General features: G+C 41.6%; 4 protein-coding genes across 5 annotated transcripts in view; 1 reads left to right on the top strand and 3 right to left on the bottom strand.

Moving 5' to 3' along the window:
- Window positions 1-8, bottom strand: part of xirp2b (xin actin binding repeat containing 2b) — an 18,241-nt gene extending 18,233 nt beyond the window's left edge. For both annotated transcript variants that reach the window (XM_083997239.1, XM_083997240.1), the window contains exon 1: window positions 1-8. This exon is cut by the window's left edge and continues 246 nt beyond it. The gene's annotated coding sequence lies outside the window, so the exon portion shown is untranslated.
- A 27,229-nt stretch (window positions 9-27,237) lies between these two features.
- Window positions 27,238-46,921, top strand: csrnp3 (cysteine-serine-rich nuclear protein 3; the record flags this gene model as incomplete). The annotated part of the gene is made up of 6 exons (XM_083997271.1): window positions 27,238-27,455; window positions 28,302-28,342; window positions 41,950-42,118; window positions 44,889-45,148; window positions 45,277-45,573; window positions 45,782-46,921. Exons 3-6 carry the CDS (start codon window positions 41,956-41,958, stop codon window positions 46,919-46,921), a joined length of 1,860 nt encoding a protein of 619 aa, XP_083853397.1. The 5' UTR covers window positions 27,238-27,455; window positions 28,302-28,342; window positions 41,950-41,955.
- Window positions 46,922-50,550: 3,629 nt separating this feature from the next.
- galnt3 (UDP-N-acetyl-alpha-D-galactosamine:polypeptide N-acetylgalactosaminyltransferase 3 (GalNAc-T3)) lies at window positions 50,551-56,627 on the bottom strand (the record flags this gene model as incomplete). Its single annotated transcript, XM_083996484.1, has 10 exons — window positions 50,551-50,664; window positions 50,787-50,939; window positions 51,346-51,447; window positions 51,675-51,806; window positions 53,606-53,806; window positions 53,977-54,094; window positions 54,194-54,428; window positions 54,605-54,754; window positions 55,155-55,327; window positions 56,131-56,627. 10 exons carry the CDS (start codon window positions 56,625-56,627, stop codon window positions 50,551-50,553), a joined length of 1,875 nt encoding a protein of 624 aa, XP_083852610.1.
- Window positions 56,628-58,402: 1,775 nt separating this feature from the next.
- ttc21b (tetratricopeptide repeat domain 21B) lies at window positions 58,403-69,511 on the bottom strand. The gene is made up of 29 exons (XM_083996255.1): window positions 69,354-69,511; window positions 68,897-69,026; window positions 68,694-68,804; window positions 68,438-68,604; window positions 68,215-68,337; window positions 67,806-67,963; window positions 67,140-67,224; window positions 66,905-67,003; window positions 66,626-66,818; window positions 66,439-66,536; window positions 65,880-66,080; window positions 65,551-65,680; window positions 65,288-65,445; window positions 64,619-64,843; window positions 64,250-64,488; window positions 63,752-63,824; window positions 62,184-62,294; window positions 61,964-62,102; window positions 61,526-61,632; window positions 61,113-61,301; window positions 60,781-60,891; window positions 60,604-60,685; window positions 60,357-60,507; window positions 60,105-60,266; window positions 59,801-59,996; window positions 59,216-59,440; window positions 58,939-59,059; window positions 58,778-58,845; window positions 58,403-58,693 (listed from the first exon to the last, which is right to left on the bottom strand). The coding sequence occupies exons 1-29, from the start codon at window positions 69,375-69,377 to the stop codon at window positions 58,616-58,618; spliced, it is 3,954 nt and encodes a 1,317-aa protein (XP_083852381.1). The 5' UTR covers window positions 69,378-69,511; the 3' UTR covers window positions 58,403-58,615.
- Between the last annotated feature and the right edge of the window lie 2,578 nt (window positions 69,512-72,089).

The following is a 72,089-nucleotide window of genomic DNA, read 5'->3' as shown; positions in this document are numbered from 1 at the left end:
GGCCTCTGTGCCTCCCATGTCAAGTCCCCAGAAAATCTATATGGAAATACTTCCTGTGACTCCACTGCAGACGCTTGTGTACCAATAAATCAGGTCACCCTGGTTTCATCATCACGCCCTCCATCAGAGTGCACTGCACACTCCAGCAGCTGTCACCGCCTGTCATGATATGCCAAATTATGCACATACAAATCCACAATAAATAGTCTGAGAATCTCTCATTATTCACTGCCTCTGTTAATCCAAAAGTACTGCAAGTGGGTGTCGGGCAGGTGCAAACTCGAGTGACAGTAAATGGTGGTGAAATGTAATTGCCCATGTGCTGCGCTTTGCATGGGGTCTGAAACGGGGTCAGTGATGTAATGCTATTTGTTGAAGAGACGGAGGGTTAAGGGGAGGGGGTTGGGGGGTGGGCGTAAATACGACAAGAGACACCTCTGAGTGTGGAAGAGCAAGCCAGCTCATCTTGTTTAGCCCAGCTGGAGACAGTGGCGCCAGCCTGACTCTGGTATCTCGTGGAAGCTGGGTGAGTGTTTGATGAGCAGACATGTCTGCCCGGCATCTACACAACCCTGTTCATCTGCAGCATGTGTAACTCATACCTGCATACCACCTGCTTTAAAGAGACACTCCAGGATTCCTGCTCCCACTAAACCCACACACTGGAGTGGAAAGATCCTGTTGACCTGTTTTCCTGATTATTTCAAATATAGATTAATATGATGCCGTATTTACTCTGGGCCTTTTAATATTTAAGCAGCTGGGCTATTTGTAATGAAAGGCAATTATTTTTCTGTCAAGGTTGAAGATTAGAAAAAAAACAAAAGTAAAAAAAACACACACACATATGTGTGCGTTTTGCGGTCTCATGTTCTTTTTCATCATGACCCTGCTCTTTATTCAGCCTGATGCTGGTCCCTCTGAGTCACAGCAGAGTTAAGGCACACAGAGAGGGTGAAAGGAAAAAAAAGGTATTACAATTTACTTTCTCTCTTTCTCTCTCTTACACGCACACAAAGTGAAAATTAGAGAATGCACAGGAGATAAAAAGTGATTTTTTATCAGATACTAATATTAAGCTTCATATTTTAGTGACAGTTTCTCTCACCAAGTCTTTAAAAAATCCAACTCCAAAGATCATGCCCTCGGAGTCAATAGGGAGATCAGTTTTGTGAAGGGGGACCCTGGGTTTACAGTGTACAAGGATGATGCCTGTGTGTGGAGCTGCACATAATAAGCTGGACGTACCTCTACTGCCCCATTCACCCACATTCATACATGGACACTCATACACCGATGGAACAGGTTCCATCTTGCCCAGGGGCACTTTGACAGGTGGACTGGAGGAGCCAGGGATCGAACCACCCACCTTCCACTCTGTGAGCCACAGCTGCCTACACGTTGGCAATCTAACTACATAATATCTTTCTAAATCTATCTCATTGTTCAAATAGGTGACCACTGCATGACCATTACAATTGGAGTTGGTCAGTAGTGACTTTAAATATAGGCTGATGTTTCTTTAGCAAGTTGGAAAATCTTTAAATTCTTTAACATCAGTATGAAGCTTCGGGATGTTGCTCATGATTTTGAACAAGAGAGAACAACAACAGAAGAGAGCAATTTCCAATGAGTACAGACAAGCTGTGCGAGTAAATGCTATTTACTCCCTCAGCAACCATCAACATGCCCATAAGCAAGGCACTAAAGCCGGGGCTGCTGCTGCCAGAGAAATGGCTCATTGCCAGGCTGCACAAATGTTTGGTGGAGAGCCTGGACCCAGCGTTAAAGTGTGAATTTGCAAACCTCGCTCCTCTCGCAACAAGTCATCCAGGCTGTAGGCTCTTTGTCATAGTTTCTGGTTAAATGAGGAGGGGGGGTCGGGCAGAGCTATTTACATTACTAGATTTAATATGAAGCAAAGGAAATGTCACTTTCATAAAAGCAGATATTACAATGGAAAAATATAGTTTTTATGTCTGAGTCAATCTAGAGATTACAAGGAAATGTCATAATGCAACAATAGCTCTGTTTATGCATAAACAGAGTCATTTAAATCAGTATCTTGATGTGATAGCTACTGGAGCATCACTGTAATACAACATGAAGCAATTCCCTGTGTATGAGAGCCCATTATGATTGCACTTTTTCCACACACAAACATACATTTCTCTGTCTGAGTTGTCTCAGATTTTATGCAGAGTTTCACCTGGACTTGATTGTCACCTTGTGCAGTAGTTCTTGTAAAGAGTAGTCTTGTAGTACTTGGACAATAAAATGGACCGATCCAAAACGTGGACACTGTGTACAAAAAGGGCCAAGGCCGTCTTTATTTCCTGAAATGGCGAAGGCCGATGGCCAGGGCCATCCTACGTATATACTGTAGTCTTCTGGGGCAGCAGCCTGAAGGTAAAGGATACTAATAGACTCATGTTGCGAGAGGAGCCCTGGACTCTCTGACAGTGGTGTTGGAGAGGAGAATAATGTCCAAAATAAGGACAATATATCTCTTTCTTTCACACGCTCTCTACCTGATGAGGAGATCAGCCAAAGGAACTCCTTTAGCAACTCATACTGTACATCCACGCTGCACCACAGAGCAACACAGGAAATCACTCCTGCCTGTTGCTATAAAACTATACAACTCTGAACTTTAAGAGTCACCTGCCCTATGTATACTGTGTGTATATTAAATGTAATAATATGTATATATGTGAATTACTTCATTTTATTATATTCTATCCTCATTTTTGAAATATTCATATATCGTTGATCAAACTCTTATTACATTTTTTGTTGTTCTTCCATTTACTACTCAGGAGCTTGTAACTAAAGAATTTTCCTCCTGGGATCAATAAAGTAATTCTGATTATGATTATGATTATGAACTGTCTTAGAAATGTGCAGACATGAGTCACTGCTAATGAACAGAGCTGCCATCAGTATCAACAACTCACCACAATAACAATTCATATTCAATCTGCAAAGAAAAAATAATTCATGACAGTCACTGGATGTCTGGATGATTATTTCCTCTCCACTATATGAGCACTGAGACATTTTTTTTTTTGCTTTTCAGCTCTAGTGTGTGGTCCACAACTTGAGGAACTTGAAAAGCAAATACTTCATGTGTTTTTTTGGAAATGGTGTGCGCAGTGTTTTCGTTTCGATCCTCTCCCCAGTAGAGGTTTGGTGTAGCTCACATCAGTGAGCACTGCATGCGGACCACAGGCAGATAGCACCATGGGATGCATGACAATGAGCCACATCTCCGCCAGATGCCATTAGAAGTGAGGCTGTGAATCGCAAGGGTTCTTGTATTCACACACTTTGAAAAGAAAAGCTTTTCATTATGGGGGCAGATTTTGTTCTTGTTTTAACACCTCAAATTGATTGACGTTTTGAGGCGACAAAAACAGCAATTATTCACAAGTGCGGCTGTCTAGCTAAAAGTAGAAGACTTAGAGCACCCATCTTGTGAAATGAAGAATGTAGATCTCCCCAGTGAGCGCAACAAGCCTAACTGATTATGTCAGGTCTGAGGGGTCAGTGATATGCTGTAATTTAAGAAGTGGTACGAGGCCACTCCAGAGTGTCTGTACACTGTGGCGTCACGTCGAGTATAGTAGCTTCTCTTAGCGCTTCATAGCCACTGCTCTGTGAGTGGCGGTCTCTGTCCAACACTTTGTGCCTTTGAACACAAGCCACCTGGCGCCACGGAAGGGAGCCACACAACTGGCCAGCCTATCAGAAAAATGCATGTCTACCAGATAACGGGGGGAAAAAAAAGATTAGTTTACATCGGGAGCAAATTCCACTGTCACAGAAACTAAATGAAAATAGTGGAAATTTACAGCAAGAGGGTAAAATAATGCACTGGTGTACAACAGTTTGGTACCAACTCTATTACTATAGTGAGAGAAAACCAAATATAAGAGGAAGCCATTTGTTCATTATCAGGAAGTCCATTATCTTTGACAAGCCAGGTCTAATTTATAGCAGACACACAGCACACCCACATCAACCAGCCCGGTGTTGACCGTCCCTCCTGTTTGTCCTTAGAGACTCAATGAAACACATGAATGGACAGCTGAAAACAGCTGGTAAAGTATGAAACAATATATTAGTCTGTCATCTTTCTTCTTCAGCATCTTGTATTAAACAAATCTGAGCGCCTATAGCATGGATGTACTTCACCATGGTGCTACCCTATTCCCTATATCATCAGTTTGCCATCATGCTCACAGTGATGCGTTTAGCATTTAACATGTTGCCATGTTCACCATCTGTGTTGGCATGCTAGTGTCTGAGTACATCCAAGGCTGTTTGAAACATCATGTTTAGTCATAAATGTGGCGCTGGAGTTAGATGGAAAGTTACCAAAGTTATAATACAATAGTTCATCCAGAGAGGAAACACTGTACCTTATTTCTGTTGTAATAGTTGGTTGACATATTTCACTCAAAATCACAACCTCACAGTCACCCTGAAGGAAAAGTCAGGGGATCAGCAAAGTTTGAAAGCTTCATCACCAGGGAACAATGTACTGTATATCTGTACAACTCTACATCCATCAAGTAGTAGTTGCAAGTTGCTACAATATTTCAGTTTCAAACGAAGCAGTGAACCAAGTTCATTTATGAGTGTGCTACTGTGTTTGTGTACCAAAAAAAAAAAAAAAAGTAAATGATCAATATGCTGTGTTAACACACTACTGTGAATCTGTGATGTTTTTTTGTTTTTTCTACTGTGCTATGGCTGCAACAACACATACTTATTGAAAATCTCAGCTTAAATTTGTCATTTCGTGATGTTATATTTACACATTTACAATTAAGAGATTAATGAGTGGCAATAAATGAAATATTCACACAGGCAGCAATGAGTGAGATTCAAAAGCTTTTCTACAAAAGTAGTCATAATCAATCAATCAATCTTTTTTTTACTGCAACTTCTAAGGTAGTGTTTTATCACCTGCAATTTCATATTAAAGCTCTTCCAAAAAGAAAACAAACAACACTTGCAAGAGCAGATCAATGTCACTGCTATGGATGCAGTAAAGCGAGAGTATTGTAGATAATAATGTGCATGCATTGAAAACTCTATTATGTAAATACTCTTCAGGGTGCACCAGAAAGACTGCGATGAGGATATACTGTACTGCTTAGCTTTTCTAATCAGCACTGTAGGGCACAGAAACCCCTTTCCTTTGGTTTTCAAATTGTTTGTAAACTAAATAAGCCCCTGAAGGTGTTTTCTCCTGCTGCATCTTTGGGAAATTATAGGTAGAACATGTCTGAAGCCGTGGCAGCAGTAGGCTACACTCCTGCATGGAACCTGCAGCAGGAAACCTTCACGTCAAACCACCTTACGGGCTTTAAATCAAAATTCTTATAAGAGAGAAAATGCTAAATGGGCATCTGAGAGACAAGAAACAAGACTACAGAGATTTCTCGGGAGGCTTTCTCCACCAGATCAAAATATGTCTTTCCGAACTGTCTTCAAAATATCTGTGCTCATATTGAGAGTGACATCGTGATCTTATATCTCTCCTGCTGCCTCTCACACAAAATGATGCAGGTGTTGTTGCTTGGGGCATGAGTAGAGAATGCCAACATACCTATTTTTGACGTTTTAGAGCTGCTGTGTGCAGATTAGATGTTCACTTTAGACATGAGCTAGTTTACAGTATTTAGACGGCAGTTAAAGCGTCTCAGACTCTAAGTTTGTCCCTGATATATTTAGTGTGGTGTTGGGTCACTGGCTGCTGTAGAAAGGTGGTTTCCAATATGATCTTTGAATCACTGAACACAAACAGCATAAACACACACCAACACACATTGAGGCAGGTAGCTGGAGTACCTAGACTGTGTAATATATACAGTCTTTGAACCAAATCATGTCATGTGTCAACCAAGAAGCAGCTCTCCATATGCCCACTATGCCCACAGCATCCTGTCACAGCCCACAGGACACACAGAGATAAACAAAAATAATTGTTATTTCAAATTCTTCTGAAGTGGTTTAATCGTATTTTTTATGATCAGATTAGGACCTGAGCTTCAACATGCTAACATTTTCCTAGTTTGTCCCTAGTTTTGCTGGCATTCAGTAGAAAGTACTGGAAAAAATTCAGTTCTGTCTTGACATTAGGGTTGGTAAAAAGTCTGAGGTCAATTAAGGTATCAGGATTAATCATCTGAGAAACAACGTCCCTACAGGTTTATGTGCCAGTGCATTAACTGTAGATGTTGAAATATATCATTAGATAAATGAAATGTTTGACTTACTGGTGGTAATAGGAGAAAAGTCAGGGGATCACTAAAGTCATTTAGATAGATTCACCCCTGAGGAGCACAAATGTTTGTACAAAGTTTAATGGAAATCCAGGTTGCCGTCATTGAGATATTGTACTCTGTACTAAAGAGGTGGACCTAGAGACCAGCATGGACAATTCATTTGATGATGAATATAATGGATTCTTTTCCACATTTTTTCCACAATACACTTTGGGATCCTTCAGAATTGCCTCTGAATGGGCGGGGAGTAGTTCCACTTTTGGGAAATAAGCTTAGAGTTAAATGAGGAGATTTGTATCTGTCTCATGTCTGTGCATTATGGAGCTTGGGCCAGGATGTGATTATCTTAGCTTAGCATGAAGAATGAAAGCAGGCGACACAGACGGATGGATCTGTCAAAAGTTCAATTTGTGGTTTTAGATAAAGCTTTCTGGTATAACCATTTCTTGACAGTCACTTTGCTCACTCATATCAAGATAGCATGCAACTCAGTGTGTTCTCCTGTTTTCTTTTTCTTTTCGGTCTAAGCTGTGCTAATCACCCCCATAATTGACTTCTGTACATAATGCAGAGACACATGGGGTCAGCCTTCTCCTCTATCTCTAAAGAAAGCAGGATCATGCCCCCCACCCAAAAAAAAAAAAAAATTCAAATCAGTGTTTACCTAACAAAACATTTCAATAGACTCTCACACATTGTATTATCACAAGGAACATAATCCTGCAATAATCAACACATTTGTCCCTGCAGACTTGCAGTTGTTATTGCTTACTGTACACCACAGAGCCAGACTGAGCTCCGAGTGTTTGTGCCTCATAAGACACTGAAGACAGAGGGATTTCTGCGAAAGCTCCAATCTCTCACTCCCAGCTGTCCAAAGCTGCCCTTTAGGAAAAGCCTCACTGGAGAACGCTGACGGACAGAATGGAAGCCGCTCATGTGTGACTCTCTTGGAAAGGGATGTCTGATTTTAAAATGCAGCTATCTGTCCCTGCTTTTATATACAGTACTCACCATTTCATGCATAATTGGCTTTTTATGTGTTTTTATATATTCAACTCCCTTTTTTGTCCTTTTTCCTAAATCTTACTGCCCAATAATACCACTGATTTCTTTTCTTTTTCTCTGGTTGCTGATAATACAGTATTTACACACATCAGGTAAGTTACTGGAAAACTCAGACAACAATTTACATACTGTATCTGGGTTTCTTTGAGGAATTTGCAAAATCGCTGAAACTAGTGGAGTGTCACTGGAATACTTTATATTACACTGAGGTCATTCATGCAGAGAGGAAAGTGTCTTTGGAGCAAATAATCAATTCTTCCTGGTACTGCCAGTGCCTACCCACACATGCAGGTACTTTGTGCTTTCAAGCCTTCAGCCAGCCTTCAGCGCACAAAAAGCAGACAGCACTTTGTTTCAGAAGCTCAGTGGGGTGGGGCCTGCTTCTGCTCACTTTGTACTGTGTGTGTGTGTGTGTGTGTGTGTGTGTGTGTGTGTGTGTGTGTGTGTGTGTGTGTGTGTGTGTGTGTGTGTGTGTGTGTGTGTGTGTGTGTGTGTGTGTGTGTGTGTGTGTGTGTGTGTGTGTGTGTGTGTGTGTCCTTTTTGCATTCATAGGTGTTTGTGTGGGATGGTAATTGGAAGTATGATAATAAAGCTGTGTGGCTGATCTTTCCTCCTGACTGGAGTGAGGAACAGGCAGCACAGGGAAAACTCAGATTTGGTTCACTTCACTGTGACACACACACATACACACACACAAATGTTGTCATAGATAACTTTTGGGAACATTACACAGACTTAAACTTGTTTTTTTTCCAACTGGGGACAGAGGTGAGATGCTGCTTTTTGACAAGCCATCCACAATTAACTGGTCTTTAGTTTTTCCCAAAAAAGGCCAGACCCAGTGTACTCGCTGTTTTGTTCATGGACTCATGGCAACTAATATAATCCATCATTAACTGAGTAGCACACCAGTGTATTCAGTAAAAAATAATCACTCAGGTGCCCAACAAGGTTAAAATCCAACAACAACACCTAGGGGTATTCAGTGCAGCAATTCCCTCTGTCCTTGACTCCTTAGTATGTCACTGAATTCTTCTTGTAATTTATTATGATTCAATTCATGCAGTGGTAAAGAGCATGGATTGAGGGAAAGGTTCAGTTCCATTTACTGATTTTAAGATTTTACATTCATTTATGACGTTTCACTTTTCTGAAGACTTTGTGGTGTCAAGATCCTTTGCAATTATTAATTTCCAACAGATCAGCTCTTAATAGTAAGTAGGTCACAGAAGTTCATAAAATCTTGATCACGTGTCAACTTTCAATTAACATGTAAGACATTACAAATAAAGGGGGGGAAAAAGTACACAAGCACAGTGCAGTGCAGCGGACTCATGGAGAAAGGCTGTGTTATGCCCTCCTTGCCCCATGCTGAAGGTTAACGTGTGACTGGAATGCGCCGAGGCATTTTAAATATTTCATCATGTTTGCTGAATTGGGGCAAAGGGATTGCCATGCAATGACCTCTATTCATAAACCAAAGAAAAAAAACCTCAATAACTTCTGGTACTGTGGGGTGGTATTCACCAGCTTCAATTTTGATTACACAGTTATTTTCAATACGGTTTTAAAAATCAGCAGATGTAAAGATGTTACAGCCCTTCACCTTGTCTCTGTTGAATGACACCAGCAAACAAAAGATGGAGGGCTAAGTGAAGTTCAAACACTGCTCATGTTAATTAGATATTTTACATCCAGGAGAGGATTATTATGAAACATTAACACTTAAGTGACCTGATTTCTTCAGATAATTGCCCTTTAGAATGATTAAAATGGCACTTCATGACATTAGAGTGACTCCTTGGAGTGATTTTGTCATATATTAAGCTACCTCACACATCCCATCACAATTTGATCAATTTAACTTCCTTCTGCAGAAACAAATAACACAGTTTCCTTGAATCTGGGTCATTCTTGCAGAGGAGGAACACCATTAAAATGGAATGGCAAGTATGCGTTTCCTATGATCATCATGACGGACTGTGTGGTGGCTCCTCACTGCCTCCACCCACTGCTGTCCGTCAATTAGGGTGTCAGGTTTCTGTAAAATAATCAGCCAACCAATAATCAACACTTTTGCCCTGATCACACAAGAGTTTGAGGCTCAGTGTAACCAATAAGCTGCTGAAAAGAGGGAAAAGGTGATGGCACATGTTCATGACAGATTCTGACTGAGGTAAAGTAAAATAATCAAGACATGCGGAGGTCAAGAATAACCATAAGTATCAAGTTCCAGTCATTAACCTGCAGATACTCTGATGCCGGCCACAGACAGACAATGTGTGTTAACGCAGACAATGACACAATCATTTTGTGCAAAAACACACAACACCATCAACATTCATAGCAACAGGGCGTATATTTAGCCTCTGCTTGTCCTATAACACAGTCATGCCTGACACCTAATCTCGGCACCAAAAGCCACGACGGAAACTCAAAAAGAGCCTAAAAATAACTGTCTCAAGTGACAAAAGACTAAGCACCATGACTCAAAGAAGGGTGACCTACATTACTATCAATAAAATGTTCAGTATGCTCAAATGCATCCAAATGACAAATTAGTCCATATATCTAACCTGAGTAGATAGACACTGCCCAGTAGACATAATGGTTAGGAATGGAAATCTGAACAAGCTGAAATTCACTGGAGAAAAGTGATATTTAACTTACACTTGAAATATTAATGATATGTTTTTAAAATGAATCATTCCATGATATAACATGCTTGATTCTTCTACAAAAGACTGAATCTACAAAACTACACAACACGTGTTCAGAGATGACACAGTTGGCTTTCTTTGTCTGTGCTCATGTCTATTTATCTTCCCTGAGCCCTGTCCCTTTCACACTCATCAGTCAAAAATCTATTTACACAGCATTGTTCCATTTCACTCTGGCTATTTTGTTGCTACAAGCTGTTGCAGGGCCAAGAATCTTGACCCCTTGTTTGGTTCAGTGTGTGTACTGTATATACAGCTGCACTACAGCATCAGGGTGTAGTCTACTTTGATGTGCTGACTTTAGTATGCTGATCCATACTCATATTAAAGAACCAACGATCTTAGACACGCCAGACCTGAGCTGAGTCCTGATTTTTCCCACTGAAGTGTCTCCAAAAGTTGTTGGCTGACACTAGAAGTGGCTCTGTGTTGGCTGGTAAAGTAACAACAGAGGCCAGTGATGACGTTCCCTGAATATCTATGTTCGTGATGACATTTTCACAAGTACTCCCAAAGGCTCTCTGAAGCCTGGTAGCAGTGTTCAGGTTTTTAAAATACGTTAACCATACCATTAGGGTCATTTGAAGAGGCAATTTCCCCCTTTTTTCTCCCATTTAATGTAATGCACAGCCAGTTGACCAATTAATATGCATGAGTCTGCAGGAGCAGGTTGTGTTTTGCAAAATCAGATTTTTAAAGTTACGTATGATCATTGAGTTGTAAACGAAGCGTGATGCCAGTGTTTGATGTTTGAATGATTTAACTGGGTTAATGCGAATAAATAAAAGAGAATTTCCACTTGGTAAAATATGAAAATGAACAAAAATTAGACAGAATACTAACAAGCTATCAAAAATAATCTAATCAAATCACAGATGTGTAGGACATAGCTTTGATATCTAAATATGTGATTTTTTACTCAAATTAATGTCTTCTTCAATAAAGATTTCTTTTGATCTCTCAATTTAATACATTTTGAACAGATCAAAAACACCCGAGGATGTGTTTTTACATTTCTATTTGCCTCAGTTTTGAGGTTACATTAAATGGTAATATTTAACTTCAGGATTGGGACTGAAACAACTAGTCAGTTTTAATTGAATTGCTTGATCGCAAATATGTATTGTGTTTTGTATGATATGATATGATATGATGAGCACACACATGCATTCACACAAGAACCAAATTCAAGCTCTAACCAGCTGTCTAAACAGCTCAGTATGTAAATGAAACAGACCATTCTCAGGAACTGCACACACTTCATTAAATTGTGGTAAACTTGAGGTTGTTGAGGTTTAAGGTTCAACTTCAATAATGCATTCGAGCTCATACAAAACACATTGGCTCACATTAATTAACAGGGCAGTGATGAGACACTCTCATTTAAAGTAGCATTAACTGTGTTACACAAGTGAGCACCAGAGACATAATGAAGGTAGAGTGGCTGTACCCATGCAGGCAGTGAAAAAGCTTCGGTTCAACTCTGCAGTGGTTGGAGCAGACTCAAAGATACCCACAAGACAGATTTTTCTTCTTGCATCAATTACCAGACTGCCCATAGTGATTTATGTTAACTTAAATTGTTTACTAAACACAAGTGCCCATTACGCAAAATGTATCATGCTTAATCAATCTTTGCTGCAATGAGAGTGTCTTGCGGAGTAAGCATATTAAATCATAAGTCACATCATCTTAATCTAAAGTAGAAACATTTCACCATTGCACCGGTTTGGCCCATGAGCGATTAACAGTAGAGCAGTCAGCTTTGCAATAGAGATGTAATGAAAGTTTTATTTATGTTGTTTTTAGAAGCGCAACATGTTTATTTGAGTTTGATATATTGAAATCAATCATATTTCTGTCATGCAGCATGTTGTGTACAACAGGGGCACACATTTAAAGTGGAGCCCCAGCAGCAGGTGTTATGTTATTCCATAACACTCATTAAAAAGTTTATGTGCAGAAGAAAAAAAGTCAGGTAGCATCATCCAGTGGAAGAGGAGCAAAGGTATCTTTAAAGAAATTTACATACATTATATGAATAATTTGAAGGGTATATTTTCAAGAGTAAACTGCTGTTGTTGCTGGCAGTAAGTTCAGTAATTAAAGTATAATTTATTCTGTTGTGCCTGGAGAAACAGCCCATCCTCATTGGAGGAGCTTCAAAAAGCCAGTCAACAAAATATTCCAGTCAGGCAGTGGAAGAGTCTTTTCATGTTTTCTGTGTGTGCCTTCCAGCCATCTTGTGGTGAAATACAGTTACTACAATACCAGTCTGGATTAAATGAATGCAGGTGATTCATTCAGCCATTCAGTCTCCTCTGCCACTTTAATCCTTGTCATGGTCATGAGCAGCTGGAGATACTGCACTGCAAGTGTATAACAAGAAGAACACAGAGACAGGAAGTACTAATGACTGAGCCAGTAATCCTATTGCCTTAAACATACAGTAACACACAACACAACACTGATGCCATGTAAAGTTGCAGGTTTCAAGGCGAACAGAAATAATATATTCTATTCCAGGGCTTGGACGTCTGTGCATATATCAGCTATAATATCTCACGCCTGTTGCTCCTGCAGAGGAATGTAAATGAGGACCATGCATAAAGCCAGCCAGCCATTCAAGCTATAACCAGTAAGTCACTGCTGTAAAGTCCCACACAGTGTAACGTCCATCCAGTACTTCTCATTATTTATGTAAAAGAAATTCTGGCTGTGCACTAGCTGTCAGATGCAGATGCACTGGGAGATCTGAAAAATGTCATTCGACCAGGCCAATATGCCGCATGCCCCATTTGACATAGATACTGGATAATTCAAACTAAATGAGGATTAACTATTGTGCACATGCTCATTTGTTACAGTTGCCATGGATACCCTGTCATTCAAATTCGTCAGCAGTGTTGGAATATGACGTGATTTGCTCCCACACAGCGAATCATGCATTTCTTTGTTTTGCCAGAGTGTCTCCCTCCATTAAAATCATTCCTGGTGGACTGATTGAGAATTGTTCTCACTGTGTAAAATTAAAGCAGATATCAGCTTCACGGCCGTTTCGGCTAATGCTGCGTTCAAGGCAGGCTTTTGAAACCGTAAGTTACAGCTTCAAGTCACAACTACGACTTGGTAGCGTTCCAGGTAACCCGTAGCTCGTGTTTTTACCATCCTGTTGTCTGTGAAAGTTCCCTATAACGGCCACTCGTAACTTCCGACCCGTGAACTCGTACCAGATCGAACTGGTATGACTTCACAGGAAGGAAAAACACAAAGTACGAGTTTCTTTGAACGCACCATGAGTTAGCAGCCCCCGCCCTTGTCAGGCATCAATTGGTCCTCGTGCTACGTCACCACATTCACGCGCATCCCTTGGCTGCACACACAGCCCTTCATGCCGTTCTCTCTCCTCATTGGATAACACTTGTATCCCACAAGGAAAATTTTCTCCTCGGGTTACAGCAGAGCAGAGTGACGGAGAGACTCGTGTTTAGGCTGAAATACTTCATGTAAGTGATTGCTGACGGAAAATAGGACTATTTAGGACTTATATTAACAAAAACATTCCACTGATATCTGCTTTAAATAGCAAACAATGAGAAGTATACTTTTGTACTTTTGATGCCAAAAGAAAAACATTCATCAAAGTCAAACTTGGCTTTGCCAATTATAATAACTATATATAAGAAAAAACCTAAAACTTTATAGTTTTTTTATTTTTATTTTTTTATTGTGAGTGTAAAAAGACTATGACACTGACATAATCACACTACAAAGTTGATATAGCTAATTAGTACTGTTTACACATTCATGAGACATAAATCAATGCGGCCAACTGAGGGATTTATGACAAATATTGGATTTTCTTTAACTAAGTTTTAGTAACTCTTCAGGAAAACTAGCCACTAACTTTGACGTGTGTTGTTTGATGCAGGTAGCATCTAGAGGGTTTGTCAAAAACCTTTGATAAAAAATAAAATAAAAAACTGTGGCTGGGATCTTAACATCAAAACAGGGAACAGAAAGACATCCAAATGTTCTGCCAAGCTGACGGGGCTGCATTGTGGGATGATGATTCTTTGTGGGTTCTTCACTTCAACCTCTTTCACATCACATGTAGTGTTGTTAATTGGAAAATATTGATTAGTGCGGCTTCAAGAGAGGTTTGCACTTTTTAGTTTATGTTAGAGCTCATGCTTGTGCCACAGGCTTGTAAGCTTGTAAGAGCTTGTTTGGATGTAATTAACTGCCTTTATATATATTATTCAGAGGCAAATTGTAAACAAGTGTTAAATAGCATTCATGGAGCTAGATATTTCCTGCTAATTCCTCCACCGCAGTAAATGTGAATTCATAGTAACTCGATGCAGTAAAAGGAGCAAGAACATGGGAGGTTATTGTTCATGAAATAATGACAATTAAAAGCCTTCACTTGAAATGGATGTGTCATTGGTGACATATTAGACATTTTTAAGGCTAACATGTTACCAAAAGTTACCTTTTCTTTCAGGTGAATAAACATAGTTTTGACTTGCACATCTCTGACATTACAACTGGAGCACTTTAAAATGAATAAGTCCACAGGTGGATTTCTCTGACATTTCTAACATGTAACCGTAATAAAGCATGGTCTGTCAAGGTCATTTTTCCTGCCTACACTACTCTACATGTAACTGATTGTGCTAGTAATGCCACATTTATCACTGTCACTTTCCACTTGGCACAATCAACGCTGACTGAGCTCATGGTAATGGCTGTGTTTTTTAAAGCCTTGGCTGGTGGTGATAATTGCCACATACACCTCCCATACCTGACACCGTTATCAGCTTCACACAGTCACACACATACAGAGACATAAATAGAACAATAATTGTACTTACAACTGATGAGAGTGAAGCTGTTGATCCCGTCTCTAGCCATCCTTTCAGCAGTGAACTCTAATCCAGATGTGTTTAAAGTTCCCCCTTGGATGAATTGACCGATTAGCCGGCGAGTTTGAGAAGGACACGAAAGCAGTTGCATCTCACTCCGGTCCATCTCTTGATTGAATTTCCATTGTGGTGCAATTGTATCACCAGGTACTCTGACTACAGGAGGGAGAGGACACAGGTCACTACACTCGACAGGGCTCCACTTTCTTTGCAGCCTGAGGGGCCTCTATCAGCGACTCTTTAAAGGCACAGAATTGACAGGCTGTGCACAAAAGCCTGAAAAAAGCTCCCTAAAGACAGACACACACAGTAATACGGGTACTTCACCGAAAGCGTTTCACCCACAAGCACAGACATTTACCCACAATTACACCCATAATTGTTCACCAGTAACATAACCAGTTTATAAATAACACAATATATTAATTATTTCTGATAGATATGGGATAATCCTTTTCTCCAAAAGCTTTTTGTGGCTGCCAGGGGAAGGAAAAAATAGAATAAAATGATTCATCATGGATCTGTCCACTGTGATGTGTTGAATGAGGGACACCAGATATCCACAGTTAACCTGAGAGGAATGCATAATTCAGAAAGGCCAACGCAGAGTGTCACGTATATACTGGTCCTTCACCCATTCACAGCCATCGGGTTACACTGGTACTTTATACTTAGAAGGCACCACTTCAGAGCAAACCAGGGGTAAACAAAATACAATTTCCTAATTAGCGAAAAAAAAAACAGTTAAAGACATTTCTCTCTGAAATTAACCTCTTGAAATATATAAACACATTCATTATTAGCTTCCCCCTGTTTTTTCCTGTTGCTAACATAAGATAATACATAGTAACAGCAAATTCTAATTAGCACTAATGAGGATGCCAAGAGAGAGTCATGCTGAAATTAAACAGCATTTAGAAACATAAAAACCTTTAGAATACATGGATCCTGAAATGAGGTCTCTTTATGTCAGAACAGTTCGTGCACTGTCAAATCTTCCAATCCAATTTACTGACAGTGTTTATTTATTTTTGTCCTGTAATGCAATATCAGCTAATACATTAGAAATAATTGTGCAGTTTCCGTGTTGCTCTGTAATAGTTTCATAAGTATGTGGTGACTGCACTGAGTCATCAGACGCAAGACAATGAAGAAAATAAAAAAAGACACAGGTTAGTCCCGTGTGCTGATACAACATGGAGTACACAGTGCAGCAAAAAGTCATTACTAAATATTTGATTGGTCAAGAGCCAGGAGTTATGTGTAAACGGTTTCTGTGTCGCAGTGGTTGTTGCACTCATTGGTTGTATTCAAACACTGTATGTGCTGTGTTTTTTGGGGGAGCACAAGCTTAAATTGCTTACTGCTATAATAAGTAGTTTGCAACCTTTTTCCCTCCAAGAATGATCTTTACATGGAGCCATGCCACTATTATAAGAAAATTAAGTGGGAAATCAGGGAGAAGCTATAATACAATACAATAAACTTATTTTTTACTGACATTCCAAAGTGGGAAAATCAAAGGTGTAGGCTAACTAATGAAATATTAAATGAACATTAATGAAATTAGAAATTGAGATTCCATTGTAGAAAGGGACTATCAAGCTTTAACGTTAGTGAAAAAGACTGTGAATGCTGCAAAATAAAGCTTTAGAAAATCAAACGAGAACTACAATTCTACAGTATCTACCATTTTTGACACTTATATGGGATGATGTTGGACCAAAACAGAGACAGAGACAGAGACAAATCCAGTGTTTTCTGCCAGAGAGTCGTGCTTTCAGACAGCACACCTACGACCCTGCTTTGATAAGATCAACAGAATATCATCACAAATTCTGAGGAGCAATTCTGAGTCCCACCAAAAAACTTCACACACCTCTACTGGCTGCGCCCTGAAATCCTGTCGATGAAAATCACAAACAGTATCGGTGACAATTAAAGCAGATATCAGCTTCACGGCCGTTTCGGCTAATGCTGCGTTCAAGGCAGGCTTTTGAAACCGTAAGTTACAGCTTCAAGTCACAACTACGACTTGGTAGCGTTCCAGGTAACCCGTAGCTCGTGTTTTTACCATCCTGTTGTCTGTGAAAGTTCCCTATAACGGCCACTCGTAACTTCCGACCCGTGAACTCGTACCAGATCGAACTGGTATGACTTCACAGGAAGGAAAAACACAAAGTACGAGTTTCTTTGAACGCACCATGAGTTAGCAGCCCCCGCCCTTGTCAGGCATCAATTGGTCCTCGTGCTACGTCACCACATTCACGCGCATCCCTTGGCTGCACACACAGCCCTTCATGCCGTTCTCTCTCCTCATTGGATAACACTTGTATCCCACAAGGAAAATTTTCTCCTCGGGTTACAACAGAGCAGAGTGACGGAGAGACTCGTGTTTAGGCTGAAATACTTCATGTAAGTGATTGCTGACGGAAAATAGGACTATTTAGGACTTATATTAACAAAAACATTCCACTGATATCTGCTTTAAGCAACAACCACGTCCAACACCCACCAGGAACATGTTTCACTTCCTGCCAAGAATATAAACACCAATCTCACGTTGGCTGGCAAATTCACCACAGCCCTTTGTGTAGAATGGATCGCTACCAGGATAGAAAATCCAGAAAGCTGCTTCTGAATCGGTGATGCTGCGAATCATTTGAAGCCTCATTTACAGCATCCTTGCATTTCCCGGGGAGACTGAGCAGTGTATCTTGAAAATTTGACCACAATCTCCAACCGGCCTATCCGAAAATAGCCATTGTCCCCATCTTATGATGTGACACTGAAGAAGCATGTCAGCCAAGACAGCCTTGGCATACAGACCCTTCAGCATCACATCTGCCCTGTAACGCACGCGGACAAACGGGGCTGCATTAGCACATGAAACATGGTATTACGTTAGCTCGTTTATTAAATTATGCCTGTCCTGAAACCTCCCGCTTGCTCCTGTGGTTATCTCTCTCTCTCAAGTGTATGCACAGACGTGAGTTTGTGTACCTGTCCGTATGTGTGTGTGTCTACCTGAGCATGGGAGTTGCTTCACTTACCCGCTCCGTAGTTACCGCTTCTAGGCCCGGTACGACCCGGCGCGACCGGACTCGGCGAGGCCGTAGCTCAGGGCGTCCCCGTCACTACACGGCCACAGCGGCTCCACAGCCGGCCAGCTCGCTCGACTCGGCACTTGGTTCTTAGTTCATTTGGTGTGTGACTCCGGTGCGGTGTGTGGGTGTGTGTTTTTCCCCCAGCGTGGTCTCTCCCCGTGAAGACCTGCCGCTCTTCGTCTCGAAACCCCGGAAGTCCTCCCTCACTTCCGCCTCCAGCCCAGGTGATATGGGTCAACCAAGCTCCGCCCACTCATTGGGTTAAGTGAGCTACTTCCCATCTCGTGATATGTTTCTGTGTTATGTATTTGTGGATCAGTCTACCTTGACCTCACCTGGCCCTTACACTTCACCTGCTTCACCTCTCCCAGGGGAGTTCATAACATCCCTCCCCCCATAAAAGAAAAACTAAACCATGTGAAATCATAAAGCACCTAATGTTTTCTATGCGTTTTGTTTTTTTTACCACTTTTTATCTTTTTATAGAAGAGTTTTATTCCATTTTATATATATATATATATATATATATATTTTTTTTTAGAGGTTTTCTAATCGTTATACCACTTCCCCAACACCCATAATATTTACATGAAAACATTAAAATCTAACAAGGCAAAAGGACAATCAGGGACTCTCCCTTCAATGAGGCGACAGAGTCCCACTAAACCAATCCACTTCCTGTTCCTACGAGACATAAGCTCCCAAAATCTCTGGACAGACTACAATCACTGTCTGAATGCACGGCACATCAAGTTGGATCGATGGGCATGCGTGACAGAGTATCCGCCAGGATGTTATCTTTTCCTGCCACGTGCTTCACCACTAGACTATAAGGCTGCAAGGCTAAAGCCCACCTGAACACCCTTGGGTTAGCTGTCTGGAAACGGGCAAGAAATACCAGTGGGTTGTGGTCTGTGTAGACCTCAACCTCTCGTCCAGAATGGGACACATACACCTCAAAATGCTTTACTGCAAGAACTAGACCCAATGCCTCCTTCTCTATCGTAGAGTAAGCTCTCTGATGTACATTGAGTTTCCTGGAGAAATAGGCTACTGGTCTATCTCGTCCTGCCTCATCACACTGCAAAAGTACAGCACCCACACCAATGTCGCACGCATCTACAGCCAACTTAAAGGGGATGTCAAAGTTCGGTGCAAGCAAAACGGGTTCGCAGGCCAAGATTGTCTTGACCCCTCCAAACGCTTTCTCACATGCATCAGTCCATACAAACTTAGCTGTTTTCTTCAGCAGGTCAGTTAAAGGCGCTGTGACAGCCGCAAAGTTTGGCACAAATCTACGGTAAAACCCGCACATTCCCAATATTCTCAACACCTCCCGTCGGTTCTTAGGCTGAGGAAGACCCAAAATGGCCTCCACCTTGGCTCTGCGTGGCCTGACCTTCCCCTGCCCTACCTGGTGTCCTAGGTAAGTTACCTCTCCCTTACCGAATTCACACTTTGGTAGGTTGACAACTAAGCCTGCCCGTTTCAGCCTCTCAAACAACTGTCGCAAATGGTCAAGGTGCTCCTCCCACGAACTGCTAAACACAACCACGTCATCAATGTAGGTGACTACAAAGCTCATATTATCAGTCACTCCATTCATGAGCCGCTGAAACGTGGCTGGTGCATTCTTCATTCCAAATGGAAGCACATTACACAAATACAATCCTTCAGACGTCACAAAAGCTGAGACCTCCTTGGCTCGGGCCGTTAATGGCACCTGCCAATACCCTTTTAGCAGATCTAACTTTGAGACAACCGTCGCTCCACCAATACGGTCTATGCAGTCTTCCAACCTTGGGATGGGAAATGCGTCTGCTCGAGTCACCTGATTTACTTTACGATAGTCTATACATGGTCTAACGGTCTGGTCAGGCTTAGGGACAAGCACCACCGGGGAGCTCCATTCGCTCTGCCCCCTTTCAATGGCACCTATCTCTAACATATATGACAACTCCTCCTTTAACATTTGTTGCTTAGAGGGTGGCAGCCTGTAGGGATGCTGCTTTATTGGGGAGGAACCACCGACATCTACATCATGAACTGCCAAAGTAGTTCGCCCTGGAACATCTTTAAACAGTGGTGAAAACTCTACCAACAACCTCTTGATGGCAGACTGCCACTCAGCAGATATATGAGCTAGATGGGAGTCTAATGCCTGGAGGGCCGCAAGGTTTTTCAGCCGGAAACCAACTGTCTCCCGATCATCCACCCCACTCTCCTCAGGCACCTGACTCATAACCATACACACCACCGCTGGAGCTGGAGATCGATTTACATATCTTTTCAACAAATTAACATGACATAAACGGTCTTTTCGCCTCCCATTTGGGGTACTAATGATATAGTTCCGATCACCCACTTTCTTGAGCACCGAGTATGGACCAGAAAAGGATGAACCCAGGCTACAGGTCCGCTGTGGGATCAGGGCCAAAACCTGATCACCAACATCAAAGCACCGGTCCACAGCTCTCTTGTCAGACTGCACTTTCATACGAGCTTGAGCTCCTTTCAGGTGTTCCCTCGCCACACAGCCGGCAACCCGCAACCGATCTTGAAATTTGGAAACATACTGTAACATATTGTCATTTGTCTGTGGCTGTGTCAACTGTTCTTTCAACAATTTGAGCGGACCCCTCACTTCATGGCCAAAAACAAGCTCAAATGGGGAAAACCCGGTCGATTCATTTATAGCATCTCTGTACGCAAACAGCACAAAGGGAACTGCCGTATCCCAGTCTGCAGGGAACTGTACACAATATGTCTTTAGCATTGTTTTTAAGGTCTGGTGAGCACGCTCCAGAGCCCCTTGAGACTCTGGATGGTACGCTGAGGACACCGCCTGTGTGATGCCTAAACTAGCCATGACTTCCTGAAAGACTCCAGACACAAAATTAGTTCCTCTGTCATGCTGTATCTGCTTAGGAAGGCCAAACCTCGAAAAGAAACCAACCAAGGCCTCTATGATAGTACACGCCTTAATGTTTCTCAAGGAAACAGCTTCTGGAAACCGAGTGCTACTATCCATGATGGTAAGCAAAAACTCATTTCCCTTCCGGGTCTTAGGCAACGGGCCAACACAGTCAATAATCACTCTAGCAAAAGGCTCCTCCATAACTGGGATGGGATTCAAAGGTGCTTTTGGAACCTTTTGATTTGGCTTCCCAACAACTTGACACTCATGACAAGACCGGCAAAAATTCACCACATCCTTACGAAGCTGGGGCCAATAGAAATGACGTCTTATCCTAGCTAGCGTTTTCCTGACACCGACATGTCCAGCTAGGGGAGACTCATGGGCCATCCTGAGAACTTCTCCTTGATAACTTCGGGGTAACACTATTTGCTCACATACACTCCATTCCTCGGTGGCCGGTCTGTCTAGAAGCCGCCATTTCCTCATGAGCACATCTCCCCGAAGAAAAAACCCTTCAGCCATGTCTCGACTTTCCTCCTCCGTTGCTGCCGTTTCTCTCAGGAGAGCTAAGGTAGGATCCTGTAACTGCTCCTTCACTAAATTACTCTGGTTCAACTCTGGCGCTTTCTCCAAACCACACCACTTTGCAAAAATTGTGTCTACTAATTCAACCGGTGGGGTGTCCTCAGTTAAAGGAGGGTCCACATTTTCTTTTGCTCGAGACCGAGTCACCACGCACACCGGGAATGCTGCTGGAAATTCTTTCTCAAGAGCCCTAGTTTCCGCTACCTCACAGGGGGTGGGGGACAGATGGGGGGTTACCCAGGGAGCTACTGCTGTTTCATCAGTTGCCAAATCATTAGCCAACAGTAGGTGCACCCCAGCAACCGGCAACTCTGGCGCCACTCCTACCTCGGCGTATCCTGTGTAATGCTTGGTTCTCACAAACACTCGATACAAAGGCACGGCCAGGTAATCAGTGCCACCAAAACCCTTAGCTGGGACATACCTCCCTATCGCAGCTGTGTCTGGTAGATCAATGGTACCGGCTAACAGGATGGAAATGCCACTAGCCGTGTCCCTCAACACTGTCACCGATGCCTCAGCCGTTCCCTCTGCCATAGCGACTGCTCCCTCTGACACATATTTCCCAAACTGCTTAAGCCCAACGCTGGTCACATCTGAAACTGGCTGCATGGCAGGCGTGAGTCCCAAACACACAAGCTCACGGCCTCCTTCCGCCCCTGAAAGTTCTTTCTGTGCCCCCACACAAAATACTTCACGACCATCTTTCCCAAATGTTGCCCCTCTCTTTTGCAGCACTGGACAACGCGACTTGAGATGGCCTGGTTTGTTACAATAGTGACATATGATCTCTCTGGGAAAGGGGGAAAGCTTTTCATATGGCCGGTCATTTCGAAATCTTGAAGGAGGGCGACCGCCATCACCTCTCCTGTCACCTCCATGCACTGGGGGGCGCCAGTTACCACTCACTTTATCATTAGCAGGTTCTCCAACAGGGGGCCGTGAACTGCCACTGCCATATTTCTCAAATGGGCGCTTCTCTGTGCTCCCTGTCCACTTACTCTGCCCTGGCCTCTCACGCCACTCACGTTTATCAGACCTTATGTCCTTATGAATTAGAGCGTAACGATCTGCAGCCTCAGCGGCTTTTGTCACTGAGGAAAGATCCAACTCACTCAAATACGTCTGAATGGCCTTTGGCAGACTTAGTTTAAACTGCTCAAGGAGTATGAGTTCTTTCAATGCCGCATAACTATAGGCTTCACTGGCTTTGAGCCACCTTTCAAACACCAGCGCCTGCTGCTTGGCAAATTCTGCATAGGACTGCTCCGTCTGAATTCGGTCAGACCTGAAACACTGCCTATAGGCTTCAGGGACAAGAGCATACTGCTTCAAAACTGCTGCCCGAACATGCCCATAATCCTCACTGGCCTCCATGCCAAGCATAACAAACGCTTCTTGAGCTTTACCTGTAAGTGAGCTTTGTATGAGAGCAACCCAGTGCTTCTCGTCCCAACCACGTTGCCTAGCAATCTTTTCGAACATTTCAAAAAACGTTTCTACCTTCTCTGGTGAGAATTTTGGCACTAGTCGAATATTATCAGCAAAATTGAAGTCTTTCTTCTCCCTGCGACTCGGTTCGTTGCATCGGAGGCGCAGCTTTTCAAATTCCAACTCTTCTCGCGCCAACCCCTGTCTCTCTCGCTCCATCCTCTCTTCACGTTCCTGTCTCTCTCGCTCCAACCTCTGCTTCTCTCGCTCCAACCCCTGTCTCTCTCGTTCCAACCTCTGCTCGGGGTTATAGAGCAACAAAATGGCCTCCATCAATTTGGTCTTCGTACTCTTTTCTGGCAACTCAAGCTCTAGCTCATTCGCTATTTCCCATAATCGGGCCTTTTTAAGCCTTGCCAATGTCTTGTTACGTACTTCTTCTGTCTCCTCACCAAACGTATCAACGTCATAGTCTGCCATCTTGGTCAGTCTCAACTGTAGTAAAGGACAACAGAGAAAAAAAAACTCAACGTGTACAATTATCACTGATTTCCAGAAAAAACTGGGTGACTTCCTTATCTTATCAATTTACCCCAGCTACTGCTCAGCAACAGCATGTAAATATTTTTTTTTTTTTTTTTTTTTTAGCAACAATTTAAACTATCAATCATCACAACCTGTGAATGATGATAAAGCTACTTGCTATTGCTAAACTGCCAATACTACACCTGCTACAAAACAGATGCCTCCACACGGCTAATCATACACGGGACAAAATGTTCACATCCACGATGAACACGCGCATCACACTCGACACGACAGCATAAGACCAGAGACCCGCGTCTATTAAACAAACCACACACACGCGACCAATAAAGCTACGTTAAACGCCACCAGCTCGGCTTTAAACGCCGTTACTCCTTCAGTAGGTAACTGAAAGCTAACAAAGCCAGCTAACATAAACGCAATTCAAAAATACAACAGTATCACACACTGACCAAAACCACTGCCTATCGAAATCCTAATCGCGGACGACGCCCCCAACTGTAACGCACGCGGACAAACGGGGCTGCATTAGCACATGAAACATGGTATTACGTTAGCTCGTTTATTAAATTATGCCTGTCCTGAAACCTCCCGCTTGCTCCTGTGGTTATCTCTCTCTCTCAAGTGTATGCACAGACGTGAGTTTGTGTACCTGTCCGTATGTGTGTGTGTCTACATGAGCATGGGAGTTGCTTCACTTACCCGCTCCGTAGTTACCGCTTCTAGGCCCGGTACGACCCGGCGCGACCGGACTCGGCGAGGCCGTAGCTCAGGGCGTCCCCGTCACTACACGGCCACAGCGGCTCCACAGCCGGCCAGCTCGCTCGACTCGGCACTTGGTTCTTAGTTCATTTGGTGTGTGACTCCGGTGCGGTGTGTGGGTGTGTGTTTTTCCCCCAGCGTGGTCTCTCCCCGTGAAGACCTGCCGCTCTTCGTCTCGAAACCCCGGAAGTCCTCCCTCACTTCCGCCTCCAGCCCAGGTGATATGGGTCAACCAAGCTCCGCCCACTCATTGGGTTAAGTGAGCTACTTCCCATCTCGTGATATGTTTCTGTGTTATGTATTTGTGGATCAGTCTACCTTGACCTCACCTGGCCCTTACACTTCACCTGCTTCACCTCTCCCAGGGGAGTTCATAACAGCCCTAATCTTACAAATTTCCCAAAATCTCCTTGAGGCCAACTGGAAACTCCACTCATTGGCCTCCCTAAAGTCCTCACGACCCACTTAAAAAGGGGAATTGCCGGTTTTTTTTTTTTTTTACAATCTGGACCTTATTTCTAGCATAAAATAGTATAGGCTACGATCATTTACTCACCCAGATAACTTTGGTGTCATTACAAGTTGTTCCGACGAAATTGGATCCAGCCTAGATGCGAGTACACGGGGCAGCGCAATGCAGCCTCTAAATAACACAGTATCTGCCGCGAAACTCGTTCATTTCACCAATAGGTTTTTTGTTATGATAGGCTAGTGCTATTCCCCTCTGAGTCCGGGGTTACCTGTTATCAACATACGGGGTCTGTAGGTTGACCCACTAACCTCTGACCTGGATGATATCATCTTCGAGCGCTGCCCGGTGTCAGAGCCAGTCTATTGACTCAATATTAGAAGTTCTCTGGCCCGGCTCATTCTGAAAATAATCATTCCGCTTCGGCATTCGGGTCCATTTTAACTAGCCAGAGCTTTAGTAAGTCCAGGTTGCGGAGAGGAAGTCTGTGGAAGTTGAACTTCGTCCAGCTGCTCATTTTGTTCTGACAAGTCGGAAACACACAGAAACGGATCGTAGCATTAGCGGTAGCAACAAGCCGCGCCGCGCGGCGCTCAGAGATGACATCATCCAGGTCAGAGTTTAGTAGGTCAACCTACAGACCCCGGATGTTGATAACATTTTTTTTTTTTTCCCGGATGTTGATAACAGCCATATTAGAACGTCTCTGTAACAGCTAACCCCAGACCATGGATCCATGCCCCAGACTCAGAGGGGAATAGCACTAGCATATCATAACAAAACATTGGTGAAATGTTCGAGGCAGATAATGTGGCTGCATTGCGCTGCCTCGTGTACTCGCATTATATGGATAGCCTATACGCGGCTCTCGGCTGGAGCTAATTTCATCGGAACGACTTGTTATGACACCAAAGTTATCTGGGTGAGTATACATGATCGTATTTTATGCTAGAATTAAGGTCCAGATTGGCAATTTTAAGGAAGGGACAACAAGGACCAAAAAACACCTTTAGCTTGGCAGCTTCCCTCACCTCCTGTGTCCACCATTTGGTATGACTGGCATTGATGACCCTTTGCCTGTTAATGCTTGGCAGCTGTGGTGCAGTGGAGGCTTTGCATATGGTCCACTCAGATTTCATCCCCAATCTCTAGGAGCTGGACACCCCATGGACGGGGCCCTCAGTAGCCTAGATGTTCGCAGTTCACCACTCCTTGTTTAGGTTTACCAGGTTTATCTGGCTACCTCTCATGTTATGTAATCAACTCACCACCAGATGATGATCATTTGACAGCATCTCTCCTCCTATGAGTGTCCAAGACATGTGGCCATAGATCTGGCAATTCAATCACAAACATGATCACTGATCTTAGACCTGCAGTGGGGGGGCACTAAAATTTTTAACATTTTCCAAATATTCTCGTTACACCCAATAGGTAATACACATAAAAAAACAAATTACGTTGAATATGAGCCAAAAGCACAATTTCATTTCCTCTTGATCTCAGCAGACGCAGAACTAACCATACCCACCCACACTTTTGGCTCTGTCTGGAGTTGAACAGGAGACAGGAGGTTTATAAATTGTCCTGTTCCTAGAGAACAGTTGCAGTTTGAGATTATGTCCACAAGATGGCAGTGTACTTCAATTATTTTCTTTGCCCTCGACCTTGACAAGGCATAGACTACCTTAAGTATAGATGACTTGATGCTGAACATTTTATTTCCATTTTATGTTAAATAGAGGAAGCCTCCTGTTGCATCTCTCCTTTTCCCCCCTACATTTGATACATAGTGGAGTCTGTGGTGTTGCCAAGACAGATTTCTTTCATAAGCCTCTTAACTTCACCTGTTTCATTACCACATTTTAAAAACATAATTATTCCAGAGACTATATATATGGTAATACAGTGCACTTGAGAGGGATCTCACACACTGTTGCAGCAGTGGCACTGAGATCAGTTTGTAAAAATAACTTGAAGATTAGGTGACAAAATATTTCTGCATGTGAAATAATAAAATTGTAAAAGTCAAAGACAAACAGATCCTCTGTTTAAATCCTCACTCTGAAGTCCAGAATTAAAAATAAAATGCATTTTTGATTGACTTTTCCTCCACTCAAATGACTAAGACTCTGAGACAAAAATATAATTAGATTTGCGTAAATGAATTGCTGCCTGTTATTATATAAATCCCAGCTGAAATATTTTAAACCCTCCCTCTCTCGCCAGAGTCATCGCACATGATGATACAGAGGGATTTTGCGTTGAAGCCACGGTGGGCAGGCAAGCAGCGCTCTGCGGCTGATTCCTGCCTCATAAAACCATGATTGGACGGAGTAAGTCACGTTGTCCGTGAAGCTGTCAGTCTGATGCTGCACCATTGTTCCCCGAGCAGCCGGAAGGGGAGCTTGTAATAGCAGTGTTATGTGCGACAATTGTGCCGGTCTGTCCAGTCTACTCTTCGGGAATCCGACACCGGTTTTTAAAACGGTGAGACAATGGTGGTGGAGGATTTCCGCAGAAGAAAACCGAGACAAGGTTTAGGGAGAAATAGTGAAGTCCAGTAAGAGAGGGGCATCATTTTACCGGTTGGATATTGATAATAGTAACGAAATGAATGGTAAGTATGAGCAAATCTCAGGTGATAGGCCTGTATTTTAACACTTGCATATTAATCAGATGGATTTAAAGACCTGATGTGTTTGTTTTGTCATCTATTCTATGTTGCTTAAAGTACCTGGACATTTTATATCTTTCCCTGTTGTTTTGTCGGGCTACCTCAGTATGCTGGGACACATCCCTGAATGGTCCATTTGTCAAACTCTTCTGGGCATCACACTTCAGTAGTCACTCTGTTTTGGTCATCCGCTCCAACTGTGTTATCATTCAGATTGTGAAAATTATACAAATATTCCTAGATCACATTTCCTTTGTTCCACCTGAACCAGCACAGCTAGAACACTTGCACAAAAGGTTCACTACTACTCCTCCACATGTATATATGAAATGGGCACAGAGCCAAAGGGAACATGCATGATAGACCTCCTGTGCCTTTGTGTATTATTTTTGAGGGCATACATGTGTGTCACACAGGCTGCTACACTAGAAGCCAGTTGACTGGTCTATGGCCAATTGGCTGAGAGCCTCTCATGCAGACCACTAGGAGAGGAGAGTCTGGTTCCCCGCAGAGCCCCCAACCCCCCCGCCCCACCCCACCACCCCTACACACAAGTTATGAAAGGAAAGAGTGGCTCACAAAGAGATTTAAATAAAGCTGTGTAATTCAATCAATGCTAAAACTATCCTTGCATTGTTATTTTACTCACAATGGACATTACAAACCAATGGCTTTGTGTACATCTTGCTCTGGCCCCTTGTGTCAGCGGCTTGAAAAAAATCTTTTAGCTACCTTTTGTGTGATCTGTTGTGACTCCAGAAGTCATTCATGTTTCTCTGTCTTTCACAGAACAGAAGCGGGTTGCTGCAGTGTAACATACTAAGCCAAAGGTAAGACCACATCCTCTACTTCCTTGTTTGACACATCACAATCCCAGTCATCTCGAAACATTAACATATTGAATTCATGCCTGCAAGATAGACGGCATGTTCGCAAAGCTTGCACAACTGTTGCTACACTGCCACAAAAGACCCTCTGATAACAAGATGTGATGTGATGTTGATGCAGACAACAGTGTTTAGTCAATACAGACAGCTGCACTATTCTCAATGGATTATACTAGAGAGATGCATCTGATATCACAGTGATGAAAAGAGGACATATTCTTTCTAGAGTATGTTGTATTATATGCTTGATATTTATTTTATTTTTTTTGTCTGTGTAAATTAATGTCTGGGGCTACAAAGATGAGAGAATCACAGGCCTCAACCTATTTTGAAGGCTAAAGATAGAGAGATGAGTCTTTCTTCTCTGTGAAGCCATGTAGGTCTAATATTATTATAGTCAAAAGATACAACAGTATGAACTGCAACATATTAGGCCTAAATATGGCAACATCATTGTACGTCTCTGCCTACTTCATTGTTCCTCCTCCATTCACCTTTGTCAGGGATAGATAGATAGATAGATAGATAGATAGATAGATAGATAGATAGATAGATAGATAGATAGATAGATAGATAGATAGATAGATAGATAGATAGATAGATAGATAGATAAAGCAGCACAGTCCATGGCTGTGCACCAGCATGTACTCAAACATGCGGCCATGCATACACAATCACACAACCATTTCTATCTTTGTGATGGGGATCTGAAAGTTGGGGGTGGGTGGGTTGGGGGGTGGGCAGATGGGGGTGTCGGTGGGTGGGGGGTTCATATGACAATGTTTGGAGAGTGGGGCTATTGTGCTCTTGTGACTGTATATTTTTCCTCCTCAATCTGTTTCCTCAATCCATCAGCACCCAGTCCTCAGAGGAGTAGAATTTAATTAGTACACGTGGCACTGAGTTAAAGGACACTGAAACATTGAGTAGATGTATTTACTTGTGAAAAGCTGCATCATTAAGCTGGCTTATTTGAATATAGGATTCAGCCACGCTGCTATTACATACTGTGGCACAGATGGCTGAAGCTTGATAACAGTAAATGTCGTCCATTAAAGATTTGCAGGAGAGGTGTTATGACTTAACAGCACTAAGGGGAATGGGTGAACTGCCTGGTTCCCAAAGGTTCACATGCGCTGCCTAAATGGATTTTGTTTTTGTTTTTTCTACTGTGTGGGGACAAAATTATGTCATGGCTTTAGGCTTGATCTATACACTGAGCCAGGTTAAATGTCAGATTGTTGATAGTGTGATGGGGGTAGCTGTTTTTTTTATTTCACTCTCTGGGTTTGTCAGCAAGGTATAAAACAATCTGCATAAATGTTAATTGTGATTGTGCCATAAATGCAGTGGGTTATTTTATCACCCCCCCGGATTGGATGTGATGACGCTAACAAACTGTCTTTTAAAAATGATTGATACTAACATGATGCAAGAGTATACTGATTGCCACTGCTCCTTGGACCTGAAGTATTACATTACATAAAGAAAGGAATTACTCACACATTTGGAAATATACTATTGGTAGCGCTCATTCACAGTTTTATTAGACCTGTGTATAGGTGCTCATATATTCCAGATTCTCCTCTAATTTCATAGATAACCCCAAAGATGGGTTTTAGATATTTACAGTTAACTGGGATAAAACAATGACCATCCATTGAAGGCAACGACCGAGTAGCTATTTTATCTAGTTTTTATATAGACTGTCTTCTTGATCAGTTGTACACAATTTCGCCAACAGCATTTGGCACTCTCAGTAATTCCACATGCACGCTCTACATTTAACATGTTTTTTTTATGAATTGTCGCTGTGCATGTTTTTTAATTGGCGTTTCTCTTTCCAAAACACAGCAAATTAAAATCACTGCATCAATGAATCACACTGCAGTCACACTAATATCAACCTTTCATATTACAGAGCAGCTTTGTGTGTGTCAGCAGGGTTCGTGGTTCCAATTTAGAAGCTTTTGATGTGACTCGTTTTGTGTCTTTGGCTCCTTTCTGCCTGAGCTCTGAGCTTTCACGGGTCAGGATTGTGCTCTCTTGAGATGTTGCCATGACACCTATTTGGAATCTTTTGTCTGTTGCCAGCTAATTAGGTGTTAGGAGAAAAAAAAGACATATTTTTTTCCTCTCTTAATGAGTTTCATATGTCAGTGTAAGGTAATCCACTACATAAATGCTTTATAAATCAACATGAAATAATACATTTAAAGCAGTAATTATTTGTACAATCAGTACAGAGCACATGTTTCAATTTTGATTTCACAATTAATATTCTGATTCAATGATACTGTTGATGTTATACAGCCTTGACTTATAGGTTTCACCATGCTGACCAAATGAGATATAAAGAGACTTCTTGTTTTAATAAATAAAATAAATGTGCTACATTTAGTGCATAAGATCAGAGTTTAAATCTGAATGAGACTTTTTAAAAGCACTGAAGACATAAATCACATAGTTTACTGACACATAAAATCACACGACACAGATCTGGTGGAACATTTATTTAATTGTTAAACTCTCAATTGTTCTTATTTAGTTGTGCCAATTTAATGTTATAGTGTTTTTCTCTAGTCATTTACAGCCAGAAAGTGTGCCTCATGAGTTAGGCTACACAAACTGCCAGTAATGTGACCACAGAAGTTAGAGGTTAGTATGTCTCACAGTCACCAAAAGCTGAGATAATGAATGTTTAACCATGAGTCTTTTCAATTCAATTTCAATTTAAGTAGCTCACCATAATTCCTCTTCTTTAATTAAATTGAACCTAAAAACAAAACTCCTAATATTTTGTAGAGTGTTCTTGCATTTTTGTTACAGGCTGTAAAATAAAAATGTTATACGTTCACATCAAAAACGTTTTTGATACAAAAATTTATGAAATGTAATTTCACATCATTTATTATTACAGCTTTTTGATTAAATGCCTCCCATTTGGACTTAATCACAATCATATAAACCTGAAAACATTTTAATGGATTTATAGTAAGTCTTTTGTGTCACTTTGGTTTTCTCCATCACTCTAATTCACCATACTGCAATCACAGGCGGAGCTAGCCTACTTCACAAATTTTCTCAGATAACAGTGCGGATATTTTGCATATAAAAAATGATTCAAGATCTCAACATGATACTGGCTATATATAAATGATAAGGCTTGTCTGCAGAATATGAACCCCATATCCCACAGCTTTCCCAGCCTGCGTGAGAGATGAAAGCAGCCCTGCCTCTATGAAATGTTTTGGCAGCTCTGTTTCTGCCAGCAAACTGGCTTTTGCGAACTTTCAGGTGGCATGGGAAAATATAGTCATAAATAAAATATAGACCCATGAATAATTTAGGTGAGCATTGTGATTGACATGAGGGTGAGAGTACCTGATTATGCCTCTGCACTGTGTGACTTGAATTACAGCAAATCAAAACATTAGTGTGACTGTGGAGCATGTTCGCTCCTTTTTTGTCTGCTGCGCCGTGTTTTGATCACTGCTTGTAACAACAAAGACAGCAGAGATGCTGGATGAAATGTCTTTTGTAAGATTGCGCTTCGATTTAAGGTTAAAACTCTGTTTCATTAAAGCACTGCTAATGATGCAGTGTATGTTGGGAAAGATTTAAGGGAGAGAAAAACACAAATAGAGAGTCAAGTCAGGAGGCAAATGAGTTCACAAGCTCTCAACAAGTTCTTGCCAGAATATTCTCACTCAAGTCATAAACCACAATACTGCTCTGCTCACAAATAATCCAGGCTGTTATCTCCAACTCTTTATGCTTTCACAAGATGTTACAATGAAATGGTTTGCATGATGTCAGATGTGTGCAATTGAAGCAGTGGTCACCCTTTGCTTTTGAGCCATGTGGTTAATAAGGAGCCATGCTTCCTCTATTGTTCCATGAGGAGAACAGATCAATGATTCCCAGCACTTGGCTGTACTATAGCTGCAGGATGGAGGCTGCAGCAGGCATTACCAGGCTGCGGCTCCTCCGTGTGCTGAGTGCTGAGCAGTGGGCTCCACTTCCCCACCCACCCTCCCTCCCTCTCTCCCTCTCTCTGTCTCTCTCTCTTGCTCTCTCTCCTATTTCCCCCCTTTCATGTGTGTGGAGCAGATCTGTCTGCAGCCTCAGGCAAGTGCAAGTTAACAAATGTACAGAGCGCATGTGAAGCCTCATTTGCATAAATCTGTAGATGTCGCTACATTTCCTTAAATGGATTCCTTTGTGTTTAATTGGAGAATGTTTTTTCACCCTCCTGTTCATGTGTAATTCTTTCAAAGCTGATGGAGAATGACAACAACCAAATTTGACAATTAATATTATTTATTTGCATAATTTGTCCATCTGACCTTTAGTGCAGTACAACGGAAAAACAGCCCGAGCAAATGTTTATTGTCGCTGTCACTGAACGCTGAACTGTCAGGTCTTTTTCCTCACTGTTCATGAATAAAGACAAGCTGCTTGCCAAGTGTGTATAGGTGAATAAGCTATAGGTACAACATGTAGTCAAACTGCAGCAACTCCATTTGGGTTTTATTTATATATAAAACACAATAATGTATGAGAGTTTTCTACTGTGGAGTTTCTTTGTTGAAATATTTTTTCAGTTAGGTGTTTGTACAAGCTATAACCCTTTTATTTTTGACCCTCCACTGCAGTAATTTATATTTACTGTGTGGTCCCTATATGTTTTCTCCAAGGACAGGATGCAAATGATCATTTTCCTGAACATAACAGCAGCACATACAGATTTAGGCAGATGGCCCCTGACCTCTTGCAAGACATGTTGTACTATAGCATTTTTTTAATATATAATTTAGGAATGTGTCTCACCCCTTCTTGCAAATCAGTGCCAATGAATATAGGAGCAGTGTGTTTGTGTTCTCTCGGTGGCAGGGATCCTCCACTGACATCATCTGTAGCTGTATAATCATCCAGGCCACAGCCTCTCCTCAGGGGAGTCCAGCTGAGACCTAGCCTCTCGCTCTCTCTCTCCCTCTATCTATTTATTTATCCTCCACCCCCCACCCCCCCGCCCCCTTCTCTCTCTGTGCCTAGATTTCTGTCTCTCTCGCTCTCTCTCTTTCAAGGTTGCCGTTTATTGCAAACGTGACACCGGTGATGGATGAGTTTGAACGCAACCTCAGACTGGCTGCGATCTTTTGTGGTTTCAGGGTTTTCTCTTTGCTCTGTGATCCCCTCAGTTGGCTCCGTTGGAATTCACCCTCAGTTACAGACGAAGTGTACTGGTACGAAAAAAAAAAGTTTCTCATCCAGAAAAAATAGAAATAAAAAGAAAGAATTAATAAAAAAGATCTGCCAAGCCATCTGGGAAGTATAAATGTGTTCTTCATCACTGTGGAAACACTAGTAGTCTGTGATGGGACCAGCCATATTGAATAGCATAGGCATTTGGCTGGCACATATACACCACAGGGAAACAAATTTGCTTATAATATATACCCATATTATATGTCAATAATGACCATATGAATATGTAACTTCTTATATGCATATTCACCTGCAACATTTGATACAAAACCAAATGGGGTGTTCAGATGGCTCAGGGGATGTAAGCATGGACCATACAGCCAACTAGTGTTGCTAACTGAAATAGATTAAAATTGTGTTTAAAGTGACAATGAGCACTTTTTTAGCCAGCAGGGGTACATGCTAATGGCTAATTGTGTAGGTACAGTTTATATGTAAGCAGTTACTTATTTCTGCTAAATTACACAGCCTGCACACACACAACAATATGTCATATATCTCACCAAGCACCTGAGTAATAATTCCTTTGTTCACTGAAATATCAGCGTCTTTTCATTGCGAGCTGCTTAAGTCATGTCATGAAGTCGTGTTTTTTTTTTTTTTTGGCTCTTTGCTGTTCCTTGCTGCTAGGATCTACTTGTCCTGTCCAGTCAAGCTACAGTGCTGTTAAAAACTAGAATTTGATTAATTTGGCTATTTCACGCAGTCTCCTGTATGAACTGTGTGCTGGTGGGCCACCAGAAAGTGAACTTGCTCATCCAAAGGAAATATCTCCAGCTTTGTTGGTTGGAAAACATTGAAACAGGCTGAAGCTAAAACTTCCCAGCCAACTGCTAGGAATGAGTGTGGCAGTGGGTAGGACCACCGACATAAAAAGCTAAAAGAGGCTCAAAGCTGAGAGCTGCATGTCAGCACAGTGTTGAAAAGCTAATCTTAATCAACCAGGTGTAGCAACTGTAGTACAAGCACAATCCACATAAGTGTACCTTTCTAATACACGTGACTCCTTACTAATATATTTATCAAGAACTCAGACACCAGATCTGCCCATTGTCTCTAATAAGCAGGATCCTGCTAGACCAGTCTGAAGATGAGACTGCTGTATTTACTTTAACATGACTCAGCCGTTCTAACAGCATAGCCAGTCTGTCTGAGCTGGTGCCTGGTGATCACTGTGGAAATCCAGTCAATATTTTTCTCCAACTGCTGCTGGATAGCGCTGTGGCAAGTTTGCAAGGCTCTTAAGATGTTGATACGACGAGTGGTCAAGCCCCCTGAGCCACACAGGAGATGAGGCAGCTTGATTCGGAAAAGGCCTGCTAACACAGCCGAGGTGATGTGTTGTGTTTCTGTGTCAGTGTCAGCTTTAGAGGGTAGACAAATAGTACTGGCAAACTTCTGTCTGCTCACTGTTTGTGACTTGTCCATGCATCTTTTATGCCTTTTTTTAATGCACAGTGGCTGCACTGCAATACCTGCTCTGAATAACAGTAGGTGGACTCACAATCTGTAAACTGCAGCTCTATCATACAGCCACAGAGACCTGATGGTGACTATTATAGTCTTGGTCCTAAACATGTATGTACTGTTATATTGAAGGGCCTGCCATCTGTTCTAAATGGCATTTGAACACAGTGTGAGATAGTTGTGTTGGTTGTTGGGATGGATAATGAAGGTGATAAACAGCCACTGCATATTGCTGATATGCTGTCATAAAACCAGACAGGTCAGAGTCTGATTTGTGGACAGATCGTGGAAGGGTTTAGGCTATATTGGTTTTACGCATACATCCTCCAAGGGTATCATGTAAAAGACCCTGAGAATAGTTATTTCAGGATGTTTTTTGCTAAAGTCAACCATGTGCCGGTGCATAAGAAAGACAACAGCTCTTAAATTATTTGAATCCCATTCTGAAACAGATCACAAAGAAAGTGTAATTTGTATTCTGGGCAGGATTTTTCAAAAGACTTACAATCTGGTCTGAGAATAAGGTCAATACAAACACTCCTCTATTTTCTGATTTTAGCACTGTGTTGGAGATATCATTAAAACATATTCAAAATTTACCTTTCATCTCACAGCTTACGTTACTGTGGGAATTGTGCAGGTCTTTTGCATATGACCTCAATCACAGTATGGCTGCACAAATAATGTTAGATTAATTCTAAACCTTTTTCTTTTCTTCTTTTTTTTTACATTTTGCCTGCTGTTTGACAATTTCCTTCACTGGAATACGAAAGCCTCTTGAAAGTCAGAGCAAATATAGGTCACCATCACTGGTGCAATGGTGTAACAAATGCTATCTCTCCAGTTTATGTTTTGCATTTTTATGTAATAGGGCAGCCACATACATGTGATGCACGTGGATGAATCACTAAAAGAATGCAGATGAGGCTGTCTAATATGCATTTCATCAAAGGTACCTGAAGAAGTGATGAGAGAAATAATGTGACTGAGAAAAAACGATAAGACTGTATGAAATGTATTATCACAGAACACCCTCCCACCTCCTTCAATTTTCACAATGAAATTGTAACTTATACTCTAATGATCAAATAGTTTATATTGTCATTAAAAGCAGACAGGTTGTTTGTGAAGTACAGATACATTGTCAAGATACAAAATGCACTTCAAACTAACACTCTGATCAGAGGTGGTCTTGATTGATTATTCACTGTATACATTGATGTTTTTTTACAATGAAAATTAGAAGGACGAGTAACATGACTGTAACGCATAAAGTTAACAGCCCATTCATGGGTTAATACTGATTTGTCACCATTTCTAACAACCCACTTGGTTGAATATATTATACTTTGTTGACAGCATCAAATTTAAGAATAGCCACTTAATTTCGAAGCCAAAATCCAAAGACAGTCAGGTGGTGTTAAAATAGATGTTTCAAGTCGATCAAAATTGTAGATGGCATTTATTTAAATTCACATTAGGAATGAAAATGGCAGTAGTCAACACCAATTATCTGTTTATGCCCACTCACTTCCATTTTATAAATTGGACCACAGGTGCACAGTAACAAACCAACAATCACACATGGGATTATCATTTTTAGATTTTAGGCACAGTCATAAGAACCACATAGAGTTTAATGTAATGTACTGTAGGGTAGTCCAACAGCACTGCACTACTGCTTTTCTCAGTTCGAAACGTTCAGCTCGGTTAAGACTGCGTCAAAGATACTTACAGACCTGGACAAAATACATTTCAAGTATTGCATTTTTCAGATATGGTATTTTTGAGCCATCCATATCTTGTTTCTGATGCTGTTGTGTTGTTGTGATTGGCTCCTCTTTGCCATGATAGCCAACTATAATCTCTGCTACTACAGAAACTATAACTGCTGTCTAGATTTTATGAATGTGTTGGGTAGAGAAGCTGTTCAGATTGATTGACCATAGTGGAACATCAGCAACAGAATAAAACATTTTCCATATTATAGAGAGATTTCATACTACACCGATGTTTGCTTTAAAAGAGTTGTTGCTGACATCTGTGATGATCTTTGAAGGTACTTGACCAACACGACTTGTTTCTCTGCTTTGTAAAGTGCCTTACTGTGGCTCGATGGTGTTGTGTGGTAAACAGTGAGTGAGGCAGTGTGAGCAATGGGAAAAGACAACAGGGATGGAGGAGGAGTGAAGGAGGGGGTTCAGTGAGGACACTGGTGAGGATGCAGCACAACGCAGAGCTGAATGACATTTGTTGTCTCGGTTAAATTGTAGGAACGACACAAATCATTTCGCATAAAACTCTCAATAAATGCGGGTTTTGACAGACAACTGCTGCTTTTGTAGCAGCCTCGCTAACTGAGCCCTCTCCATCATGTATCTGTCATCGTCTGACATCTGATTTTGTAATTTCTTTTTCCAGAATACTTAAAATACTATTCCTTTCTGCTATACTTTTTTTTTTTAAATTTTTATTCTGTGTATGTGCTCAGACACTGCCTTTTGTTTATGACTACAATACTATGTGGGCTGCAAAAAAAATAAAACATAAAAAACCTCTAGGCTTAAAGCTGTCCTGTAAGAGGAAGTGCAGAGCCTTTCATGTTGACATACAGTCCAATTGAGAGCAAGAATGATATCTTGGCTCTTTGGCTGCACAGGCTGAGGCCCCACTAAATGTTCTGCAGGGCTTCCTGGCATAGGAAGTGTCAGGAGTTCATGCACTTCAGTCCTGGCAAATCTGATTTCCTGCGAATGAGGTAGTGTATGTTAGTATTTACTTGTCAACCTCCTCCTCCTCCTTCAGTCTCCCAGTGCAATGTTTCCTCCTAAAGCTACTTTAATACGAAAAACTTGTAATGTTCAGTTATCGAATTAGATTTATCTAGGATTTTCCCCCCTAATCTTTGCAAGTCATTCAGGCTTTTATTTTGTAGTTTTTTGCTCTACTGTTGGCTCTATTGTGTTGTTCTTGGCATCAGATGTTTCCCCTTTTCCTTTTCTTTGCCCCACTCTCTCTCTCCTGTCTACCTCCCTACTCTCTCAGTCCACCCCTTCCTCATTCTCCCCCTCCCCTTTACTATTCCCCTCTGAATCCCCCTCCTCTCTGCATCTCTGTTATACCCTCCTCCACCCCTTTTCCCACTGCCCCCCCCCCACCCCTCACCCCCTTTTTATCCATTTCTCCAACATTCTGTCTTCCTCCCTCTTTCTGATCCCACCATACCTCTGCCCCCCCCCCCTCCTCCCCAGCTCATGTTGGTAAAAATATCTGCAGACAGCAGGAGCAGAGGCACGCCTGAGTCTCTCTCTCTCTCTCTCTCTCTCTCTCTCTCTCTCTCTCTCTCTCTCTCTCTCTCTCTCTCTCTCTCTCCCTCTCTCCCTCTCTCTCTCAGACATCCCACCCATGTGATCTCACAGGCTGCTCCACTATACTCCAGTCAGGCTCCTGCCTTTCTGCCGGCTGCAGCTAATGAGCCTTTGTGTGGCCAAAGACAGAGGAAGAGAAAGAGAAACAGAGAGGAACACATTGACAGAGAGGGATTTTAAGTGAGAACGACTGTCATCTTGCAACAATAAAGCATATGGTACAGACAGTGCAGCCAGAGCTGGAAAATTACAAGTCTCGCTCACACTCCTGCACCGTTTTTTTTTCTCTCTTTCTTTTTTTCTCATGCCCGTGGAGCTCAGGGGTCGCTGCAAGTCAGTGGACTGAGATAAAATGGGAACCTCTTCATTCATCATGTCTCACCTTCTTTGAATTGCCACATTTATGATCGTGTGGCTGTGCTGCTGCTGTGAGAAGAGGTTAAAGGAGTCACGCGGTCTGCCAGTGGATACAGGTCAGTTGTTCCTGTGAGGGCCAACAGACACACACAGAGAGAGAAGTGTAATGTGGTCAGTGTAGGACTGATGTGTCATGACTTGCTCCAGATGCCATAGGCTTGCTGTCAGCACTTGGGATGAGTGTTTTGAGTCTTGTGTTGTCACATTGTTTTATTATGACTGTGGGAACCTTGTGAATGACGAGGGGGGGGGGGAATAATTGTACTGGTATGTAAGTGTGCTACAGTGCTGTGAGCACTGCTGATTAAGGACAAGAGTTGGTCTCCACAGTTGATGTGTGTGCACAGAGAGGCAAACACAGGGAGGGGCTTTCCAAGCTGGCTTTTTGCTGCATTATTTTCTCAGGGATATTCTCCCTTGTACCATAGTGCATGCTGCCCAGCCATGATTAGTGGTAAGGCAATACTGAAGACAAAGAACAAGCTGTTGGAGAGGAGCAACAACCTCTGTTTTTTATTTAAGCTGTGATGACAGAGGTTCACCCATAATCCCCTCAGCTCTGATGATGTCAGTAACATCGGGCAAGCTAGTCCAGTTTCAAGATTTTAACTCTCAACTCTTTCTGTCATGACGCACGTAAATGTACTATTTTGAGAGTTAAATGTATAAACATCATTCACTAAGACCTGTGCTGCACTGTGAAAAGCCCTCATAGACAATATGTAACACTGTGGAAACCCTCACAAATGGTAAAGCACTAGTTGTGAGAGTACATTAGAATCTCCATGGAAACCACTTTTGGTATCAAAGCCCAGTGCAGCATCAGCAGAGAGCTGAGAGCTAAGCATACGAATAGGTTTCCAACAATGGTATCTAATTAGGACCCTTGCAAGGAAATGGACTAAAATTGCACAGGCCATTTCTGCTGGAAATTTCCACTCTTGTTTAGCAACAAATGAAGAGGATTTAGAATAAAATCTATTAATCTATTCTATGACTGTTTTGATATTGAGATTAGCTCGTTGATGAATATTCTAAATCTCCCAAGACTAATTTAATGTATTTCAGAACTAGTTCATTAGTTAATGTCATTATGACCTGTCACAGTCACTCAGCAGAGGAAGTGGATTGATGGCTTCTCTTCTTTATGGAATTTAAAAAAGATGATTTCAAGCAAAGTTTACCTCTGAATTAATGTTGGTTCCTTTTAATAAGAAATCCTTTTAATGATTTTACCCCGACTGGCTCCTCTTGCCTCCAGATGGAGGATGCCTCACATTCCTTAGTTGTAGGTCGAGTTGTTGACACTGGAGATTCTCCAGATGCTGGTGGTGCCATGTCACCGCACTGAACAAGCACAGCATCCTGGGAACAATGACCCTCTTCCTGCCAGTGCTCATCCTCCCTGCACCTCTCTCTCTCTCTCTCTCTCAGGCAGCATTTGCATCTGTAATGACTCAATAGCAGAGCCCAGATGAAACACTGAGGCTGTCTGTGAATGGAACTCCCCCACAAGCTGCTCTGGCACATAGACAGTGTGGGACTGGGCGAAGATACATGCTGTCTTTACCGATTCCAGTTTCCAAGAGAGAAGGCTGTGAGGGAAAAGCTGCCAGTCATAGCAATCCTTGCTCTGCCACAGCAGCAGTGTTGTTCCTGGGTTTATTTTAAAAAATGATATGACGCTCCAGCTGCTGCCATTAAAAACAGGGAACACAAGGCTCTGCAATTAAATACATTAAAGGAGTGCAACAATGTCTGATACGACTGGCGATTAACATCAAGTAAGTCCCATCATTACGCACTTCAGAGTGACAGTGGGATAATATTAAAAGGTAAAAAAGCAGTGATCAAAATAATATGACAGCAATGTTACAGTGCAGGAATTATTATTGCTACTTCCAGTGTAGTGGTGATTAGTTTTAGTGCGTTTAACTGATGAGCTTGCTCTTGTTTATTCATCTAATTGCATCATCAGTCAGAGAGAGTTAATGGCCACTCTCAGTTGACACTGAAGTGCTCTGTAACACCTCTGTTACAGCAGCTTCTATATGAAGTGCAATAAGCCCAGCTGTTTTAGTTGCACCTAAAACAGAGATACAGAGTTTCTGAATTCTTCCTCAGTGACTGTGCATAATACAACTCTACTTGGTTTAACTCTGGAACTCCAACAATATTACAGTATATCATATTAATGATAAGAGTCGAGAAGCGTGATATATCTGACGGTCCATTTTGGCTGTTGTTATTTATGATACACGATTATTGACTGCATTTGTAACAAATTACAGGGCAAATTATAGCTCGTTACGGTATAGATTTTCTTTTTCACTCTGTTGACTGTTAGTAGTGTTTCCTTCCCTTTCTGTAGCCGGTGTCTGATCTAATAGATGCTTGTTACAGACGAACAGGATGCCACTCATTATGCTGTCAACAGCAGCTTCACCTATTCCTCCTCTGGCGCAGCAGGATGTGTGATATATGTACAAATCATGCTGGGATCATTGTTGTCACACTTCAGTTAATACACAGAAATCTACATCAGCATGTTTGTAGCAAGATTAAAAAAAAAAAAAAGATAAGATGACTTGTAATTTATTTTTATGCCAGTGGATGTTTAAACTTTTTATATGCTTTCTAGGTGTAGCAGGAACGTAACATTGTACATAATACATGTGCGTTGTACATGCTTTCGTCCTGACCAGTAGCACTGTAAGACAATTTGGTCCAGTCTCTTTCTTTTCTCCAGCTGATCCTCCTGTAAGGCTGAAGTAGTATGTAATTAGCAGCTTTCTCCTTCCATCTCAGCTCCTTTGTGCCAAGGTGATCAATCACCCAGGGAACGCCTGGGAGCCGGGATAGTGGCAGGAGAGATTATGTGTGTGTGTGCGTGTGTTAGTGCGTGCACGTGAAGGGAGGAGGGGGCGGAGTCTGGGTCTCACTGCTAATTGAGTGTGCTGAGGATTATGAAAGCCCTAAACTGGATATTAAATAATGTGTGGCCCCTCTGCTGTCTTTCGGTTTCAGGTGCAGATGCGGCGGGCCATGAGCGGAATACTGAAAAGGAAATTTGAGGAGGTGGAAGCCTCCTCCTCCCCGTGCTCTTCCTTGCGGGAGTCTGATGATGAGGTCTCCTGCAGTGAGAGTGGGGATAGCAGTGACAGTGTCAACCCATCTGCCTCGGGCCCTTTCACCCGTGAGTGCCTGTGTCTTTTAAATTCATGCATTGTATTCAGTGTGGCTAACGGTGTGCTATTGATGGTAAGATTAGTGTCATCATTTTATCTAGAGGAAAACAAAGCAAAAGCACTAAGATTGGATTTTTAATCAAGATGGGGGTGACACGAGGAGCTAGCCAGATTTTTGTAGCTCACAGTCAATGCAGGATACAGGTCAACACAAACAAGTCTGCATGTCTGTTGTTGATAAGAGAGTCTAATATGAGTTTACAGTCATGTCCGTGCATGGAGAGGAGAGGAGAGGAGAGGAGAGGAGAGGAGAGGAGAGGAGAGGAGAGGAGAGGAGAGGAGAGGAGAGCAGCTGATACTAAAGGTCCAGTCCTGTAATAAAGGATACACAGGCAGCCTCCCTCATTAGGAACAGCATCAGTGTACAGACCCAGCCAGATGAATGAGCTGATGCAGTCTCAAGCTCTTTGTGTGTGCTTGTGTGTGCGTGTGTAAAACTGCTGGTACTGTACATGTAAATGAGCCACTGTCTAAGAATTCTGTATCTTTTTTTTTTTTTTTTTTAAAGAGGAGGGATTTGGAAGCAGGGGTGGGAGGTGGGGTATGTTTTTGTTTTTGCCTGAACCAACAAAAAAAAACATTCAAACAGAAAGAAATGAAGAACTCCTTGCAACAATTGTTTTTGTTATTGATTCATGTCATATTTTCTTGATCAATTGGTCAGCTAGTCAGTTAACTGTTGATGTCCAGAACGGTACAAAGAACGCTGTTGTCAAACATTATTTCCTGAACCCTAAGGTCAGAGACATCCTCATGTCTCTTTATGTCCAACCCATAGTACAAAACCAAAAATGATCATTTTTAAAACAAATAAGCCATGCAATGCATCAAATACGCTTTTAATGTAAGTCAAACAATAATAGAAAAGGTGCCGGTACATTGTCTGAAGATGAACTAAATGTTTCAGCTGTTTCATATTAAAAATATTTACAAACATTAACAAGACGTAGCTGCAGAGCCACAAAGGCTGATTTAAGAAAGAACAGTTCTGGTTTACTAAGATAAGGTCACAGCCAAGATGCTATGAAGCTTAACAGTTTTGCTTCTTAATACAAATGCTTCAAAAGAGATCTGCTACAGAGAGATTCCACACTTATTCCTGGCTTGAACTGACTTTGTATTAAAGAACTGCGCTCTTAATCGAAGATAAACTAACCTCAAAAGACATGTCTCCTCCGCAGGTTCAAAAGGACACTGAAGTCGTCTCTAATAAGTAACAACGTGCTCATGTGAATCTTAACATCTCAGAATGTGAGTGAACTAGATGGTACAGTTGTAGTTTATTAATCCTTTGGGGGATTGTGAAATACGTAAGATGCCTGCTGGCAAAAAAAAACAAAAACAATCTCAGTAATGGGATTCTTGAGGAACAAAAGAGAGGAGTCATGTTTGGACAGCATGTGTGTGTGTGTGTGTGCAATTTGGCTACTTGGTATTTGATTTTCAAAACTTACACTATTTCAGCCAAGTAAGCAAAAAAAAAATGTTTCTATACAGTTAAGACAAGTGACAGTGCAGTTTTTTGTCCTAATGACTGACATAGAGATGGTCGTGTCTAAAGCCTGCTTCCTGTGGGGAGGGGGGGCAGAGACATAAGTAGGGTGCTGCGTCCCTAGAGGCTGAGCCTGGCCTCTGTGTCAGCTGCAGCTGCTGGGAGCTGGAAGGGGGGTGGGGGGTTCGAGGAGGTCAGCTAATGGTGACAAGAGAGCAGTGCACTCCTCTTCCTGCAGAGTGCCATGCGCGTGTTTGGTGATTGACTGTCTTAGTGGGTTTTACCTGGTGTTAGGGAGAGGAGGAAAAACATCTGTAATGTGTGTGTATTTTCTTCAGAGCATCTTAGAAACAGTTGAGGAGCATTTCAAGGGTATAGAAACAGTTGCTCATTATTGCTTGTAAAACTGTGAACAGCATGTGATATGTTTTTTCTTTTATGCTTTAATGTAGCCATCCTGAAAAAAAAACAAAAAAAAAAAACAAGATAACTACATGGACCCTAACATCTGTTAACCGTTTTGACACCTGAAACAGGCTGATACCTGTTTTGCATTTCTTTGCGTGGATAATGAAACGCGCCTCTGCTGTGTACCCCTCAGTCTGACAGCTCTACATCTGTAATGAAATGCATTGTCCCTCTTGCGTGGGGTGGAGAGCTGTTAGAACCAGATGGTTTCTATTTATCCTGTCTGTCTGATACGGGGTGAATGCTGGGAACGCTGCTTCTGTGAACCAGCACTCCTCATCTCTGGGCCAGGCAGGGGATTATTTATGCTCTACCGTTGCCCTCCTCTCTCTACCCCTCCCTCTCGTAGAGCTCTCCTTAAAAAGACACACTGAGGGATTCGCATGCCAAGCAGAGGCACAGAGATGTGATGAAATCCACTCCCAACAAAAGCTGTGCTAAGTTCAAGATGTGGAGAAGCGTGTTGTAAAGATGGCCAGAAAGAGTCCTTGATATTTAGGGGCACCTTTTTGCCATAAACATGTCACTTATGTGAACAGGCTTTACACAGCTATAAAACTGGTCCACACCAACATCAAAGAAGGATAAAACAATCAACTGCACTGAAAGTGATTTGCAGCATGGGGCTGTAATTCCATCTATGTGGGATTAATATATTGTCAAAAACTGTTTACAACAAAGGCGACAAGAGCACAATGTACCACTTTCTTTAAACATAAATGTTTTTTTTTTTTTTTTTTTACCTTTTTCCTTTGCAGCTGACTCAATATTGAAGAGGGAGAAGCGCCTGCGGACGAGGAGGGTGCATTTTGAGAACGTGACAGTGTACTACTTTGGCCGGCGGCAGGGCTTCACCAGCGTGCCCAGCCAGGGTGGCAGCACGCTGGGCATGTCCAACAGGCACAGCTGGGTCAGGCAGTACTCGCTGGGTGAATTTGCCCTGGAGCAGGAGAGGATCCACAGAGACATGCTCAGAGACCACCTGAAGGAGGAGAAACTCAACTCAATCAAACTAAAGGTAGAATGATTTGTATCTGAATGAAAGCGTTGTCATGAGTCCCTCAGATATCAGATCAGATATGTCTTTGTCTTTAGGCTCAGCTCCTTGTGCCCTCGATGACTGATGTGATCCCTTCTTGTTTTCAGCTAACTAAGAACGGCACGGTGGAGTCTGAGGAGGCCAACACGCTCACGGCAGAGGACATTTCTGACGACGACATTGATCTGGACAACACAGAAGTAGACGAGTACTTCTTCCTGCAGCCACTTACCACTAAAAAGCGCCGGGCACTGCTGCGCTCCTCTGGGGTAAAGAAGATTGACGTGGAGGAGAAACATGAACTGCGGGCCATCCGGATGTCCAGAGAGGACTGCGGCTGTGATTGCAGAGTCTTCTGTGACCCAGAGACCTGCGCCTGCAGCATTGCGGGTATCAAGTGCCAGGTAAATCCCATGACGTGCATATTTTCAGTCAGTGCTCTATTTTTTTTTGCCTGTAAACAGTAAAGTATAATGCATATTTAAAGAAGAAATGCAGGGACCAATGACTTTATTTTGTTGTTTTTGTAGCTAAAGCATATTTTTACCACACTACATTAGACATCTGCTGAAAATAAAATGCCCAGCACAGTAAATGTTATGTTTTCTTTAGGTGGACCGTATGTCATTTCCATGTGGTTGCACAAAAGAGGGCTGTAGCAATTCAACAGGGAGAGTGGAGTTTAATCCCATCCGCGTTCGGACCCATTTCTTGCACACTATAATGAAGCTCGAACTGGAGAAGAGTCGTGAGCAACAGCAGGCGTCCCCCACCAACGGTTACCGCGGCGACGGTAACGACCTGGGAAGCGGAAATGCCCTGGTACAACCCCAGCACAGGTTGGAGTACTCCCTGTCAGACGCCGTTCCGCAGACGGCCAGCATGCACCTGCAGAGCGCTGAAGAGATGGAGGAGCCGCTGGATGACGAGGAAGAGGACGAGGAAGAGGATGAGGAGGAAGAAGAAGAGAACGAAGATGACGAGGAAGATGAGGAGGACAGTAGCAGCGTTTGCACCGGCCTGTCCGACTCCAGCACGCAGAGCTTAGCCAACAGCGACTCTGAGGATGAGGAGGAGGACGATGAGGATGAAGAGAAGTCTGAGAACTTTGAGGATGACATGACGACCCCGTCAGTGTCTCACACCGAGGTGGTCCCCTTGTCCTCTGTGCTCTGTTACAGTGATGGCTCTGTGGCACATGATAACCACATGAATGGGAATACTTACTTAATGAACTCCTCTTCGGCTGAGTACTATCAGCTGGGGAGCTCCAGTGCCGTCTCCAACGGCCAAACTAGCCAACCCAGTGAACCCTACGGGGAAGCCTTAGCATTCCAAGACCCAGTCGGCACGACCAATGGCACCGCGGCCCAAGGGCCATTCAACATGACTGCTGAGCAGTACACAGACTACTCGAATCAGGCTGAAGAACAATTCACAGCAAATCACCATTTCGCTCTGAGCAACGGCGCCCCGGCCACCCCTCTGACCTGCTACACACACGATCAGGAGAAGAAGGGGTCGTCCAAAGCGGCGTTTGCGGAGCAGCCTGAAAACCAGGACCAGACACAGTTCCAAGACTACCTGAACAATAACAGCCAGAGCTCCTACAGCAGTCACAGCTCATGTATGACGGCTGAGCAGCCACAGCAAGAGACGAGCGTGAACAGACACTCCGACCTGACCTTACTAGCGAACAATACTAAGAACCTCCCTTTACCAGACCATTGCCCCGAGGTCACAGCCATTTAGATGGCCACACCTTCTTAAGTGTTCTTTCATTATCGCGTCTTTACTTGAGCCTGACCAAGTGGTATTTTAAGGGGACATAATCATGGCCTTTTTGAATTATCTGACCTTAAATTTCAAAGCAATTTACAGCACCATACGACACTCTCATCTGTAACTATAAAGCCATAGGTTCATGATGGAAATGGCTTTGAGAGTTAAGTGTTGGCTCCTAAAGGTTTTCTCCACTACTGTGTTTGCTTAACTGCAAAGATGGAAAGATCAAAAACCCATTATAACATCAGTAATGTCATGCTGTGCAATGTATCTTGTAATTTCAGATGTAAAGTTCTAGTTTTAAGCAGATATTGTACTGTAGATGGAACTTTTCTATGTCTACTGTATGTGTCAAATGTGCAAAAAAAGGTTTATTGTCAGTTTATTTATTGTTTCTGAATTATGTGTATACTTATATATTGTAAATGTTTTGATAACAATGTGCATGCTGTTTTGGAAATCTCAGTGACATTTAGGGAAAAAAAAGAATTGCCATTATTTTATATGAGAAAATGTGTTGTATACATAATGTACATTTCTTTTTCTTTTTGTCAATATTATATGCTTTTCTATGGTTTTGAAAAGCATGTAAAAGCCTGAATTCTTATTTGTATGTTTGGAATACAATATCAATAGCATAAAATGTCAGACATGTCAATATCAATTCACAGCCTTTTGCACTTATGTGTGGGGGTCTAGTGGCACACAGTTGGTTTTAACTGATAAATACTTGAACGTTGGAAAACTATGGCCCCTAAAGTGTTACCCCCGCCCACCACTGTTTCATTCTTAGAATAACATGATTAGCAAGTGCCACTACAAACAAAGATTCATCCTTTGAAACATTTCACTGATGCAGGGATATTAATAAAGCAGCACTTTTGACATATCTCCAAAATTATGACAAGCTCTATGATTGATCATAGGCGTCAGAGCACTGTCTTTATCAGGAAATGAGCATAATAAGCTTAATTTGAAAAGCAACATTAATCACAGTCCTGCAGACAAAAATATTAACCCAAAATAATATGCCAGTATTTCATTAATTAACTGGTTATGAGATTTCTGCTTTTGAAGCGCTAAGATGTTTATTTATGTGGATCTAATAATGATGTCAATTTGCTCTATTGAAATGTTAAGTGCAATAGTTTTAGGAGTTTTAACAGGCTTTTCTCTAAGCGTGGGTTAAGTGGACTGAGATTGCATTTTATTGACTTTCTTTCTGACTGAACTGGAAGCATTGATTTCATCAAACTTATTCCACCATTTTACTAATAATTCTATAAGGGGGAACCAGATGTTCAAGGTCGACAATCAAAGCTTATTACCGAACGTGATTCATATCAGTGAAAAACAGCTATACAATATGACTGCTGAGTCCTATGAGCCATTGAATGTGACAGCCAGAAAATAAGAGATTGTTTACCAAAAAAATCTGTAAATAACCTTTTACCACATCTTTATAAAATCACTGACAAAAAAAGGAAATTGATGTGACTGCTCAAACAATTTGGGGACTGCAATAATGTAGTGGGTAGTGCTACTGTAATATGTCACTGAAGTTCTCTACCTTGAGCTCTTTGCTCCTGCATGAATACAGGTATCTGTGCCTGTTCCAAGCTTGCAGATATCCCATTCTTTACAATTACGAGCGTTAATACTGGAGTTGCGGTGATCCTGTGTGACTGTTGGAGTAGCTGGGACCTCTCACGCCACCTCAGTGGTACAGAAGAAGTGCACAGACTGCTTTCAGGCAATCAGTGGCATCAACATGGCCTATTATAGTACAGATGAATTGTGCCAAAGCATACAGTGCGTGAAGGATAGATACAATGACACAGCATCCACTTAAGAATCCTGTGTTTGATTTTATTTTCCAGTATTTATTATGAATGATATATTGAAATGTGTATTTATTGTGGTTTACTAAAAGTCTGTATTGAGTAAATTGCTTCACTATCTTAAAATTGTCTTCTGTTTTATGCTGGTTGTGAGTTGTTAAGCTTCATGTGCCTGATTTATTTAATTCAATTTCATATTCTGTGAAATGCATACGTTTTGCACAAAATCGTACCAATTTTGTTTTTTCAATATGTTGGGTTTTTCCAAGTGTAGATAGAGCCAACTTCATTTTCAGTTGTTTCATTTTTAACATGATTTTGAAATATATTAAATTAAAATTGCTCTTTTGATCTTAACCACTCCTGATGTAATATTTTTATATCCATGCACCAATGATGCCACAGCATTGAGGTACAGTAACTTGTCAGTGATTTCTGAGTACAAAGCGCCCTCTGCAGACCACCAGGAGAAATGACACAAAGTGGTTCTCGACTGAATCCAACTAAATTTATTGAGCTCAAAATAACACATCTTGAAAACCAAGGCACGCTGACAACACCATACAGCTCCCTTATAAGGAAACCACTCAAACTTGATCTCACCCAGTCACAACATAAAGCAATTCACAATATTCCACAGCCATCTTAACACTAGCGCCTGCACCAGAAATTCACGTGGAGAGGGAGAGTTTCAGGTATTTGATCTGCAAATAAGGTTAAGTGTGTGTATTAATTGGGTGCATTAATTTTACTTCGAAATTTCCCTTTTTAAGACACCAAAGTATATTATTTTAAATAATACAGGTAAACACTTCCACAATTAATTGATTTGAAGAGAAATGCATCCAAAAATAATGCTTGTGCTGTTAATTAAGCATTCAAATACAGTTGTATGTTTGTATGGATGACAATATGAGCATTCAAATGATCATAATTCTCTCTTAATGTCTGTTTATATAGCAAAAGGTTTCTGGTCTTAAGAGTTTGAAAGCTAAAAATAATTTTCCCCAGGAAAGTTACTGAATTAAATATGTAACTTGACCCTTGACCCTGATCTGAAGACTTTTTTGATCACAACACTGCAGAAGCGGATATCCTGTAACAGAAAATTGTTACTTGTAACATACCACCACCCATTCCATCACCATCCTCCAACCACCCAGAATAAAAAAACATCCAGTGCACTGAATGGTAACAAATAAGAGGTTTAGCTTTCTTTAAAAAAACAAACAAAAAAACATTTTCTTAAAAAAATGGGGGACAATGCACACCACTTTTGTGTGTTTCATAATTTCCCTTCCAGTCTCTTTGGTGTATAACATTTGGGAATTCTGTGTGTAAATGTCGGCGATCTACTGTGCTTTTTTGTTTTAGATTCCAGTACAAATCACAAAGGAAATACACTGTGGCTGGTTTTGTATACCTAATACTGGATGTGTTGGTTGTGAAGACTTAGAGCTGTCAAATACAAAAGAGGCACTTATCAACACAGTACGTTTTCATTGTTTTTTACAAATCTCAGTTCACAGTCAGATTGGGGGCATTGTTTCAATGCTTCCTTCCAGCAGTGGCACACTCCCAAAGTCCAAACTTTCCAGCAGCAACAGTTCAGTTCCTCTACATATAAAAATAAATTAAAACTCAAGGTCATCGATCTAAAAAAAACTTGCATATTAACTCCATACTGTATAGTATACCCATTGTCCTAGTATGCCTATGCATACAGAGTAGCTATTTAAGTGGTAGGTTGTACACTCAGACAAAGGACCAGTGCTGGTATCTGTCTGAAGGGTTGCAGATAGTAAGAGTGGGGTGCTCAAGACGGGCACTCAGACACTTTTTCAGTCCTGGAACGTAGAATAACTGGTTCTATATGAAGAGAAGACAAAGCTTTTACTTTCCCAAACACAAATGATAATCCAGGTATCTCAAATCACATTATAATGCAGAAATGCAAACTAAAAATATGAAAAGGAAAAATAAAAACTCACATCCTTCAGTTCCCATTTTTGTTCTGCTCCTACAAATGTGTTCCCGCCTTTATACTGGCACTCCTCCAGTTTCACAGCCCCCTCTCCCCCGTGCAAACACAGCTCCTTCTGAATGTTGTGTCTAATCTCACGACGTGTGGAGTACTCAAAATACTATAGACCAGAAAACAGATTTTAAAAAAGCAATCAATCACTGCAATTAAAGGCATTAGGCATTGCGATACGGAAGATCATTAGGGCCAACAACAGAGATTTTTTTTTTTGGGGATTCTGAGATAAAAACTCTGAATTTCTCAGATAAAAAGTCTGAATTTCTGAGAAAAAAAGTCAGAATTTCTGAGATAAAAAGTCCGAGAGTTTTTCTCTCAGAAATTCTAGGTTTTCAACTCAGAAATTCAGACTTTTTATCTCAGACTTTTTCTCAGAAATTCTGATAAATTCTGAAATTCTGAGTTTTTATATCAGAATCTTAAAAAAAGTCTCCGTTGTTGGCCCTAATGCTCTTCTGTATTCTGAAGATTTGTCATGCAGTGAGAGAAGATACGTTTCTTTAACCAACCTGGTTTCCTCCCAGTCCGTGACATGGGTACATGATCAGCTGTTTCCCACCCTCATTGTTCTCCCCAGCATCCAGACAGGAGTCTTTGCCCACATTTTTTACCTTTAGAGAAAGAAAAGGGAGGAGGAACTTCAGTCAGAGGAAACAAAATGAAAAACTAACATCCAGTGCAAGCTGTTCAAACAACTTTAGTCTCTGGAGTGCTTTCAGTGGTGTCAAATTGGAACTGCTCACTACCCTCTGGAGATCCTAAGTGGAAACCCACAGTGGCTAGACAGAGCTCTGAGGTTTGGAAAGAGGAGAGCTGGTGGTGTGGTGTGTGATCTTACAGAGCCAAAGCGAAGTGGGTTGAGATCGGGCATGAAGACTTCTGGGTAAACGTTCTTCAAATACCAGGAGAAACTGTTGCATGTCAGCCGCGCCCGGAGGTCCACCCGTTTGGAGATATCTCCAAATGTCCTCTGTTAAAACAATAACAGGGAGGAGATCAAAGCCATTTCTTTGAATTGTTTGTCAGCTTGTGTTGCTGGTGGGCTGGATGCCAACCGGGTAATTTATTTTAAGGTTACACAGCCCTTTCATTGAATTGTTTTCTATGCCATACAGAGCTAGCTGTAAGTAGGAAAAACACAAGCAAGCAACGTTAGCAACTTCTTGTCCCAGTAATTCTGTGGGCTAATTTCTAACATACTGATGTTAAAGCAGAAGTAAGCGGAATATTTGTGTTAATATAAGTCTTAAATAGTTATATCTTCCGACAGCAATCACTTATATAGAGTGTTTGGTCTGAAACACGGGTCTGTCAGTCACTCTGCTCTGCTGTAAGCCGAGGAGAAAACTTTCCTTGTATCCTACAACCTTTATCCAATGAGGAGAGAGAACGGCATAAAGGGGCAGTCCTCTCTGTGTGTGCAGCCAAGGGATGCGCGTGAATGTGGTGACGTAGAGACGAGGGCGGGGACTGCTAACTCCATCCGCTGACAGGAAGTTAGCCAAAACGACCGGATCGCTTACTTCTGCTTTAAGCAGGTGTGGTATAACATTCACTTCACATGTTAGTTAACCATGTTACTGTGCCAATATTTGCTAATTAGCAACCTACAAAGTACGACCGAGGCTGATGGGAATTTATTTTCTAGGTATTCAATTATAAAGCAGATGTAAATACTAAAGTAAAAAAATTGACCTGATAATAGCACGGAAGGGGAGGTTAAAGGGCTAACTAAAATTATTGCAATCATGTCATCCAGGGACCAAGAGTGTCTGCATCAAATTTAATGCCACCCATCTAAATAGTTGTTAATCTATAGAGAATGTTAAGCTATTTAAATATTTCAGTCTAATGTGGTGGACCCAGTGACCAATCAAAATCTCCATCAACAGAGCCAAACTCTGAACTGTCATCCAATTATGGAAATAAAAACACTGTAAGAAAACCAACTTAATGTGGCCTTAAAAAAATATTCTACTTCAGTTTAGTTCTATATAGTCAATGACTGTGTTCCAGTGCTCTAATGACTCCTTTCTTAAACAAATTAACCACAGATAAGTGTATTAGATCACTGCCTTTTAAACTGAAGTGTAACGGTACATTTAAAAGGATTTTCAGGCAGCCTCATGCTCTTGAATAATGAGAGCACTTACTATAATGATGAGAATGCTGCTCACACTGATAACTACAACAGTGGATTCCTTGGAGCTGTTGATGATGGCTTGTCTGTTTGAAGGCAGCGGGAGTGGGCTGCCCCGTTTTGTGAGGTGTAGCCCTGAGGGAACTATTTATTGCACCTCTGGGACCACATGTTGGGGAATGCTGAGAGCCAGTGTCATTTACCAGAACTGACTTCCTTCAGGCCCTTTCCCCTCTGTCGCTTAACAGCCTTCAGCCCTCGAGAGCTAATGCACATCTGTATTCTGAAGAATGTGTTTCATTTCTGCAGAAAACCTGAAGTGAGAATTACAGTAGTGAAAAGCCGAGTCCTCCTCTGATTCCCCTTTCCCCTGCAGAGTAGGCTATATCAAGTTAGTCATGATCAGGTTGCTGGAGCTGGATTTACTCAAACTTGTCTCAAGATGGGGGCGGGGGATAATGAGAGATCTTAAAAAGTACTTGCATATTGCCATGAGATGTAGAAGTGAAAGTTAATACTGCTGAGCAATGTGCTGTTCCATCAAAGTCAGTGAATTTGACAGAACATCTGAAACAATCACAGAAAAGACACCCAGGATGTCGGAGGCAACGTTTAGAAGCGGTACGTACATCTTTCGCCATCTGTGCTGCTTGCTGGTTACGACGGTAGAAGATCTCCTTGTAGTCGTCCATCCACACCTCGGCCAGTCGGACCTGGTTGCGAGCGATCACTTGTGTACCTTTTGGGAAGGTGTGAGGACTCTTTGTGCGGAAAACATGGCCAACAATGGAACAAGGGATGATCTCCAGCTGTCCTCCACACTGCCACACCTGCAAGTTAATGGGAGACAGCGCAGAACAGATGCATAATGACGTGCATTTAGACACAAGAACACCTTTGCAGTTATTTGGTGAATGAAAATATTCAATGGGTAAATAACATTCAATGCTAAATAAAACTGTTGCCATACATCCACAGTGACAACTTAGTGATGTCTTACCCTGAATGACATTTCAATATTCTCCCCACCCCAGATTTCCATTTCTTCATCATAGCTTCCAATATGGTAAAAGTATTCTTTTGAGATGGAGAAGAGCCCACCAGCAAATGTGGGAGTCCTGTGGAAAAATTTAATTTAGGAGCTTTAATTATATCTAGCAAGAAATAAGAGTTCATATGAAGTTGCTAATCTATATTCATGCACCATTTGTGCTTACTTGATGGGATATGTCTCATCTTTCCTCCTTTGTCGCTCATGATCTGGGAGACTCTCCCAGCCAAAAGCCAGGCCCCAGTCAAAGTTTCCCCGGTTGTGGTTCTGGCCATAAGGGGATGGTTTCATGAACTCAAAGGTATTGAGATCAATAGTGGTTATATCAGGACTGACTACAGCAGTGTAGTTATCTGCTATCCTTGCCAGCAAAGGCTCCAGCCATCCATTGAAGCATTCACCTGTTGACACACACAGTTCATTCCATGACTTCCTTCCGCACAAAACACAGCAAAACGCACGGCAGCCACACCTATAGGTACTCAAGAGGTGTAACAACTATTGTTGGTCAGTATTTGTTTAAGTCAGGGTGTGGCTAACCACTTTAATGAGTAATATATCTGAGGTGTTGACTAACAGTGGGCGTCAAGAAAGGTGAGCGTGTCACCGGTGGCCACAGAGGCACCCAGAAGCCGAGCAGTGATGAGTCCTTTCCTCTCTCGCTGTCGGACAACTTGCACAATGCTCAGCTGCTTCAAATAATCATCCAGCTTGTCCTTTAATTCATCTGAAAGCACAGGAAATCCATTACACATGGAGTTATACTACAGGGTGAAAACAGTTAAGAAACAATAAGTCACTCTTGTACATAATATTCACAGTGAAGAGCCAGAAAGGCTTAGACTCTAAACAGATGAAAAGGACATTTTGTCTCCTACCTACACTAGACTTGTTAACTCAGTTAACTGACTCGTTTCTTAGCACAACTTCTGCTGATTCCTCTTAGGAAAGTATTCACTAGCAGCCTCTCACTTCCCCTTGTAACCCACTTCATGGGCCACAGAAGGAGCAGGGAGCTCCTCTCTGCACGTTTCATGGCACACCAAAGAACTGCCCACCCAACACGCAGCATGAAATCGAACCCGAAAGAGAGTGGGGCGGTCCTGAAAGGCCCTATTGAGTTTTACCGTCCACGCTGGCGTCGTCCACCAGAATGATCTCCTTGAGGAGAATGGCAGGGGAGGTGTGGAGGACACTGTATACTGTCCTCAGCAGAGTACTCCAAGCCTCATTGTGAAACACAATTATCACACTGGTGGTCGGCAAAGGGGGGCATCTCTTGAAGGTTTGCTCTATACATCTGCAGCAAGAAGGAAAAAGAGCACAAAGATGTGACTGTCCAGCATAGCTCCTGAGTGGCACAATAGTCTAGTTATTACATCTGCAGACTCTCCCCTGTGGGGTGTCCATTTCAAATGTGACACAGCGTGTGTAGCAGCCTCTGCAATAGCTGCCATGTCAGAGTGAGAGAGACTCTGCAACTCACCCAAGACAGCTCATACATGGACAGGATTTGTGTCAGTGTCATGCACTGACTGTGTACTGGCATGTATGTGGACTTACATGTACTTGGATGTACTGCAATTAGCCAAACATAACTGTGCTTCTTCCTGCACTGGCCACAGTAACTGGCCAGACAAGCTGAAACAAAGTCCCAGGCAGAACAATCATCTTTGTGGTTTCTGCCTGAGATTTTCCCCAGTGACGAAAAGCAAATATGATGAATTTGTTTGGGTTAGGCTGTCCACTCTGCATTACCCCATCTATATTACAATCATCTGTGTGGGTGTTTTTCAGTGTGTGACTTGAAGTTATATTCTGGGCCAATACATGTGTCCATGGAGTAGTAATAGCCTAAGTGGTGCACATCTTGTACAGCACCAAAGCTACATTTACAACCCACTAGGTGGTGCAATTAGATGATTTCTTTTTCTTTCTTTAAAAAAAAAATCAAACTCATTTGAAGAATAAAGTTACATTATTTGATCAACTCTATTCACTTGCACCACAACCATATTGTTCCTCTCACATTTTAGTGCGACTTTTCATGAAATATTTTGTATAAGTTTAACAAATGTGTAAAGATTATACAAGCTGACATACTCTGGTGGTCTTGTGTCTGCGCCCAGGTCTCTGCTCAGGGAGATGCGGTCACTGGCATACAAGTTAAAGCAGTGTTTCTCTTCACCCCTCTCCTTCTCCTTCTGCTCTTCAGGGCTCAGTGAGTCTGTATGGAAAGGTTTCCCAGCAGCTCCAGGAGCTAGGGGACTCTGAGGTGGCCGCTCCAGAGCTGGCCTGAGCTCAGCAGCAGTGTAGTGACCTGGCAGGCAGGACGTGCCGTCTGCTTTGTCTTGCTGACGTACGGGGGCTCTGATCTGCATCTTTGGCATTGCATCCCTGAAGTTATTGACAGCTCCCATCACCATGCCCAGCATGGCATCCCGCTTCACTGCCATCTCCTTCAGCCAGGGGTCCTCCTGCTGGCTTTGGCTCCCCACTTCCCATTGTATGAGGAACACAAATGTGACAAAGACTAGTGCCACTATCACCAACTTAAGTGGATGCAGTCGCCTTCGAAGCACTCTGCGGAGAGCTGTCATTCTTCTGGAGAGGAGAGCCAGCTGACTTTGGACTGAAATTCAGCTGTGATTAATACATTCAAGTGATTAATGATGATTACCAATCAGTATTGGTACAATAATCTAATTTAAGATGTATGTTTGAGGGGGGAAAATACGGGTAAGCAGTGCTCCATATCTTGTCATGTTACTACATGAACATGTTCACTCAAAGCAACTTTATAGCTTTTGGTATTTGAAGCAGAAACAAAGTGGAACCGATTCTGGTGAAAACTAAAACTGCTCTGCTTGTATCTTCAAATCACATATTTTACATCTGCACATGGAATCAGCAAACAAGCCCTGCTCTGCATTCCTTCAGTGTGAAACACCACGTACCATGAGTCGCTGAACAACAGGTTAAAGTTGGAAAAGCCCTTTTAAATCGTTCCTATGAAATCCATGGCATCCTGCTTTGACCGGAGATCCTCTGTTTGTCGTTTGAACTCCAAACGAACTTTCCGCGGAGACTCCCCCCTTTAAAAAATGAAAAGATTTGCTCTGTTTTCTGGAGTCTCCCACAAACTTCCGTCTCGCTGGATCAAGGTGCGCTGAGCTCAGGTAGAAGGAGGAGACGTGCTTGCGCGCGTGCGCAGAGAGGACTCCAGCGTGTCAAAATCCATAACTGGGATACAAATGAGAGAGACAGACAGAAGAGACGATCCAGATGAACAGGCTTGACAATGATGCAGAGTTTAACTAATATTTGCCTAATTAACTTCAAACTCAAACACTGATCCGGCTGGAGCAGTCACTTTAACCCGAGGAGCAGTGCAGCCTCTCAGCGGAGCTCCTCTCTCTCCATAGTAGTGTCATTAATAGGATTCGTTCAACTGGTCATTCACTGGGACAGTTGCCGGGTTACTGATATCCGAGGAACGCACTATACCCCACACACAGCCAACCGCATCCAATCAGACTCTCTGAGAAAACACCCAAATTACACATATGGCTTAAAAAAAAAAAAACACGTCCAACATGTGTTATGGAGTAGGAAAGTTAAACGTGCTCTCCTTGTTTTGGCGCATGGAGCTTGCGCGCGTGCTTACATTATTAAACCACGGCTGCACTTTCGTTGGTAATTAAAGTTGTAAAATGTGACACTCACCAGCGGACTCTGTAGTTTGTCTGATCCTCTTAATTTCTCAGGTTTTCTCGCAGCGGATGGTCTTAGTGGAGAGTTGGATGCTTGGAGAAGGAACAGCGCGGATCCCAGCCGCGGGGAGCCCACTCTGACGCCCAGTTTGAAGTCTTTCTGCCTTTGCCTTTGCACAGTGAGTCCATCTGTAGCGACTGTGTTCCCCGGCACTTCCTATCCACGGCAGGCATCCAGTTTATTGTGTCCATTAAAATGTTCACCGTGTCCTGCATTTTTTTCCAGTCACGCTTGGAAATGTTTGTCTCTGTGGGTACTAATGATGTCAAATACCTTCATTGCTTCAATTAAGGTGGAAAAAACAGTCCAACGATTCACCATCACGTTTATCAATCACTTTATTTTAAAAATAAGTTCATAAGTAATAATACAAAAAGTCAACTTCATTATCTACATCCTAATACTCATCACAAGATAGAACATTTCAATATTTATTTTCATATGAACTGAAGGAGATAATATGAAAATAACACATTGAAAATATAATATGAAAATATTTTATTTAAAATAAGTTTTCAAAAAAGGGAAGATTATTTCTTTTTTGATAAATAAAGCTTGGCTTTTCATTCATTCAGAAAATGTCTCTTGCAAAAGCTGCTAATTCTTGGTGAGGAGAGAACCTGCATGTGCCTGAACCCCCTGAACTGTTAAATCCAGGTAGTTATAGAATAATTACATTGTGCTTAATAAACACAGTTCTTTAAATTGGACAGTAACAGCCAAGCCATAACAATGGATTCAATCAAAGTCAACTCATTTTCATCACAGTAACTTTAACATAACCAGTGTGTCTCATGCACACACAGATACAACACTATGATCTCAGTGCAGCACGAGCTTTGTCCAGGATGTCCTTTCTTATTCTTGGATAATTTGGATGAGCAGCCAGGACCTGTGGACAAGAGCAAACGTGACTGATTAGTGGGAGAAAAACGGTTTTGAAAGTCTTCAATTGTAACATCCACAAGTGTCTCACCTTATGACACACATCTATTGCATCAACATGCCTCTTTGCCTTCAAGTAGTTAAAAGCTAGCTTGTAACCTGAAATAAAAACAAACATCACATGTAAGAAATTCTCCTTTTTTCTATTTGGACATATAAATACAACTGGACATGTGATTTTGGTCAACTTACCAATAGTTGGGTTGGTTCGATTTCCATATTTCCACGCCAATTCATATTTGACTGCTGCATCGCAGAACGCCTGTTCTTTTTCCATTATGTAGCCCAAATATTCATGAGCTTTAGAGCATGACTGTGTGAAAAAAGAATGTAATTATTATCACAAAGCACTTAAAATAAAACATGGTCTCTGCATTATATCATAAAGTGATTTTTTTGTGAATTAAATTGCCTTAAATTGCCGTAAACCACATCATATTTAGGCAGTGACAATATTTTCAGTACTGACCTTGTTATGATTGAGGCATCTCTCCAAAAGGTCCCTGGCCATGTCATTCTTCCCCGAATGGATGTAGATGTCTGCCAAGAGCAGCCAGCTCTTCTCAAACTCATCGGCGTCAACAATGCTCCAGCTCATTTTAGCTATGCGTTTGAGCTGGTTCCTGGCTTGGGGAGTTTGTTTTAGCATCATATAAGCTGTCGCCATGGCCAACAGTGCTGGGACGTGGTCTTTCTGGAGTCAACCAAAGAATTCTAGTTAGACAGGATTAATATGGTGACAACCCTCACTATTGTCCCTCTGCCGTTTGTAATAAAGTTCTGTTTACTACTAGTCTTACTAGAGTTTTGACCCCTCTGCCATTCCTTTACACCAAAATCAAATTGACATAACTTTTTTTTAACAAATAAAATTCACAGAATAGAACCACATAATCTATTCAATTCACCTACAGAGACATTGCAATGTGCAGTTTATTACCCAATGAGATGACTGACTGTAAGGGAGTCTGAAATAATTCATGGCTCCTGCGGTTGGTATATTTACACAAGAGAGAGTGATGTAAATCATACGCACCATCTGGAGTTTACTTACCTCATTGTTTGCGATCTCTGTGAAAACATTGAGGGCTTTATCTACATTGGCCTTCTGTTTAGTTAACAGAAAGCAGTAGTGCTCCAGGATGCGGAGATGTACATGTCCGCCTGGCGTCTGAGGCTTTAACTCCTTTAGCAGCTTCTCAGCTGCTGAAACAGCAAGTTGCTCTGACTCCTGCTTCTCTGTGGAGTTCCTTATGAGAGACAGGTGAAGAGGTAAGTGTAGGTTTAAAACAGAAGCTTACATACAGTATATTGTATAGAGTCCATTCCTGGACTTATAAGCTCCTATTTCTACTCACCCAATTTCACCATCTAAATTCTCAAATACTTCTCCTCCCATGGTCTCATTGTCGGGGTTTAGGTAGATTTCTATCATGTTATACACAGCGTTTTGACCCCAATCATTGTCTTTCCGTGCTTTGTTAAAGTGTCGCAGAGCATCATTAGGTTCTCCCGTATACCTGAGGAGAAAGCAAAAGTTTAATCACATAATGCTCTAAACTTGAAACAGATGTCCTCAGTATCTCAAGTTAACACCCTTTCAGACTTACCAAAGATAAAGTCCTTTGCAGTAGTTAAAGCCAGGGTCAAATTTAGTCCTGGGAGAATGCTTTTCTGCCATATCAAGAAATCTGGGGACTTCTTCCAACTTGCCAGCCCTCCTCAACAAGTCAATAAGACGTGACAGAGTTGGGTAGTTGTCTGAAATAACAATCATCAACTCAAAATTATGTTCAGCACAAATTTGTGTTTGGAAAAAAAAAAGGAAGAAAGAAAATAAACATTGCTGTGATTCACCTGGTTTGCGCTCCAGGAGTTGTTGAAAGTGGAAAACTGCCTTGTCATAGTCCTGCTTCCTAAACATAATGTCAGCCGTCATCTGAGAATAAACATATGGAAGAAATTAGGTCTATATATTTCTTCCAAAGAAAAGGTTAATGGTCACAATTGTGGTGGCAGACGGACAGAACAAACCAGCGTTGCGTCTTCATTGAACTGGTCATTCTTCAGAATGACGCTGCATTGCTCCTGGCAGGCATCACTCTCATCCAGTGTGAGGTACAGCCGAGCCAACTCCAGCATCACCTATAAACAGAGAGCGCATTCATTTGAATGAAGTTGATGTGACAAGATTATTTGTGGAATAATGTAGGGCAGATTAATCAGACCCTTTGCATGAATCTAACTATCAACAACTAAGATCACAAAATTTTCAAAACACAGGGACACAACGCTAAAAGATGCCAGAGCTTGTTAACCACAGCTGCAGTGACTACACAGAAGGTTTTTGATTCAGCTGCACTGACCTTGCGATCAGTCTCACAATACACAAGAGCTTCTTTGTAGAATTTGACCGCTCTCTCATAGCCCCTCTGACTTGTGTAGTGTTTAGCGATCTCAGCACAGATCTCTGCAGCAAGCTGCTTCTGCATGGGGACGGCGTCAGGCTGCTCCAACTGCACCCGCTTCAGCACCTTGGCCTGCACATCCCGGGCCTAGGAACAACAAATACACAACCTTATAGTAATCACCATCATCTTCATATCTCTACAAAAAAGGATAAAGATTACTGCAATCCAAAAGAAAATGTTTGCATTTTTCCCGTCACTCTACATCTGTTATATTTGGGCAGACTGGTAAAAGTGCTTGAATTAAATAATCTTGCTAAATCATTGGTACAAAATGTAAAAAGATGAGCCAGAAAACGGGAACAACTTACTCTTTGCAGGGAAAGTAAAGCTTCCTCATTTTTGTCAACCTTATTTTGGATCTTTGCCAGGAGGACAAGATAACGGCAATCATCTGAGAGTGCTGGTAGCTGGTTCACTGGATAAGCCCACAGAAAAATGTTAGAAGTTAGAAACATAACAGAACAATAAATTATTACAAACAATCAGTAAACACTTTTTTCTCTAACAGTGCAGAAAGATTTGGTTTGCAAATTCAAATTAGACTGGGATTCCCATAAACAACATTTGCTAATATCTTTGTGTCAAGTTGTTTATGCAGTTAGTTACATTATTTACTTATTTATTTACAATCCCATCTGCACACAAATTACCCTCATGACCACATTATCTTGTTCTTTTTTATTGTCGTATTTGACGTCAAGAGTTCAGTGTGTATGTGTGAGTCAGCATGGCGGCATCTTAAGTACCTGGTTCGTGGGCCAGAGCTTCGTGCAGGACTCTCTCACAGAGCTCATACTGCTTCATCTTCATCAGCAACTCAGCCAGGTCATAGCGTAAGAAGTTCTGTTGCTCAGTTTTCAGGGCAGCTTCATAGTAATTTATTGCCTATTCAACAGCAGCTTTCTGTCAACATTGGTTTGTTTCTGTGCAAATTTTGTTTATCTTTAAACAACTGTGCAAACAAACCTTGCTGTAGTTGTGAGTCTTGACCAGGGCTTTTCCAATCTTGCTTGCTAAAGCACCATCTTTGGGGTTTTTCTTGAGAGCGTGTTCGTAAACCTCAATGGCTTTCTCCGGCTGAGGATAAACACAAGAAGTGGTATCAAGATGAACTGTTAGTTTGAGGTTTTTTATACACGTACATTTAGTCATTTAGAGAATGTTGTGGACATTTGATAAACACCTTTGTTGCATGTATAAATGTAAGAACTTTTAGATAAAGACACCATTTCCGATTTGGCCTTTTATGGCAACATCTCATCCAAAATCACATTCTGCTCTGATGTGACTGATCTTAGGATGAGGCAGCTTTGGTTGCTACACAAAAAAAAAGAAATCATGCAGGTGACTTCTTGACTTAGAGATAATGATTAACCTGAAACCAATGCTACAATTATCAGTATGTATGCATGTTATTTCCCTTCACATTTTCAACCATTATTTATCTTCCATTATTCTTTTGGATTGCTTATTTGATGTATAGGATTATTCCCTTTAACTTGCGGACCCGTTACCCTGTTTCCTCCCTAATAATAAAATAATGCGTCACAGTCTACTGCACTGTGTTATTTTGCTCAGATTCTATTTACAGGGGGTGACCTGTTAATGATCCCCTGTGAGCTGCCATGCAGTTAGTGGTTTTTTAAATATTAATCAAGCACTAAACATACCTGTTGTGGCCTTTTGCTTCTGTAGGCTTTAACTGTTTGCTCTCTAATTTCTTTTTTGCAAAACATTACTCTCCACATTATTCAGTATATCTTCCAGGTTTTCCCGGAAAACTGACAATAGGCCAAATTAACAACATGGATGCTCAGAGGGAAATTGTTGGTTTTATTTAATGTGTAGTGTTATTTTATCTTAGCTATCTTAACATTATGCGAACTGTTACGCTTCAAGGCAGAGCATGTAAATTAGACAGCTTAGAGAAATGTTGCCTTTTCCTGGTCCACTATAAACCGCCATAGCTTTGTGGAAGATTCCATGAATGTCACAATTTTTATACATTCCCAAAATGACTCTGTTTGATTGTACTACTCTATACTTCAGGGTGAAAATTGGAAGTGGAACATCCTGTGTTCCTTTTAAAACACTTATCATCCAAACTCTGGACCTCAATACAGCTCCATCACTGCACATCAAAATGGGAAAACAGTACAAGACTCCATTACATGAATAGCAAGAGCAGGAAGGTGTAAGTAAACTGAAACTCAGAAAAAGCAGTGATGACAACATGCGGTATCTAAACATTTGCATTAACTCATCTGCATATAACACAGGTTTTCATTTGTGCCTTTGAGTTTTGCTATTTTGACAAAGTTATTAATGACTGATACGAAGATATAATAGACGATGAAATGAAATGTGATTACACAATCCACTACTTTATATGTTAATTGGAAAATTACAAATGAAGTGTTTTAAGAAAAAAAAAACACTACAATAAACAAGTTATATGAAGCAGGTAACACCTTTAAAGCCATTCTAGGGTGTTATAGATACATGAAATAGATGGAATCATATCTCCTACTTACTTCTTGAATGTTCATGTAGGCATCACCTAGTAAGAGATATGTATGAGGGCTGGGCAACTTCTCCACCATTTCTCTGGAGAAAAGACAAAGATACCACATCACATATGGTGTACTTCATTATGTAGACATACTGTATGCCTCTGCTGGTCTGAGGTTCAGTCATGCTTTACTACGTCTCAGCTGTCAAAACAAGTAGCATCAGAGACCAAGAAAAGATTGGAGGCAACTAGAGGAAACTGCACAGTTATTCTTTCCTGCATGAATGGCTTCACTTAAAACAGTTTTAAATTTGTGGTAAATCCTTGCTAGTACAGGCTGGATATCCAAGAGTCACGTATTGAATTCACTTTCAGCCATTACAGTTAACATAAACATTTACAATACATTAGGTTTCAAATGGAGTATATGTGCTCATATGTTCTGCTGCTATCTTACATCAAGATCACTTTTAGATTCTTTTTTTTTCTTTGTAGATTTGGATCCAAATTTGCTGCTCACCTGTAGCAACTTGCATACAGACGTTTCTCTTTTCTGTGGTTCAAATATATGTCTGCCATTTTCTCCTTGGCCTGGATGTAGTAGGGCTGTTCAGGCGTAATGTTTCTTAACATACTCAGTGCCAGCTCAGTGTCACCACGCAGCAGGGCCAGGTCTGCATTGGCAATAGTGACACGCAGTTCCTCAGATGTGCCCGAGAACTCATTGATGGCGTCTTGCATCACCTTTGCTGCTTCATGCTGAAATATAAAATAGTAATCATAAGTTAGTGTTGCAGTTTTTTCCTCAAGTTCACACATCGTTCAAAACTCAAAAGGATAGTATTGTGTGGTGGCTTTCTGATGTCAAAACACACTACTTAGTTATTACCTGTTCACCGTTCAGCCACAGAGCTTCAGCTAACTCCAAGAAGACAGAGACACAGACAGAGGGACTCAGCTCAATCTTCCTGGTCTTGGACTTAGACGAGGATCCAGCTCTGCGGACACCAGGAAGACTCATGGCCATTTGTAAAGTCTGAATAGCCTCGGTCAGTTCACCCATTTTCTTCTTAGTCTGAGCCTTGATCAGGTGGTACATGGGATGTTCTCGAATCTGAAATGGGAAAGAGATCATGATCCATTTGGACATGCAATCTGTGCAGTTAAATTATATCAAGAACATGGGCATAAATCTATCAAACAGGGAATAACACTTACAACATAAAACATTATGATCAGTCTTACTCTGCTGAGCTGTCACTAACAACACTGATGTTGATTCTATTTTAACTTGACTTATGCTGAAACAACTGCTGCTTTTAATGTGTCCAAACCTGACTATTTAACAATGCATGGTATTGATACTGATACCTTGTCACTGTTTAGGATGTCACTAAAGTTCCTATCTGTGGTGACAAAGCTTATTGGCTGGATTCAGCTCTTTTCTTCAAATACGTAACTGAGGACAAGCTGCTGTGGGTCAAGTAGAGGCTTCTATGCACATTGGCTCATAAAAATGTAGTAGCCACTAATACTATCATCTTGATGGTGATCTTACCTCAAAGTTGTGGCTGAGGCAGAGTTCAAGAGACTGGGAAGACAAAGTGAAGTTACCCTGGAGCAGATGTATCTGTGCCATTAGCAGATGAGCATCTGCATGAGAGGGACAATGTTCCAAGCAATGATGCAGACTGCTCTGAGCAGCTTCAGTGTCGCCTGAATGAACACAGAAGCATTGCAGTTTAAGTTAGAAGCAAATGGAAAACAAAGAAAGAAAAAAAGACTAGTACTATATTACAGGGTATTTGATATCTCGCTCACCCGACTGATATCTGACTTTGGCTAACAGGAAGACACCTTGGAGGAGACCTGGCACAATCTTGACAACAGTATCCAACAATGTTGCACAGTGCTGGAGTTGCGGAGCAGGAGCCTGGCCCTGTGGTGGAGGCTTAGACATCAAAGTGTTTGTTATTGGAAAGATTCTCAAGCATGTATTAATATCTCTATCACCCTACCCCCCAAATGTGTGAAATGAAGTGGATTTTTTATTTTATTTTTATTTAACCAATATTTAACCAGGTGAGTCATTAAGAACAAATTCTTGAAAAATAAATGCATTCCATCATTGATGAGTCTCCCTGTAATACCTTAGCAGGACACAGTGCAAGATACTCTTTGACGATCTCCAAAAGGAAGTCAGGGTTGAGTTTCTCAAAGTAATCCACTCCCAGAGGAAGACCCTGTAGTGTGGAGAAGTGTGTGTCCACTGCGTCATTCAGCAGGTTGGTCACTTGTTCCTGAGGCCAGCGCTTTTTCACTGCCAGAACAGCACGGAGGTACAGTAGCTCCTAATAGAGTGAAGGGGGGAAAAACAGGAATTAACTAGTAGGAGGAGAAAAGAAAATGTTTTTGTATAAAATAAAAGTGGTAGAGGGAGACTGCAGGAGGGAAAACTTGACAAGGTATACAAGATAGATCAAAGACACAAGCATAAACAAAAAGTCTCAGAGGAAGAATTACTGAGGATTAAATACTGAAGAACTACTTGGGCCAGCTGCTGCTTCTCCTGCCAGATGTTCTTGCTTAGTACATAACATATTGCTTTAAGTAAATAAATTATTATAACCCATATCAAGCCTGTCTTTTCTTGATAGAGTAAAAAGACATTTCATGTTCTCATCTGTCAGCACTTATAACAGTTATTACCCCTGATTTTCCAATAGATTGTTGAATCTCTGTGAGAAATTCCAGTTGTTGTTCTGCCTCATCAATGTGTCCCTCTATCAGCTGGCAACGGATAATGCCTGGTTGACAGAAAATAGAAAACATTAGAACAAAATATACAGACCCTGAGTGTTATGTAGACAACTGATTACTCATTGCAACATGTTACCAGTCAAAGCAGAAACACTGGTTTCATCCAAAGTCATGGCAGTCTTGTACCACTTCATGGCCTCTTTGATTCGGCCTTGAAGGACCATCTGGTAGCCCATCTCTGTGGCTAAATCTGACTCCCCTGATGCCACAGAAAAGGCTTTTTCCAACATCCTGAACGTCTGCTCGATCACTCTTTCATTTCGTCCACACTTAAAGGAGGCAAAAATGTCAACAAGACAAATGAATCCCATGCAAGTCAAGGGTATCTTAGAGAGAATAGTAAAAATTGTCTTACAACACGAGTGAAGGCCAGAGACATTCTGTAGAAAAGCTCAGGATTGTGTGGTTCCAGGGTCTCCAAGTTGCCGATGAGGTTTGAAAGCTGCTTTACTGACTGGCAAGAGACATATGACACAGTGTCTGTAAATTGATCACCACTTTTCCACAGCTTAATTATAAATGTCAGTATTTACTGTTTTATTTTGGTTTCTGCTAAATTACATCTCTATGTGAAAAGGGTTTAACTTTACCTCAGTAATATCTCCATCTCTACATAAAGAATGTAGTGCTAACATCCGCAGAGCCTCCAGGTTATTTTTATCCTTCTGTAAAAGCCTGAAACATGACACAAGATGGTGTGAATATAATGCATCTCCTCCACTTAATAAGCATGGATTCCCTTGATTGATGGTAATAGAAAATCTGATACTGCTGCAGCACTGTGATGAGCTTCCACTCAAATAAAATTAAAACTAATAGGAATAGTGAGGCTGCCAAATAAAGTTCAGTATACTGTCGACTGCTTGGACCCCTCAGCAAACCTGACGCTACCACTCCTTGGGATTGTGTTAGACTTTTGCACTTTTGCCTCAAAGGCCTTTTTTGTGAAGTCTGACACAGGCTAAGGACCAGAGGGGTGAACAAAAACAATGGCTTAGTCAGTATGCAGTGGTTTGAGGCATCACGCTAGTGTTTCATTTGCACTTGAATGTGGAGCGGTTTGTAAAGACAGACTGTGCTTTTTCTGACGTGCCTGGTGGTGATTACAAATGTTTTTTGCTCTTTCCGATCTCACTAGAGATGTTGTTTCCACTTCTTAAGCCTCTATGAATGGAGAGATTTCAGATATGCAAAAGAGATAACAGTGACCTCTACATATGATTTTACATAAACCTCCTTAACATCTCAACAGTTACCTTTGTGCTGCATCTATGGTTTGCTCCCAGTCTTGAAGGCTGAGCAACAGTTTCATCTTCTTGATGAGAGCAGGCAAGAACCCAGGGAAACTAACAATGACCTGGTTAACCATTTCCAATGCTCCAGAGTAGTTCTGTCGATATTCATAGTAGTGTGCCTAGGACAAAACAAACATCACTTAGGCTCTGTCATACACAATAACCACAATCATAGGTCTATTACACACTCTGCCTCTCTCTCTCTGACACACCAGCCACTGTGATGGTAAATGACACATTAAATCGAGGACTAAGTCAATTACAGACAAGATAAATACTGTAAGATGTAGCGGAGAAATGACGATATTGTAACATTATCAGCTATGGTTAAGGAGGACTATTCAATCTGAATTTGTGTTTCCCAACTCACCTTCCCCATCAAGGCAAAAACATCTGCTTTCTCTTTCAGTCCCTCATCAAAGTATTTTCCAGCCTTCCTGGCCTGTGCGTCTTTACCAGATGTCACATCTATCCAGGCTTTCAGGACGGTCCCCTGGACAAGAGAAATCAATGCAAGTTTTTCAGATTTCACACACTTTAATGCCAAGCATTAAATACCAGTGATGCATCTCTTCAACATATAAATATCTCACCTCTCTAGAGCCATTGGAGAGTTTAATCATTCTGTCCGTGTACTCCCTTGCCTTGTCATTTCTCCCCAACAGCCAGAGAAACATCCCAGCGTGGTAAAGACTCGTGGGAGATGCACTTTTACGATCCTCTTTGACCTTAGCATCAAGTTCCTGTATGACTTCTCTGTCTGTGAAAATATACAATGAAAAAGATCAACACTTGTATCCAGTATCTCAGCTGTGATCTGAAGAAGGTGATTACTGTATATTTCATTACCTGGGTTTGTCTTTTTTTTCTCAGCATAGACAAGCGCCATCAACGTACAGAGAGACACATCTCTATCATCTCTTATTGTGTCGAGCTCTACCGTTGCCTCCTGGGTTTGACCTGTAGTCAAATAGCGATGCATTAATGACAGATAGCAAAGCCACAAAGCCTTACTCGTGTGCTTTTACTGTATTTGATTCTTTCGAGCTTACCTTGCATCAGTTTACCATATGCATGGAAAAAACTGTAGACAGGGTCGTTGCTGAATTTCCTCTGCGCAGCTGTTGCAGCGTTTACAGCGTGGTTGAAATACTTCTCATAGCAATAGTACCTAATCAAAGCCTGTGGAAAACATCAAGAAGGCAGTGAGTCTCCGATAATTTAAAGACGGTTTGTAAACCAACGTTACTTCCAGAGGGTTGGGGAACCCGGTGTTTAGCATGTTAGCTGGTTCATCATTAACGTCCCTCGACAATGGCTGTTTTTAGCACAATTTATAGCACAATAGCACAGTTGGACGTTTTGAAAGATGTTACGGACGGCTCTTTCGATTTACTATTTCTCTGTATCATGTTGCAACAGTCTCGACAAACAAAACTGTTGCATTAACGTTACTGTCTATTTGCTAAGACTGACGCAAACAGGGTATCATTAAATATGTGCACCTACCAGCGCTGTCTCTTCGTCCTCCATCCTGGCTGAGTCGCTTCGACCTTTAACAACACACCTGAGAATAACTACCGATGTACACTGCCTGGATTGAACTTTCTCGTTAAAACGGTGTTATTGCTGTTTTTTTCGTTGTGTTTTCGCCATCTTGCGACAACTCCTTTAGCGTTGCCCGGTAACTTAGTAACAGCTACGGATCACAAGAGTACTATACCCTGAGTTTTTCCTGGTAGGCAGCACCCTCCCACGGACCTTTCGTTGTGTTGTCAACGTCAGTATTGCTGCAAGCAATAAAACCCAACCATAGTGTATAATGACTCAAAATATTGATATGCGTGTTATCACACTGTTTATTGGGCGACAATTGGTGAAGGGTTTTTGGTCAATCAGGCTGGTAACGACCCAGAAATACCGAACTCAGGGAAAAGTTAGCCGTGAAGAACGCCATCTTTAAATTTGAGTTGAACAAGCGTCTTCTTACCTCTAGGTGGCGCACTTACCCCTTTTAAAAATGTGATACTGCTGCTTACTTCTAGTGCTATTACTGTACTACCACTATTTCAAGGCACTACTTTTACTACCACTATAACTACTACTGCTGCTTATAATAGCATAATAATAGAACAATTTGGCTTAAATATCTACACGGGAAAATATGCAAAAAATAAAATAATCAATAATAATAAATGATAATAATATCAATAAATTATAATTCATCAAAATCAAATCACTTTTGCCGTGAACCAGAATTTCATTGGTTAGCTGTTTCGGGTTAAAGGTCATATCCCAACATGTAGGAAAAAAAATTGATTGCATGTGAAGGTAAGTTTAGCCTACTTTGATTATATGGAAATTATTTGAGGGCGCTCAGTGGCTTGAACTGCACTCACAAAAGTTAGATGAATGTGGTCAGTAGGTTTGGTTGGGCTAGCCTCCTGTTTCAGAGCCACTGTAGGCTACATTCTCACTTTAGAAAAGACATTTAAGAACATCTTATCTAATCTTTTTTATAGTAGACTAATATCAACTATAGGCCTATTATTTTTCATCTCAACCTAACAAGAAAATAAGACATTTCTGCAAACTCTCACCTATTTACAAAGCTTTGCACAGTTTTTCATGTGCAGTGGAAAAATATTTCCATCCAGTCGGTGGTAATTGTTGGCCCGCTGTTATGCAACACCATGCATTGACTGCTAAGTATGAACTCCTGATGTCTGTAGTGTTGAGTCCATGGCAGGAGCAGCCAGAGTCCAGCATGGGTGCAACTGTTCCAAGAGAGACCTTTCCATGCCTTGTCAGATACTGTTTAGCACTAACTCTGGCACATAATCATTACTCTCTGCAGCACACATCAATGGAAGAGTAAATCAGGTTGGTATCGAGCTCTGGGCATGTGCAGCAATGGGAAATGTCTGTGTGCCGTATCACACAATTTAGCTCACAGTTTATTTTACATTAAATCTTACATATTCTAGATAATATGAACTATTTTGTCTTCATTAATTCATTAATCCAATGGAAATTAACAGCATTTTCAATTACGCATAGTTACATGGAACATAGAGGTGTTGTACTTAGCAAAGAACAATAAATACTTCATGTGTTGTTGCACTTACACGGAATGCATCTAAAAACCTATTAGAGGAAATACTGTAGAATATGTACCCCCTGGGATATACTGCTATAGCATTCTAATGGCTATATCCATTGTGGTTTGTACAGACCATTATTGATCAAAGAGCCATGCCCAATAATAAAAGCAGCTCACTTGCTAATAAACTCTTTTATTTATTTTTCTTGTATGTTGCAACAAAAACCTTGCCTGTACAAATTTGAATTTAAAATGTATACCTCAATATTGATCAGAGATTGTCTTAGCTTTCTTGGTACAGTAATTACAGCATATTGTTCTATCACCTTATGATTGAGAAGGTGATGGTTTTTGTGTTGCCAAGTTACTGAGGGAGTGGTTCACTTCAAACAGTGTGTGCATGCAGTTCAGTGGTTGATATATAAAGTGAGTATGTGTGTCTGCCTTTCTGTCAGTCTGTGTGTCTGTCTATTAGCACATTGGGAAAGTAGGGGGAACTCACCACTACCTAATCTAATGGGATTTTCTTCCCATCTATCTACAGCAAATACAATTACAGAGCTGTTATGGGTAGCATTCTCAGATTTCTTTCTGAATTGTTTTTCATCATGCTCCCCCATGCATGCCAGTGGCGAGATCGGCATCCTTTCACATACAGTATAGCATGTCTACATATTATTGCCCAGCTTGCGAGACTCCAGGGGTGGGGACAGCAAACCAACTTCCGCCCATCCACCCTAATGCAGTCAAACAAAGGAGCTTCATGTCCTGTTGCTGGGCAACTGGCAAGGAGAATCTGCAGAATCACTCTTGATTTACTGGTCATTAAAATAAGGAGTCTGTAACCCCACCTGTTGCCATGAGTGAGGCTGTGTGCTGGTTTTAGTCATAGGCTCTCTTAGGTCATCTGACTGTCTAAAAATATATATGGATGTATGTACCGGTATATATACAAATAAACAAATACAACCATTTTGCAAAAGATAATTGCCATTTTGTTTCTCTCCTAATATTGAGAGTTCTGAGAGCATGGGCTTTGCCAGGAAAACACGTGAGCTATAAAGTACTGTGAGTGGGTGTGGCACAAGTTGATAATCACATCATCTTTGTGAGGCAGAATGGCAGAAAAAGAAATCTGCACT

Source organism: Trachurus trachurus, assembly GCF_905171665.1.
Source record: "Trachurus trachurus genome assembly, chromosome: 21".
Taxonomy (NCBI): Eukaryota; Metazoa; Chordata; class Actinopteri; order Carangiformes; family Carangidae; genus Trachurus; species Trachurus trachurus.
The sequence above is the reverse complement of the archived record's forward strand: the minus strand, read 5'-3'. Positions and strand labels throughout refer to the sequence as shown.

Coding starts and splice junctions, on each gene's coding strand:
- ttc21b (XM_083996255.1), bottom strand. CDS start 69,377: ATGGAGGACGAAGAGACAGCGCTG. Junction 66,819..66,904: donor CTCTGGCCTTCACTCGTGTT/GTAAGACAATTT, acceptor GCCTCCTTTAAG/TGTGGACGAAATGAAAGAGT. Junction 66,537..66,625: donor CAGTGTTTCTGCTTTGACTG/GTAACATGTTGC, acceptor TCTGTCAACCAG/GCATTATCCGTTGCCAGCTG.